The 72,089-nt window shown below is 35.4% G+C and overlaps 5 protein-coding genes across 9 annotated transcripts in view; 2 read left to right on the forward strand and 3 right to left on the reverse strand.

Moving 5' to 3' along the window:
* The window catches only part of LOC109711255 (homeobox-leucine zipper protein ROC8-like), a 4,254-nt gene extending 985 nt beyond the window's left edge, over positions 1-3,269 (reverse strand). For both annotated transcript variants that reach the window (XM_020234207.1, XM_020234206.1), the window contains exons 1-9: positions 2,513-3,269; positions 2,298-2,415; positions 1,954-2,121; positions 1,353-1,811; positions 1,161-1,259; positions 857-1,066; positions 587-761; positions 234-502; positions 54-143 (exon numbers count right to left, since the gene is read on the reverse strand). In XM_020234207.1, the coding sequence (XP_020089796.1) occupies positions 54-143; positions 234-502; positions 587-761; positions 857-1,066; positions 1,161-1,259; positions 1,353-1,811; positions 1,954-2,121; positions 2,298-2,415; positions 2,513-2,607 (1,683 nt within the window). In that variant the 5' untranslated portion in view covers positions 2,608-3,269. The remainder of the gene's footprint in view (positions 1-53; positions 144-233; positions 503-586; positions 762-856; positions 1,067-1,160; positions 1,260-1,352; positions 1,812-1,953; positions 2,122-2,297; positions 2,416-2,512) is intronic.
* LOC109712243 (zinc-finger homeodomain protein 11-like) lies at positions 18,471-19,130 on the forward strand. The gene has a single exon (XM_020235702.1). The coding sequence runs from the start codon at positions 18,473-18,475 to the stop codon at positions 18,872-18,874; it is 402 nt and encodes a 133-aa protein (XP_020091291.1). The 5' UTR covers positions 18,471-18,472; the 3' UTR covers positions 18,875-19,130.
* On the forward strand, positions 24,489-26,381 carry LOC109712207. The gene is made up of 3 exons (XM_020235648.1): positions 24,489-24,523; positions 24,600-24,788; positions 25,988-26,381. Exons 1-3 carry the CDS (start codon positions 24,500-24,502, stop codon positions 26,186-26,188), a joined length of 414 nt encoding a protein of 137 aa, XP_020091237.1. The 5' UTR covers positions 24,489-24,499; the 3' UTR covers positions 26,189-26,381.
* LOC109711284 (putative transcription elongation factor SPT5 homolog 1) lies at positions 27,403-46,992 on the reverse strand. Of its 4 annotated transcripts, XM_020234243.1 has the most exons (23): positions 46,425-46,989; positions 45,263-45,498; positions 44,703-44,846; positions 44,450-44,611; positions 44,286-44,369; positions 43,797-43,867; positions 43,337-43,694; positions 43,089-43,244; positions 42,913-43,010; positions 42,772-42,820; positions 42,538-42,690; positions 42,280-42,423; positions 42,069-42,168; positions 41,741-41,914; positions 41,621-41,669; positions 41,452-41,543; positions 41,086-41,155; positions 29,512-29,566; positions 29,215-29,326; positions 28,966-29,109; positions 28,693-28,793; positions 28,470-28,548; positions 27,807-27,942 (listed from the first exon to the last, which is right to left on the reverse strand). In XM_020234243.1, the coding sequence occupies exons 1-22, from the start codon at positions 46,756-46,758 to the stop codon at positions 28,474-28,476; spliced, it is 2,961 nt and encodes a 986-aa protein (XP_020089832.1). In that variant the 5' UTR covers positions 46,759-46,989; the 3' UTR covers positions 27,807-27,942; positions 28,470-28,473. The 4 variants fall into 4 exon arrangements, with proteins under 4 accessions (XP_020089831.1, XP_020089832.1, XP_020089833.1 ...); XM_020234242.1 differs by lacking the exon at positions 28,470-28,548 and having other exon boundaries at positions 27,403-27,942; positions 46,425-46,758; XM_020234244.1 differs by lacking the exons at positions 27,807-27,942; positions 28,470-28,548; positions 28,693-28,793; ... (1 more) ...; positions 29,215-29,326; positions 29,512-29,566 and adding an exon at positions 29,573-29,700 and having other exon boundaries at positions 46,425-46,992.
* Positions 67,236-72,089, reverse strand: part of LOC109712115 (glucan endo-1,3-beta-glucosidase 10) — a 17,760-nt gene continuing 12,906 nt past the window's right edge. Inside the window, exons 5-6 of the mRNA XM_020235542.1 lie at positions 67,476-67,619; positions 67,236-67,386 (exon numbers count right to left, since the gene is read on the reverse strand). Coding sequence (XP_020091131.1) covers positions 67,236-67,386; positions 67,476-67,619 — 295 coding nt within the window. The remainder of the gene's footprint in view (positions 67,387-67,475; positions 67,620-72,089) is intronic.

Raw genomic sequence — 72,089 nt, forward strand, 5'->3', positions numbered from 1 at the left:
GTATCCTTCGAAGAGAACAAAAGTTTACTGAAGACGCAAGACAGTAAACTTACTCGAAGTAGCGAAATACAATTCCCTGGATCCGAACCGTTTGATATCCTAGCAACTTCTTGCACCGGATTGCCACTCGAGAGAACATCCCACTGCGAAAGATTACATCCGAATTCAAAAGAATTTCCACTTGAAAGAACTGCGAGTAAAAGAAAGCGAGGAGTTAGGTATACGGTGAGGACCTGAGGCCGCATATTTTCATCTCTGAAGAAAGAGAAGACCCTCTCGCACGACATTGGTAGCCACAACGAGGTCGCAGCGCTCAGAACGACGCCGCTAGGCTGGCCAGGATCCGAGCTTCGATGAACTGTGACGCGAACACCCACGTCGCTTAACCCGGATAGCATCGTCCACCGCTGGATCTGGGATGAGCTCAAACTAGCACAAAAGTTGTTGACCATCCTCTGCGAGAGCTTCATCATACTTCTCTTCCCCTCCGGCGAGGGAATAACTGGCAAAAATAGATCAAATTGTGGTCAAAATTTTTTAGGTTTTAATTCCCGCGAAAAAACTAGTCTAAGCAATCATGAAGTACCTCCTCCGAGCTCCCTAGAGGTAGTAGCCATTAGGCCTGCAAATCTTTCGCATGTTCGCTGCAAAGTGGTTAGCCATCGTTGAGCTCCGAATGCCGCCCCACTGTTGATGAGTTCCCGATAGAGTAGATGAGTGCTAACTTTCTCTTCAATTTCCATGTGTTCCACCCAAGTAACCTGCACCAAAATGTCGCACTAAAAAACCGCAAAAACAAGAGAACATAGACATATCTTAACACCAAAGTATCATGAACAAATGTATAATGTAGCACCTTGGAGTATCCATTGGGCATATCTTGAATCAAACAGCCGGAAGGGAGCCTCCGAGACCGCAAAGGCGAATTGAACTGATTCTCTCTATTTAAGTCTAGCGAAACATCGGCTATAGCCCACAAACCCTGATCGATTTGCCGACAGTAACGCAGGAAGTGGAACTCGCGCGTGGGCACAACCGGCGATAGCACATGCAGTTCCTCATACATCTGCATTTGCATTCCAATCAGAAAAGAATGAAGCGATTTGTCGCGACAAATACCACGAAAAGGATTTGCAACGATAATGCGATCGAGTAACTACCAAAAGCAACGATCCGCTTCTTCCAACCATCCCAGTCGCGAGGACTTCGAGCGTCCTAGCCTTGGAAATAATGGCGGACAAGAATTCCAACCACTTGCCCTGTACAATGTAGGAACTGCGAATCAATCTCAATCCAAATTGAATCTGCGAGAGTTAAGATTAAACCAACCAGAAATAGTCGTTGGAGCTCACCGCGTCCATGAAAACATCGACCAACGCCGTTGCATTCATGAGCACTAAGCCCGAATCCCTTGAGGCCTCTATGCGGATATCCGGATCCCTATACCGGTCATCGGGCTTCTGGAACATCCTATCATAGGTTTCAATACACATGACCTCTCCTCTGTCACCGCCATTCCTTACCCACAAGTGCTCATCAGTTTGCGCGAGCCTAATCACCTCCTCCATTGCATTAGTAGCCATCTCCACCATAATAGGTTTCTCAATCTCAGGCACCGCCGTCGGGAAATGCGGAACGGTGACAGAACCACTCCCGGTGAGGAGATCAAGGTCGAGCGAAGGGGCAATTGTGGGGTTTCCAAGCGCCCCGACCGATAAATCCAATGACGAAGCAGCCAAGTGTTGAATCAAAGGAAGCTGAGTGATGGGTCTTCCGAGATACTTCGATGTCAAGCCGGAAACTCGATCGAGCTGTCCCAAAATTGATCGAAAACAAGAAACTTTACTCGATTTTAGCCGAAAATCCGAGACCTTTTCATCTCATTCATCAACATGGAATTATAGAGACAAAAAAGATTTGAACAAGTGGGTAACTAACTAACTAATTAACTACCTCTTCTTTCAATCTAGCATTCTCCATTCGCAACTTTTGCTCGTCGAAGTAGGAGCCGCAGGAGGGGCAGATGACGTTCTTGAGCGCCTCGCGCATCGCGATGTTCTCGCACCGAATCTTGTCGTTCTCCGACCGCAGAGTGGAGTTGTCGGCCCTCTCATGCTGAACCTGCCACCACACATGAACACACACAAACACATATATACATATATATATATATACAAGCACAATGAACCAAAACCATTACAAAAAACAACTCCTTTTTACTCTCTACAACATCTACAACATCTACAACCACCAATTGAATGAAAAAAGTGGGAAAATGAAAGGAAAGGATAGGGAACCTTCATCTGGGTCCTCCTATTCTGGAACCAAAACTTGATCTGCCGAGGCTCCAACCCCAGCTCCCTGCTTAGATGCATCCTCTGCTTCTCATCAGGGTGCGGGCACTCCTTAAACATCCTGTAGAACAAGCAAAAGCCCACACGGGGATTACTCCACAAGAAGCTCAAAAAGGAAAGCAAAAGATCAAAAAAGAGGGGTTTTTGACGCGACGTACGCCTCGAGCATCTGTATCTGCATCGGAGTGTGGCGGTGGTACCTCTTCTTCTTCCTCTGCGCATCCGAGCATTCTTGGTCGTCGCCAAAATCCATTTTTTCTTTCCCTTTTTTGTCTTGTTTTTTTGTTTTCTCCCCTCTTCTGCGAGCTCAAACCAAGTGCTCTACTCCTCCCACCGCAACACAACAACAACAATAAGAAACCGACAAATGGGCATGCGTTTTGGGGCTAAAAGGCATGGTTTTGGGCGCTCAAAAAGAGCTCTTTTGGTGGTTTCTCCTCTCGCAGGAGCCGCGCTCGGAAATATCGGCAAATATTGGGGCGCTGATACGAGAAAAAGAAAAAAAAAAAAAAGAAAGGTTTTTGGGGTTGGGTGGTAGGAATTAATACATACAAACAGTGTTCGTTCTCGTTCTCCCCCACAAACACAAACACTATACTTTGTGTGTTTTTTTTTTTTTTTTAATAGCTCGGTTGGGGAGAGGGAGAGATAACCGATGCGTATTACAAGGAGAGGAGTTGAATACTTGAATTTTCCGAATTTAAATCATCTCGCAGGGTTCGAGGTCGAGGGAGTTCACTCTCTCTCACTCTCTCTCTCTCTCTTCTTTCTCTCTCTTCTTCTTCTTCTTCTTCGGTCTCGTTGGTGAATTGAGAGGGAGAAGTGGGGGTGGTGGTGGTGACGGGTTGGCACAGCTGGAGCAATTAAAGGCGCGCGACGAATCAAACGGCTCGGATTCGGACTTCGCTCCGTGGCCTGTTTGGCCCTCTTTTAGTTTTTGCCCCTTTGCTCTGGCTGCTGAGAAAGGGCTTTTTCTAGTATCAAGCTCAGCCTGGAATGTCAGTATGGATATCTAAAATTTTATTCAAATCCGAATCCGAACCGAACGAATTTATACGATACTAAATAGATATAGTTTCGAATAAGAATATCAAAATTAAAAAATATAAATTTTGACTGTTCGGGATCCGAACCCGAACTCAAATTAATTTTACATTATATATATATAGTATCACGCTATAGTGCTCTTAGAAGTACAAAGTATTTGGTATTTGTAAGTTTTTCACAATTAAATTTATTCTCTCCATCAATTTCACCTTTTAAATTTATTCCTTTGATCCATTTCACCCCTAGATTATGCTATTCCACCGTTCACCCACTCAAATCTTCGGACCATTATTATCCTAATCCTACAAATCTTCATCCAAAAGCTGAAAACCTATGAGTACCAACGACCTGATGCTTTTAAAAGAATAGAAACTTAATTTTATATATATAAATATTTAATGTTATATTTGAATTTATATTTTAAAAAATTAAATTAAATCTAATATGTTTTGAAATATTGTAAAGAGAATTAATTGTTTTGGATTGGGGTTTTCAGGTCCGCATTTCGGTTTCAAATTTTTGGTTGAGTTTGGGTTTGGATATGAATTTTAAAATCCATATGAATTCAGGTTTCGAGTTTAATAGTTAGGTTCTGGTTCAATTTTTTTGAAACTTCGCTTTGAATTTGACCCGTTGGCATCAATTGGGACTAAAGTATATATATACATATATTTTTCTGCGGGAGCGTAGAGAGAATTGGCTGGTCTGTTTTACCGACAGTGAAGTTTAAATTTTAGCAAATTTTCACATGAAAATTATTTTTCTTCCGCTATTTATTTGTATAGTTGTAGAACTGAAATTCCTTCAGTTCTGTTTTTTATGTGACAGAAAATGAATAACCTAAAAAGATAAAGGTGTAGTAAAATGAGCTTTTTTTTTTTTTTTTTCGTAATTGACTTCAGAGAGTTAATTTGAGTTTTGACCGACAATGAACCAAACAATGAAAATGACTATTGACAGTTGAGAACTGCTTCACCTCTCTCCACTTTCGGTTAAATAAACACACCCCATATCATAACCAATAGACGGAGTATTTTTCTATTACTGCACATACGGTTATCTCTTTGTAATCCCAAAAAAATTTAACATAAAATTATTTTTAGAATTAAATAGTAGTATTTATATGATTTGGCCATTGACCTACATTTGTGGACAAAGATGGAGAGAAGACTTTAACTATAACCAACATGGAGTTAAAAAATACATTTCTCGCAAAATTCTAGCCCCAAAATATATCTCATACTCTATCTCTTTCACCGCACCAAATTAATAGCATATAAGATATATTTATATTAATGACTAAAACCTAATAAAATTAGTAATAATCTCAATAAGACTAAAAATAATTCTAATTTAACTTTAATGGATTGACCTATATAAAATAGATTTAGAAAGTCTTACGGTTCAAAAATTTTAGACATATCCAATAATACAAAATTAAAAAAAAAACTATTGAGAATAAACTAATGTAATCCTTTTTCTAATTGTATTTTATTAAATAGCACTATACTCTACAGTAATGACTAAATGAATCCTTCATCGGTGAAAGGAAGAATGCAGTGCAAAAAATATTTTGAAAATCGGATCGAGCTGCAACTCAAAAATGTCATTTGGTTAAGAGTCACTGGTTCGACAAATAGGTCAACCACTGATTGAACCAGTGAAATCAGCATGACGTTACAAAATATTTAATTATTATTTTAATTTTATTATATAAAAATAGATATTATTATTTAGTATCATGCTTAATTATAAAATAGGATTTTTAGAGAAACTTAAGTACATATAAGCTTTCAAGTTTACTTTTTATAAGACTAATATGTATTAATAGAAAATAAAATTAGTTTGTATTCTTGATTAATTAAATAAAATCGCCTTAGGGCGTCTTTTTTCTTAAAAAAAGAAAAGAAAATAAAACTAGTTAAGTTAATTTTTGGGAAAACTTTAAAAAACCCCTCTGTGGTTTCGTAGTTTCTCACTTTGCCTCCCTGTGGTTTAAAATGTATCAATTTGCCCCCCTGTGGTTTCTTTTTTCTCTTTTCCTTATCAATTTTATTATTATTTTTTTCTTAAATCAGTGATAAAGTTAAAATTAAAGGTACTAAAGTAAATATTTGATAAATCTAGATGGGTATCTGAAGTTTTTTATATATAATTTAATGAAATATTAACGAAAAAGCTACCAAAAAGATAAAAACGAAACCACATGGGGGCAATTTGATACATTTTAAACCACTGGGGGGCAAAGTGAAAAACTACGAAACTACAGGGGGGTTTTGAAGTTTTTCCTTAATTTTAAGATATTGGATTTTAATATGACTTGATTAAAAAAAAAATCCAGCTATATTGATTAAAATCGGACCAGTTCATTATTTCGACGGTTGAACCAACGGTTCGAATAGTTCAACACAATTTTTTAACGTATTCTAGTTTGAAGGAATGAATCGAATTGCTTTATAGACTGGATTACGGTCGGATCGAACTGGTTCGACCCGATTTTATTAGTAAAAATTCCGACTAAAGTGTAATGCATTGTCAAATGCCGGCTTTAAAGGGTGTTAGAGGATCAAAAATTTTGCAAGTACTTTAAGCCTCCGTTTGGTTCGGGGTTAAGGAAAAAGTAGCTATACCAGGGATATGGTTAAGTTCAGGGTTAAAGTGGGATTAAAATTTTTTTGTGTTTGGTTGGAGGTTGGAGTTAGTCTAGAATAGTAAAAAAAAGTGTTTGGTTGGAGTAGGTGGGATAAAAAGATAATGATTGATAAAGAAGAAAAAGGTGAGGGCTCGGGATGCGTGCGGGGTTAAAGTTGGGAGAGGGAGTGGGGTTAATGATTGATAAAAAAGAAAAAGGTGAGGACTTGGGATGCGTGCGGAGTTAAAGTTGGGAGGGGGAGTGAGGTTAGTAAACCCCACTAACCCGGTTTGGGGTGGGGTTTACTAACCCCACACCTTAAGAGTGGTGTTTGGGTATAAATTGGGGGTTAAGGGGTTATTCCACCCCTTAACCCCCTAACCAAACGGTGGCTAAGAATTTTCTTTTGTGATACTTTTAAAACATGTTAAAATTTCCATCAAAAAGATATTCAATTAATGCTTCTCAAGTTTATGGTTTTTATCACCAATGCACAGTATCAGAGGAAAAAGAAACTCGTTCCAAAAGCTTCTGTTCCTAGAGATGTCAATGGATATGGATATTCGAAATTTTATCCGAATTCAAATCCGAATAAAACGGACATATTCGAAACTAAATGGATATGGATTCGGATATGGATATCAAAAATAGAAACCCGACGGATATGAATTCGAATATGGATTTTGACTGTACCCGATCCGAACCCGAATCCGACCCGAACCCGAATTTATTTTGTATTATATATAATATATATACTAAATTTGATATTATATTCGAATTTGTATTTTAAAATTTTAGATTTAATAGAATATATTTTGAAATATTGAAAAAAGAAATAATTGTTTCGGATTCAAATTTTCGAGTTTGGGTTCGGGTTCGGGTTTGGGTTTCGGATTTTTGGTCGGGTTCGGGTTTGGATATGGATTTTTAAAATCCGTCGGGTTCGGGTTCGGGGGATTTCGGCATTTTTTAAAAATACGTCCCGGCATTCCAACCCGTGGACATCGTCTATCTGATTCCATATATAAGATATGTATATAATATATATTATATATATATATATAATACTATATACTATATATATTATATATATACTATATACTTATAGTACTATATAGGAGTCCGGCCTGCCCTATGCTAGTGATAGCACCAAACACTGGCTGCCTATCAAGTTTTCTACCGTTAGATTAACCGCTTTTATTATTTTTACCCGTTAGATAATACTATCTCAACCAACCACCCACTCAGTCTTAGGGGGGGCCCACATCATTCCTAACGCATCATATTTTCTCAACCAAGAACTAAAAAACTAATAGCCACCAAATTTCTTGGTGCGTAGGTGATAGTCATTCCAGGACTATCAATAGCACTAAGTTATTGGTGTTATAGTTTTTTTAGCCTTAAATTGAGAAATGTGTTGCATTAGGATGATGTGCGGGCCTCATAGAGGTTGAGTGAGTGATTTGCGTTGATAAGGTACAATCTACAAGCTACAAATAATTAAGATTAAATTCTAAGCGGTTGGACAGCGCAGCCCCGTGGTGGAAAACTATCGGTGGCTACAGATAGTATTCCCAACGACTATCTATATATATATATATATATAAGTATCATATAGGTATATATATATATATATATTACATATAAATCTATATATATTAATATATATAAAAGCCTCTGCAAGGGCAAAAAAGCACCCATTAATTGAAATGACTTAATTTTATAATTAAAAATAAAAAAAGAGGTGAAAAGCGGTTGCAAAAGCGTTACGAACCTACTTGAAGCTGCTAGCAAAAATTTTCAGTTAACATACTCAATTTTTTTATTTTTAATTTTAATATTTAACTTATACAATTTATTTGATTTAAATCAGTTAATGACGACAGACTTCAAAATTTAAATTAGCTGCTAACTTTAATAAATTTATATGGGAGAAAATTGAATAGAATATACTAATTAAATCTCTAAAGATAAACGACACATTTAAAATTTGAAGTCAAAGTATTATTAATTAATTCAAATCACATCAACTGAAGAGTTGCATAGTAAAATTAAAATTATAAAAAAATAGATAACAGCTTTAGAATAGTTCATAGTTTAGGCGAGTGCTATATGATTTTACCTTCCAAAGAATAGAGTTTCTATGTTGAGTACTTAAAAATCTTGAATTTCTATGTTTTTGTTTTAAAAGATTACATTTTGAAGCAAGGAAATCATTGGTAAGCTAGGTTAAATTAACAGATAATAATCCTCGATTAGAAATTTAAGAGCAAAGTGCCTTGAAAACGAACATTGAAAAGGGGTCGGATTTGGAGTTTTGTTGCATCCGATAAGACTTTTATCTTTAGTAGGGAAAAAGAGAGGCCATTAATATTAAATGGGTCGAATTTGGATTAATATTGGACTGATCCAAATGGACAACAATTAACTTAATAATAATAAGGCCAATTTGTATAAAAAATTCACAAGTTTGAGCTTTTGCAAAATTAGACCGTTTTTTTCGTTTTACAGATTCGGTTCGGATTTTTAGAAAAATGAAGAGAGAGGCTGAGGTGGAGGTGGCCCGCCTCGCCTCTGACCCCCACGCTCTCGCCCGCATCTGCACACCACCCATCCTCCTCGCATCTAACCCCACCAAGGCTGTGCTCGTTGCTACCCTTTGGAATGCCTTCCTCGCGTCCGCCCCATGCGCCCTCGCCCGCACCCGCTCACCGCCCCTCCTCCTTCCCTCCTCGCCTCCGATCCCGCCGAGACTGTGCTATGATCCTCTTTTTTCTTTTCTCCGAAACTTATCCACCACCTCCGCAGCCCTTCCCGACCCACTTCCACCTCCATCTCCAATGCAACAAATTTTTCACCCACCAAACCCATTTCTGAGAATCTGCGGTTCTCACCACCATTGCCGACGATGAAAAGGAAACGCTTCTCAGCGCCAAGAAGCTCACTGACGAGAGAGACGGTACGCGACCCACCGCGCCCACCTGGGGCCGGCGACGAGCGAGGTGGAGACGGAGAAGAGCGCGATGACGCCAGAGAGGAGGGTGGGGTGGCGGCGAGCGCAGCATCCCAGAAGGTAGCAGCGAGCGCGGCCTCGGCAAGGTCGGAGGCGAGAAAAGCGAGGGTTGCACTGGAGCATCTCTGGTCAAGCACTTTTGTTTGCTTAAAACAAAAAAGATTAACTAAAAATCAAAAACTAGAGAATAAGAAAGAAGAACTAAAGAAGAAAAAAGAAGAAGATAAAATTGCAGTGTTAAGATAAAGTTACATTATTTTAGAAGAACGTTGTAATATTATAGACGTAAATTGCATACTTTGAGATGTAAATTGCACCATTTAAGATAAAAGTTACACTTTTTAAACAAAAGTTGCACTTTTTGGAAGATAGTTACACTATTTCTGCTCCCAAAAAGCACCCTTTAAGATGAAAGTTACACTCTTTGAAAGATAGTTATACTATTTTTCCTCCCAAAGAGTATCCTTTAAGATGAAAGTTACACTTTTTGATAGATTATTACACTATTTTTTCTGCCAAAAAAATGTAATTTTTATTTAAAAAGTGTAACTTTCATCTTAAAGGGTACAATTTATATCTCAAAGACTGCAATTTATGTCTATAATAGTGTAACGTTCTTTTAAAATAGTGTAACTTTATTTTAACAATTTAACTTCATTTTCTTCTTCCTTCTTCTCTAGTTCTTCTTTCTTATTATCTAGTCTTTTGTTTTTAGTTTATTTTTTTATTTTAAACAAACAAAAGTTCTTGACCAGAGATGCTCCCATGTACCCTCCGTCCTCTTTGCCTCCAACCCCGCCAAGGCTGCTCTCACCGCTGCCCTCTGGGTCAGACTCTAGGTGGGCGCGGTGGGTCGCGTGCCCCCTCCTTCGCTACCGAGCTTCTTGGCACTGAGAAGCGCTTCCTTTCGACATCGTCAGTGGCTATGGTGAGGACAATGGGTTCCCAAAAGTGGATTTGGTAGGTAAAAATTCTACTGCACTGGAGATAGAGGTGGAACTGGGTCGCGAAAGGCCGTGGAGACAATGGAGGATGTTCAGAGAGAAAAAAAAAAAGAAAAGAGAATAGCAGCGGTTGGGTCAAAGGTGAGGAGGGCGGGGAGTGAGCCGGCGCGGGCTAGGGCGAGGGCGCATAGGGCGAAGGCGAGGAAAGGCGTCCCATAGGGTGGTGGCAAGCACAGTCTTGATGGGATTGGAAGCGAGGAAAGCGGGTTATGCGCGGATGCGGGAAAGGGCGTGGGGAGCAGAGGGAAGGCGGGCCGCCTCCGCCTCTCTCTTCGTAGAGGGAAAAAAAAAGAGAAAAAAAAAATAAAAGGGAGAGAGAAAGGAATAAAGATATTTTGGTCAGTTTTCTAAAAATTCGATTCTAATCCGTAAAATTGAAAAAAGGGAATTTTGCAAAAGCTAAAACTTGTGGATTTTTTTGTACAAATTGGTCTAATAATAATAATAATAATAATAATGTGATGGATAAATGTGTGCTTACATCAAAATATTGAACTAATGGACTTGCGTGTTAGCATTTAATTAAAGCATTATATTTGCTAAGCCAACATGTGGCTTTTCATTTTTATGAATAATACTTAGAATTGAATAAAGAAGCTCAATTAATTAATCCACATAAGATCGTAACATTGTTAGTTAGTGTGCTTTAAATATTGGACATAATAAATTTGTTACGTTTATGTCTCATGGGCGGTTGGATCTATATGCACACCGAAAATGTTGTGCAAATAGAAATTAGAATTTTTTTTTTTTTTAGAAAGAAAGAAATGTAGCATGCTATTCAACTAGAATTCGAACTTCGGATCTCAGATACCAACCAACAAGCCTTTTGCTATTTACGCTAGAGATAGTCAGTAGAAATTAGAATTATTAAAAAGACTAAATTGCACATTTAGTTCTCAAACTAACCACAAGGCACGTGACAATTTAGTTTCGAACTTTCAAAATTGCTATAATCAAGTTACAGTGATATTGCATCTTTATTATTGGCACATCATCTGTCACGTCCCGCTATCGCCAATTTGGTCGATCCGGGCCCGTACACAGACGCCGAACGGACAGCACCTCCTCTGTCCGCCCAAGGCTTAGCAACGACGAGTACATGTATAAAAAAAAAAACAATTTTCAGAATAACATTTCGATATACATGGCCTGCACGAAAGCAAGCAATAATCACAAGTGATAGTAAACTAACTAAACATGAAATTATTTCTAACAACTTCAATTCTATTCGAGCCTACTCACACACTTCCAGAACATGCCAATTGCTGTTCTCAAACCTCTAATTAAGTTTAGAAACACTTAATTTTCAATTTAGTATTATTATGACCAATTTGATCACAATTAGCTCACAATCAAATTTTCAGCCTATTACATCATCAATCACAATATTACCGTATCATCTCTATATTAGCGATATATTAATTAATATTTAGTCAACTAAATTAAATTATAGAATTGATTCTAACCATTCTGGAAGTTCCTAGACTCATAGTTTGAGGACCAGATGTGCTATTTACCCTATTCTTTAATACATGGTACAAAAATAAAGAGTTGACACTTGTAAATTAAGTTTTCAATTTTACCATTGAATAAGTCATAAGTAAAGGATATCAATTAATTCTCTATAAAGGAACAATTGTACTTAGTGCATACAAATTTAATAGTTGGTACTCAAAATTTCAAATTCAACTGAAGTTTAATTGTTTTATATTTTCAGCTAAATTTATTTCTTAAAAAATGAATACAGTAGGTAATGTAGAATCTTTTTTTAAAATAATAATAATAATAATAACTTTCTCAGTAATATTTGTTTTATCTAGAAAATGCAAAAATGTGAAGTATAAGAATCATTAGAAATATTTTTATTTTATCGATATTTTGAATAATATGATATCAGAACTGGTACTAAGCCTTAGTTCCAGTAAATCGTGACTCTAATTCTCCACATCCATTATTTAAATCACTTATAAGTTATTTTTTTTCTATTTATTTCAACTTATTTTTTCTTAAGAATAGTTCTCTTAATTTTAGCCATCCAGACAAATGAGGAAACTAAAAAAAATTATTTTAATCCATTTTCTAGCCAACCTTTGTTTATTATTATTATTATTATTATTATTATTATTTTGTGTGAGAGAAAAAGGTAGCAAGGTACACACTTCGCTCAAATTTTTTTTTGAAATAAACTCAACTAAAAATATAAAATAATTAAGTTTCGAACTTGAGATTTTAGATATTAACCATTAAATCCGTAGCAGATTGCAATAGGTATGATTTTTTTTAAGGTAATAAAAGGGTAAACTTTAAATATCATTCCTGTCGTTTTGCACTTTCTCACTTTAATACCATGTGATTTAAAGTGTATCAATTTAGTACCCTGTAGTTTTATTTTCTCTTTTCATTAGCCCCGTAGTTAACTTTCGTTAAATTATATACTGTTGGCGAATATATTCTTAGAGGTTAGCTACAAGATAAATTAAAAAGTGTCAACGAGTCGATCAAGCCGAGGCACGAATATCTCGCTCTCTTTAAGGAGATTCAAGCCCTCTGCAGTTGGCAAAGTCTTTGAACCGATGCAGCAGAGCACTGACTTGTCCCCTCCATGATACAACGGCTCGACCCTCGTCGTGTGGCTTCACCAACTCTACACAAGTAATGAGCCCAAAGCTCCACCAAAAGAAATACCTTTCTTTGACATTCTCTCTCTCAAGTATAATTAAAATACTTTTATTGTTTGTTGAGTTGTGTGTAAGTAAATAAAGAAGCCTCTATATATAGCTAGGCTCAAAGCATAGGAGTTACAAGAATTAAATAGCTTGGAGTTATAGGAATCAAAATACGTGCATAGGTTAGGTTTCAAATATAAGTTCACAATGAATGCAAACTAAATGAATGAAGTGGTAACTTCACATGTACAAATATAAATGCAAGTATAGGTTATGCATAAGTTAATAGAAATCATATTAATAATAAAATGTAACAACATATACAAAAAAACTTCAGATACTCCATCTATGGTTATCGAATATTCACTTTACTACCTTTTAATTTTAACTTTGTCACTGATTTAACAAAAAAAATTAGTGAAAGAGAAAACAGAAAGACAAAAATGAACCACAATGTACGAAAGTAATACATTTTAAATCACATAATACTAAACTGAGAAAATGCGAAACCACTAGAGTGTTTTTTAAAGTTTTCTCAAATAAAAATAAGCTCTATGTTCAATTTTTAACCTTCCGTATATTAAAACCTATCCATCATGAATTCGCATCAATTACTAAATTATAAATGCCATTAATAGTGAGCACATTAATGAAATCTTATGATGCATCAGTGTCACAGTTTGGTGTTTTATGGGAGGGTGCATGAGGTCATTTAGTGTGATGCATGATTCGATTCAATTTATATATGCAAGCTCATCACAGGTAATAAATTTTGTAGGAAGCTTTTAATTAATTACAGGAGGATTCATTTGACCGCTATACATGGTTTTCAATAGAGAGGGGATCTTTTCAGAGCTTATTTTGTTCTTGTCAGAGCAAAATATATTAAATTTTGATTAGTTACAACGTATTTTTTTGGGCAATAATAAAAATAGCTATGACATTATTAGTACCCTCTTCAATTTTGCCCTAATTTATTGTTGTAATTCAATGTACTTCCACAGGCACACATATATTCTAGGATTAATTGCACTGTTCCTATTTCTTTTTCTTTCAATTTGATTCTTAATCTTTAAAATTAATTGCACCACTGGTTCCTTATTTTTATCCATTTTTTTTCATTTTGATCTTTAATTTGTTCGCCCATATGCGCATCTATTGTGTCAAGCTCAACCTAATCACCTTCAATGACATCCTCCACGCGTATGATCATCTCAATCCGACAAATGATGTCGACTGCCAGTTTTGGAGTATTAGGAGACGTGCTCTTCCAAAAACTTTAGAAAAATTAGCACACCCAATTCGACTTGCTGGTACTTGGTATCCGTATTCTCACTACGGGTAGTTGTTAGAGAATAAGGGTATCAAGTATCACCAATATGAGAAGTCATTTGAATGTCTACTTACTCGTCAGTGACTTATTTAATGTTGCAGTAGTGTGACTGGTTCTTTGATCTACGGTGTCTCGGCTATTCACAATAAGATTACTGTCGTTTGATTGTACATACACTTGGTCTCCAGCCATTCGGGTTCTTGCGTTGTATGTTGATTGCAGTAGATTCGTTATAGGAATAGAATGTGTACCTATATAAAATCTATCTCTCTTGATAAATAGAGGTGTTAGTCCTATATGGTTTATAAAACCGAGTTTAAAAGATTTTGGCCAAGATAGAGTTTAAAAGATTTTGTCGATTTAAATTAAGATTTAATCGGTTGAACCAATTAAGGATAAAATAAAATAAAATTTAGATTTGTTTTTGTCTTTAATGGTTATTATATTATTATTAAAAAGAAATTATATCTCTTTTTTATAAAATACGGAAGTTTCCCTTGCTCTTTCTCTTCTTCTCTTCGATTCTGTAGGAAGAAAGACGTTTTCTGTAAGGAAACTCATACCCCTGTAAGAATATCGATCAGATTAGCAATCTCATGTAGATACCTATAGATGTCGGACGTTTGTGCGACTTCAAGAGAACCAATTTGACAATCATCAGATTATGGTGAAGATCTATTCGCGCAAAAGTGAAGATTAGATTTTTTTTTTCTCCTTTAATCTCTTAAATAATATGAGGGATCCGGTTTATGTGATTTTAAAATTGAATCTCGAGTTTTTAAAAATCGAATTTGTTTGTTTTTTTTTTTTTCGCTCCACTTAATCGCACGCAATTTTCTAACATTGACATGGTTATTCCATAAAAAATAATAGAAATTCAGATTTAGATACATGAGACCAAATTGAAATAAAATATAAAAATTGAGGATCTATTAGCCGAAAAAAAAAAAAAAAGGTTAGCCACCAAGCTAAAAAGAAAAGGCAAAATTCAGAAGCAATGGTGCAATAACGCTATATTATATGTATACTACAAGAGATGCACATTAGCAAAATAATAATAGTGTGCAGAGAATTGAGAGGGTTCATTTTTAAGTTACCAATATGTAAGTGTTACATGCATATTGCAAACGTGGTAAAAACAAGTTAAAGCTCCTTAATTTGCTATAGGATGTGATGTTAATTAAGTCTTTTCCATCTAATGCTCCCGTCGGATTGTTGTCGCTAACCATTAATCCCAAAAGTTTGAGCTGTTAAAAATACGCAACTAATTCACTTGAAACGTATAGATACAATGCCCCACAACCAGCCTCACGCCACTTCGATTATGACTCGGCCCATCCAACCTCGTGCCATTTCGAACATGACTCGGTCCAATATGACCTTCCACCATAGGGCAGAATGCTGGCCCATTTAAGCCAACAATCTCCGCTCCAGCACTTGCACACATTTGCAGCATGTGAAAATCGAACTCATAACCTCTGGCTCTGATACCACTTGTTGTCTCTCTTATGAAAGATAACCCGTATATTTATAAGAAATTCCAAAATTCTAGATACATAAGTGATAAGGCGAAATCGGTTTATTATTGTTATGCTAATATATATGGTTAGAATTGATCTCAAATTAGTTTTTCAATGTAAAAGCGAGATTAACCCCAATCCAATTAAACAACGTAACAACCGTCGGATCGAGCCCGATTATGGGCGAACCCGATTCGATTTAACCATATGCCAACAGCTACAAAAAAAAAATTTTAATTAGGTTGATGGCTAAAGAAATTGGTTAAATTTGTCAAATTATAAATGCCCCCAATAATATTAATTAGTAGCATAAACAGCTCCAATTAAAAGAACTTAGGGTCTGTTGGGAAATATTACAATAGCGAAATATTTGTTCAAAACGATATTTGAAGTAGTGTTTTTTTTTTCACAAAACTGTTTATGATGCTTTTGTAAAAATGCTGAGCTCCTCAATCCATGGTCGAAATCGAAACTATAGTACTATACCCCGTTTGCTATTCACATGCAGATAGTCCCACATATATTATCAACAAAAATAAATTAATGAAAAAAATAATATATAATATATTTTTTAAAATTTTTGAAATATTATATATGTCTTTATTTTTTTGTTTCAAATACAGCCCTAATATATTTTTCCATTAATTCCGTTGTCAGTACATGTGAATTCATCTCAGGTTAAATCCGGATTAAATTTCTATCAGAATTAAAAAAAAAATTAAAATATCTCTTCTGCCCCTGAGTTAAGGATAAATAAAAAAAAAATTGATAACGATAAAAAAAATATTTGAAAAAAAAAAAAAAGTTTGTTTCTAAGTTAAGAGTAAATAAAAAAAAGTTGATGACGGCAGAAGAATAACAATTTCGAAGAGAGAGTAAGAGAGATATTCGGTCAATAGCATCTCTTTACATATGCATATAAGAATGACTTGTTTCTAACTTAAGAGCAACCGACCGTCTCTAAAGCAAGTGACAAAGGGCTTGGTGGTTGGTACCCGAGGTCCTAAGTTCGAATCCTAGTTGATTCACATTTCTAGCTAAGTTTATTTTTAAATAAAATAAACGAAGCGGATAGCGTACAACCTATCTCTTAACAAAAAAAAAAATTAAGAGCAAACAAAAAAAAGTTGATGACGGCAGAAGAATAACAATTTCTAAGAGAGAGTAAGAGAGATATTCGGTCAATAGCATCTCTTTACGTATGCATATAAGAATGACAATTTCAGATTGGATTGCCAACTTCAAATGTTTGGCATAGGCTTTGAAAACGAAAAAAACCAAAAAAAATGCATGTATACATTTCATGCATGCATAAATCATGCATGTTTCCACAGAGTCCAAAAAAGATCAACTCATTAATACTTACAAAAGATCTATCTTGCTATGAGCCAAATAAATATTTTTATATCCTATATAGCTAGAATAGACACAAATTCTAATACATCCAAGATATATATATATATATATATATATATATATATATATATATATATATATATACACACTATAACTAATTTTTCTTATCTGTCATTAATGTCTCCTATTTTTCTTATTTATTCTTACAACGGTCATCTTCTTCATCGAGCTGAAGAACTTCTTTCTTCCACTGTGCCCTTATTCATTGGTATGTCTCATTTAACCAAAATCACAAAATCAAGCTCTAAATATACAAAAATCCATTGCTAGTCCAAAAAAATTAAAATAATAGATACGTATACATGAAACAGATCAAAATATTCATATAATTTTTGTTAGAAAATCAGAAAAATTAATTATTAAAGAAATTCTTGATTGGGGGAGCTCCGCTATCACCACTACCGCTATCCAGAGTTTAACCCGATACGAACTAACGCTACTAACAGTGAGGGCAGATTTAAATAACAGAAAAGGTTTATAAGGATGTTCTTGAAATAAAAAAATTTCAGGAATATAGAAGATATTTTTTAAATTTCGAGAAGTATGTAGATAATTATTTCAATTTAAAAAATCCTCCTACGAGCTTGCTCTTGCACGCGTTTGTAAGAAGAACCCACGACATTCACGCATGCTGCAGGTAAGAATATTTGTCCTATTACGACTCCAATATAGAATCAGTTATTTTATTGAGGTACTAATATACCGAACTTATCTGCACTATAAATTATTTTGAATCCAGTAATTTCTCTCTTAAATTGTTAATTTTGTTGTTTCATCTTTCAAATTATCTGATTTGAGCATATCAATGAAATTTTAATTTGAAAATTTAAATGTGTTGCTCATCTTTATAGATTTAATTATTTATTTTCATATAATTTTCGTATTTATAAATTTATTAGAGTAAGAAATTAGTTAAAATTTTAGAATTAAAGTGTTGTTGAACGGTTCGAATCAACTAAATTAAAATATTAGATAGTAAAATCAAATTTTTAAAATTAAAATAATAGTAAATTTAAAATGATGCGTAGCTCGGATACGTTCTATACTTTTTGACCTTTATTAATTGCTCTAGTACTATAACCCTTGTGTTTTGAGAAAAAGATTGCAAACTACCTACTTCGTTCATTAGGAAAATAAACTTGACTTATAAAATGGAAGCAGACAGGACCTCCGAAAAAAAAAAAAGAGACAGAAAATGTGGACAAAAGAATAAAAATAAAATAATAAAAGACAACAACGGAACAAGTAAGCAAAAAACAAAACAAAAAAATAGGAAAGGGCCAAAAAGGCCGAAAAAGAAGACGAGGCAGTCAGAGATACGTGTTCCAGGCTGACATAAGGAGTCTGACGCGATCAAAAGCTCGGGTACTATAACCCTTGTTGTATGTAGGGTTTGCAGTGTTGTTTGGTTCAATCGGATTCGAGTAGTACTCTATATAAGGAGAAACAAAACCATTGTGCGAAAGCAAAGAGGAGGTGCAGTAATGGATCCTCCAGGGTACAAAACCATATACTTGGATTGCATCCGAAACCACGCGGCGACCTTCGGCCTCGTCCACTACGACGGCTGCTGCGAGTACGTCGAGGACCGGCATCAGCCGGGCAGCAGCCTCTGCGAGGCGTGCGGCTGCCACCGCAGCTTCCACCTGCCGATGTTGATCCAAACCAGCGGAAGGAGCAATAACAACAATGCAGCTGGCGGCGGCGGTGGCAACGGCGGCGGCAGCAGAAAGGGTGGTTGTGCGGCCGACGGAGGCAGAAAGAGTGCTGCACCGGGGCACAGGGATGGCAGAAAGCCCCCGACAATCGGCGGCGGTGGTGGCAAAAAGGGTCGTGCTGCGGGTCGCCATGGCACTGCAGAAGAAAGCGACCAAAACTTTTCTTAAGTCAGTTCAGTAATATGGCAGTTAAAAGCATCATTTTTATACTATATAAGATTCCAAAATTTAAAACGCTTTAAAATTATCGGAGTTTTTTATAATATAAAAAATTTGTAAGTGCTTTAAAATTTTTTTATCTTTTATTAATATAAAAATAATATTTTAGCTACTATATTATCAAAATAGGTCTTAGGAGATGGGACTAACGAGCCACAATCTTTACGGATATTTACGGTAGGGCAATGAAAACGTACCCCTCAAATTTTTCTATTTTATGTTCGCACCATTGTTTCTTTGTGTCTCTTTTGTCATATGTCCTAACTATAAAAGTTTGAATTTTTCTATTTTTTTCCATGGAAGATGTAGATGGACGTGCATTTCTACATTTTCGGTATATATATCTATCTGTTTGGTTTACGATTTATAATATTTTTGTAATTTTCATATTATTTATTAAAAATATTTAAATTATTATTGTTCAACTCAAACTTAGATAGTCGTAAAAAATACGTTAGTACAACAGTAAAATTATTGTAAATTTTTAGATAATAAAAATACAAATTATCTATCTATCTATACTTCCATCTCTATCTTCTCCTAAACTTGCCGCATATTAACATTCCGTTTACTATTGAATGTGGGATCCGCCCTGAACCGGTTTAAGTCATTTCTCTTTCTTTATTTGAATCAAACCGATTATTGTTCAGTGTGGGCTCCTCCGAACGGCCGGCTCAAGTATTCCATATTTTTTTTCGCTTTCTTTATATGAACCGAATCTGGTTTCTCTCCTTTTTTACTTGAACCGAATCGGATCAACCTATTGCATTGTGTCGAACTGTCCCAACCGCTCCACATGTTTTCACATGTGAACCGAATTTTTTTTTTCTTTTTTACTTGAATCGAATAGATCACTATCCAGTGTGCCGGCTCAATTTTTTTTTTCTCCTTTGCTTGAACCGAACCGGATTTTCTTTTTTTTTTTTTTTGCTTGAACCGAATTGGATCACACCTCTATATTAGGCTCAACTATTTTTCTTCCTTTTACTTCGATTGTTACTTTCATTCATCGACAAGATAAATCCTAGTCCTCATCATCGCTTCTTCTATCGTCGTTTTCTCTTCTTTTGTCGTTATTTTTTATTTTTTTTCTAATTATCTATCTGTCGTATCGCACGAGTTACTATACTAGTTATAAATTAGAAGACTTTTTTTTTTCTTTGTTGATAGAAATCATTAGTAATGCATTTATAACAGCATAGTAGCCAATAAATTAGTAACAAATTTGCATTTCCAAATATAAAATATATAACAATTTTAAAACAGTAAAAATTTTAGACCAAACAGCCCCTAAAGGAAAGGATCTGCACTCTTCTTACAATATCTTGCTAAGCTTAATTTGCACATTTTACTTGATTGATGGTGAATTTGATGATCTTACGGTGGACACTATTTGCATCAATTTTTTGTTCTGTGATCATCACTCGATCTTTATTTATTATGGGAAGTGTTTGGCCACGTAAATAAATTGATGCGCATGCAAAAAGGTTCGATCGATTTTAGAGTGTGCGCGAGATGTGGCTCACATAATATGGACAAAATAATTCAGGTTGAAATAGACTTTTCGATGAATTAATTAAAATTTAGATAAAAATTATTTTTCAATGTTTATTTAGTGAAAACTAAATAATATAAAAACTAAAGGTAGAGAGTTGAGTTAATATTTTTTTTTTTCCCTCACGCTTGTTATTCGTAATTGGCTTCTATGTAAAATGAATTAAAGTCAATTATATTATTTTGAAATGACTGAATTTTATTTTACAGAAAATGTTTTACCAAGTAATTAAATTAAAAACCGCATGAGAAAGGGGATTGGTCGATTCCATATATCATTGCATTGACCTTCTAATCACGTTGTGGAACATTTCATCTCTATTTCGTGGGATGTGTTTTGCCACGTAAATTATTTGTAAGACCATAAACATAACAATTTTCTAATCATAAAATATAGTTTAACATTATCCTCCAAATATGAGAACACCGAAAAAGACTTTGTTGATATCACCTACAATCAAAAAACCAAACCAATGATTTTAAGTCGAGTGGAACCAGCAGGTTCAACTGGTCCGATCGTGACACAATTTTTAAATATTTTTAATAACGTAGATCAAGTCTAGTGATGATATGCTTTCATATTTAGAAACCAAATTTTATATTTTTTTTGAATATTATTTGACTACTGATCAAAAAGTCTCAAAATTGATAATTTTAATGACCGATGTGATGCGTTTGTGAATTTAACGGTATAAATTAACTAATCCAAATCCAATAAATTTTTTATAAAAAAAAAAATTTACTATTTAAAGTAAGATCAGTATCTCTGACCTTAAATTCAAATCTTTTGTCATTATTTTTTATCAGATTTTTATTTTCAGTGATTCAATTTTAGACTACTCGTTTGATTGATAAATGATGCCAAAAAATTTTGAAATTTGATTTTCAAATACTTTCAATAGTGTAGATCAAATCTAAAGAAATTGATTGTCGATTCGAAAGCAACATCAACGAAAATAACTTGGTAGCATAAAATCCCCCGTGCCACCTATAGTATAATAGTCAGACTCTCTCTCTCTCTCTCTACATATATATAGAATTGGATTGGAATATTATTAATAGTATTTGGGTTCTTTTGCTATTGAGTTTTCAACCCTTGGATGAAAAATCGTAGAATTCAGATGATAGTGGTCTCCTAGGGCTTAGTGATGATCCCCTTAAGATCGAATGGGTTTTTGGTTGAATAGTATGATTTAAAAGAGTGGAATTGATTAAAATATAGATCTAACTGCTAAAAACTAAGTAGGAAAAAAACTCAAATACTATTAATAATACTATTAATAATATTCAAGCTCAACTCTCTCTCTCTCTATATATATATAGAATTAAGTTAGAATACTTTTAGAAGTATCATTCCCTTGGTGCTTTTGAGTTTCTAGCCCTTGGATCTACTCCTTGATTACTAATAACCTTTGGATCAAATACTATTCCACCTATCACCACCTACCACCATCATCTCAACCCTACATCTGTCCATCCAATGGCTAAAAATCCAAAAACACCAACCCCTTAGTGCTTTTGAGAGTATTTTTTCATCCAAGAGCGAAAAACTTGGTAGCACCAAGTGCTTGGTGCTATTAATAGCATTCCAGCCTAGTTCTATATATGAGTTCGGCTGAGATACTATCGATAGCACCAACCACTTGGTGCTACTAAGTTTTTTGCCGTTGGACTTAACCCTGTGACTATTTTCACCCGTTAGATTATACTATTCAATCAACAACTCAATCAACACTAGGGGGCCCACATCATCCTAACCATATATTTTTTCATCCAAGAGCGAGAAACTTGATAGCACCAAGTGCTTGATGCTGTTAATAACATTCCAGCCTAATTCTATATATATATATATATATATATATATATATATATATAGTGCACACAGTCGCATCTNAGCTCAATTCTATATATATATATATATATATATATATATATATATATAGTGCACACAGACGCACCTAAATTTAGGTTTGATTCAAGTTTGGGATGGATACACTCTCTAGATTATTGCTAAAAGAGTATACATAAACTAATAAAAATACCCTATGTTATATTTATAAATCGGCCGTCTATAAAAATAATATTCTTAAAAACCTTTTAGATATACACCATTACGATTGGTTTTTTTTTTTTGAAAATGATTAAGTAGTACTTACACAACAAGACAGCAGCAATGATCTTGATAAATAAAGTTAATTTCCTATAGATCCCTACAAATATAGTGAATTACAAATATATTTCTACAAAGCTCAACTCTCATATGTTGTCTCTACACAAGTTCTAATATTTTCAAGTATGTCCTGACATTATGATCCGTTAGAAAAAATTAGTTAACCGTAAGTAAAATATTTAAATCTAGTTAGTTAATAAGATGAATTGACCTTTTTATCTCTCTTTAATTAATAATTGAGACTTTTGGAGGGATATATTTGTGATGCCACACTTATAAAATAAAAAGTGTTTTAAGAGTAACAAATTAAAAGAATATATTTAAAAATATTAGAACTTTTAAAGAAACAATATATGAAAGTTTAACTTTATAGAAATATATTTACAATTCGTTATATTTCCAGCAATATATATAAAATTAATCCTTATAAATATTTTATATATATATATATATATATGTTATCACAGTTCAATCCAACGTGGCTGCACCATCTGTATTTGGCGGTAGGAAGAGTTGGGTGGGGCCCACTTTTTTTTTTATTTTTCCGACCCAAATCATTTTTGTTTCTCATTTTCCATTAATCTCTCTCACATATATTTTGGCGGAGAGAACAAAAATTATCTGAAAAGGATTTTTCAAATTATTCGTTTAAGATTATGAGACCTATCGCCACGTAGTTATTATTATATAGATTTTAGATATAGATTTTAGGGAAAACTTCAAATACCCTCCGTGTGGTTTCGCACTTTCTCACTTTAGTATCCTGTGGTTTAAAGTTTATCAAGTTAGTACCCTGTGGTTTCGCACTTTTTCACTTTAGTACCCTATGGTTTCAAGTGTATCAAGTTAATACCCTATGGTTTTATTTTTGTATCAAGTTAGTACTGTGGTTTTAATTTTCTTTTTTATTATTCATTTCGGACTATATAATTTAACAAAATATTAAACTACAGGATACTAAAGTGAGAAAGTGCGAAACCATAAGATACTAACTTGATACACTTGAAACCATAGGGTACTAAAGTGAAAAAGTGTGAAACCATAGGGTACTAACTTGATACACTTTAAACCACAGGATATTAAAATGAGAAAGTGCGAAACCACAAGGGGCGTATTTAGAGTTTTCTCTAGATTTTATATCTCAAAACAATTTGGTAAGATAATTGAAATCTCCCTTCCTTTTTTCAACTATTAGCAGGTACAATTTTTTTTTATATCTATTAACTAAAAAAAATCATAATATCTACAATAAAAATTACAATAAGAATTTCAATTTCTTTGGTGAATTCCTATTATAATCATTTTAGCAAATAAACTGTAATATTTAATAACAAAAACTTTTAAAAAATTGCTAAATCTAAGGATGAAAATTTTTATACATTTTTATCTTTTTAATTTATATATTCAATAATTGTTACTCCTAATCTTGATTATAAAATACCCATAATGCCAATACACTGTTTCAACCACAAATCCCTGCAATTTACACGCATCGAAATTAAATCGTTTTTTGAATAAGAAATTGAACCCTTTTTTTTTTGAATAAATAAATAGAATCAGATCCAATCCATTAATTGGCCCATTTGAGGCGTATCCAGTACACATGCGGTGGATCCCCATACGACAAAAAAGTAGCCGTTACTCTTTTTTCTTTTTTAAAAAAATTTGAAAATTAGTTCATGGGAGCGTTGCTACAATCTCTCTCTCTATATATAAAAAAAAAACGTAATCTCTCTCATACGAAGAGACGAGCACAAGCCAAAAAGGCGAAATTTGAAGCTCTTCTCACAGCTTTTTGCAGAGTAAAAAAAAAAAAAAAAAAAAAAAAAAAAAAAAAGTTGATTGTTTTCATGAGACCCCTCTCTTCTCCTCTGGTACTGTCTCTCTCTCTCTGTTTTATGATCTTATTATGGTGTTGGTATAAATATAAAAGCTTTATTTATTCTGTAGGAAATTTTAGATACTAAGGAAGATGGAGATGAGGAGAGTGATGTCAATTGTGGCATGGGCATTGAAGAAAATGAAAATGAAGTTTTAGAAGAAGAAGAAATCGTGTTCGCACCGATAGAGCATCCCGTCGAACCTCCCGACGACGACCGGCCCGCCAAGTGCCCGATGCCGGAGTCTTGCCCCCTAACTGTAAGTAGTTTTCGGAATGAGCGGTATCATCGGCGAAGCTGGTTTTGATATTCACATGTAGATTCACTGAATCTGATCGCTGGTTTACTGATTGAGTTGTTTCTAGTAAATTTAATTCGTAAAAAGTGTTGGTGAAGTAGCAGAATTATTATAGATCTTCAACTAATAGTAATACTACATTACCATGTGTTATTTTCATTTTCAAACTTAGATAAAAAGTATTCATAGTCCATTTATAAGAACATATAAATTCTGAATCAACCTCCGAACTCAAGTCGTATGATAAGTTAGCAACATACTTGTGATTCAAAATATAGAATATAGGAATAATAACTTACATATACTCTTCAAAACTTCAAAAATATTTCATATAGCTCTGGTTGAATAAAATATCCTTATTAACTTTCAAAAATCCCTTCAAATACCGAAAGTTATTTTGGTAATTTCAAAGCAAATCTAAAAGTTTTTAATAGTAGTTAGGGATAAATAAGCAAAAACTCAACGGCCCCTAGAATATATGACATTTCTAGAATATTACAAACTTTGAATCAAACAACCTCTAAATGTCATCTCAAGAAAATGTCTTTATATTTATAAATTTTAAAGGTTGGTAGAAGTAGAAGCCCTAAACTCTTGAGGTTTTAAGCCCTAAACTCTGTGAGGTTTTTTTTTTTCTTTTGAAAAAAGGTAGTGTGAATAATTAACAATCAAGTTATTAGACAATGCAAATTTGAAATTGACACTAAAACATAAGTTGACTAACTCTCAAGTTGATATTAATTTTCTTTGATATATGTAATCACCGACGAAAATCGGTTAAAATTGGTTTATGCCATCTAAAATCAATCAATCAAAAGTATATTAAGGTTTTCATATCAAAAATTAGTTGATTGAGTCGAGTAGGGTAATGGCATGCAAATTCACTAAATTGTAGTTCTTACTTCTCCTTCTAGCTAATTCGAGTAGGGTTCTCCGATCATAAGATCGATTTAAGTTGATTAAGGAGCTCTTCAACTCGGTCGAATCGAGCTTCACCTGAACTAATTTTGGGTCTAGTTGTGATTGGACTCGCGGGATCGAAACGAGTTAGAAAGCGGAATTTGGAATATGCAGCTTTATTTCTTCTGAAAACCTCCGAACTCATTTACATACAGCTTGTGATTTAGTTAATTTTTTCCTTCTCTTTTTAAATCTGTAAGGATGAAGGAGAATTGAAGGAATCATTCAAGGAGATCTTGCAAAAGGAAGCAGAATTGTTGGTAGAAATTGAAGAAAGTGCGGATCAGCGACGTTCTGCGAAGGCCGATCGGAAAAGGCATCATAGTGGTGCCACTGGAGATCCTCCAAAGTTTCCGCAGTACAATATTTTTCAAGTGTTTCAACAATGTAAACAACATTAAGATCGAAAAAAGCGCTTCGACGCATCATTGTATTTAAATGATTGGTTTGGTGCTTTCTTGTAACTAGATAGATTGGTCCAATGATGAAAGTTGTGTCATCTTTAAAAAGGTGTACATGTAGATATGCAGAATTAAGTATTAGACTCTGCCCCCAACTAAAGCTGGGAATTGGCCTCTCAAATTTTGAATGGTAACAAAGCCCAATGGTAATTCTTTTAAGCCTGAGAAGGTTTTTGAATTTCTTTTCTTTTTTTTCTTTTTTTTTCCCTTTTTTAACTGTGTCTGCATAATTTTTTAGTACCTGGATGCCGAGAATTTACTATTTGTTGGTAGCACTATTGTGATCCAAGAGCTAAGAAGTTAATAATAGACACTATTCTCTATTCATCGACTATCAATAGCATTTCAACTATGTTTATTAGCCTGAAGCCGGAAACACGACCCCCGAATTTAAGCTCAGACGGGTCTTAAACCCTTGACCTCAAAATCGGCATGCAATTACATAACTATTAAACTCCCGACGGTTAGATAGATATATAAGAATTCGTAAGTTTCGGTACTACGGACTTGTCTACAATTCACTTGACTGCACAACGGGGCGAGGAGAAAAGATGGTTCATGCAGCAGTGTTTGTTGAATCCCAAATCGAGGCGAGAGCGAAGAAGCATGCTATCCTCGCGAACTTCAGTAGCCTATTCTGCTTTCTAAATCAGCAAACAAATATGCCCTTCCAACTCTGGCATGCAAAACCACTGGCTTTTCTAAATACATACTTGTGTGTAATAGAACACAATGTTGGAACACGAGTTGCATGTGATCATTTCATCCACACAATTTGTTCCGCAAGAGGGATGTAAAAGCATACTGCCACCGCTGATTTTGGAAATTGATATTGCCGAAGCAAAATTTGATAACACCAAAGAAAATTCATTGTATGGAACCATCTTTTAGGCTATTTGGTTATGGCAACAGTGAAAATTGCTCTGACAACATCGGTGCCCGTTTTAGCAGCGGAAAGAGCGTCTCAGCGATTGACCGACAAAACCCAAACACAAGAAAATCTCATGTTGGCCCAGATTCACTGAAGCCTAAATCATAGATATATTTATGTTAAGACTACACAGACATAGACTAATTAATTACAACAGTACCACAAACCAGGCCTGGAGCATTCAGAATCAGTTTGAATGAACACTCGTGGCTTCTAAACCAGATGCTAAAACAGTTACTTTGAACTTTACTACATCATTGGAGGAAAAGGTAAAAGGAAAAAAAGAAAAAAAAAAAAGATTTGCTCATTTCAGAATTAGAACTTCTCATCAGGCAAATGTTGGATGCTGATGAGAAGGCTCGAAAACAGCTGAAGATACCAAAACTAAGCACATCATCCCAACTGAAAATGGAATCCAGCAACTCCGAAATATAGAGGAAGACAACAACATTCACATCTAACAATTCATCTAGCCGAACATCGAATTTGTTTACAAGGAGGTTGGGACTAATATAAAAATTTACGCCGCTAGTTTAGCAAGAATGCCCATGTCTAATATTTTCACATCATATGTGTCGTCCAATTTCACTATGCCATCGGTGCCATCGATTCCAATGAGCTTCCCGGTGACCCCTCGGAGCGAGCTGCTCAGGATCTTGATCCTGTCGGATTTCTTGGGCTGCACCATCTCGATTTCCGTGGGAAGAGCAATGACAGTCTCCCCGTTTCCTGCCGCTCCAAGGGCAACCTTGCAAGATCCGTCCTGCGAAGCATAATGTTTCTCTATGTGAACAAAGCAGAATACTAGAGAAAGAAAACAAAATACCAGAGGAAGAAACAGAAGTGGCTGTTTAGCATGGCCGCTAAAGCAACTATTACTCCAATCAGCAGTATGTAAAAATGTACAGAGACCACCTTAACAATACAGTATAACAAAATATACGCTTTTCTTAAATTGGCATCCCCTCAATTTTTTGCATTACAAAATATACCCTTTTCTTAAGAGTGGCATCCCCTCAAACTTTTGTTTGAGGTGATTAGAGTCATTTTAAATTGAGCTAGGGATTCCAGTAAAACTAAAGGCTCCAACTGCCTGCCGTTAACTTATTGATGAATACCAAAACAAAAGGCAGACAGAAACACTAATATTATTTAACAAACTCCCCAATTCAATTGATAAAAGTAACGCAATTCAAAAACAGCAAAAAAAAAAAAGCTGCTGCTATCCACAAAAATATAAATCTGAGGGATCTATAACAAAGTGGCCTATAGTTCGCAGGGTCTCCATACATTTCTACCAAGAAGTGTCGGGTATCGAAATGAGCTTCTTAGCCATAAAAGCAGAATCTCGAATTTGAAACTTCTGCTTCTGCGGAAAAGACAAGTAGTGGTAGTGATTTCATATTAAAAACTCTACTAAAACACACAAAGTTCGAACAGCTCTACTCAGTCAAAGAAGATTAAGACTTGAAATCGCAAATGGATTCATCTACACAATCAAGTGTGTGCATACCGTCAGCACTTCTCTAACTACTCCAATATGAGGATCCTCTCCAGGCCTAACAGTATTCACCAAAATGTCGGGCATGTACCATATGCCATCACCTTCGCCACCTGCACGCATCATACACATAAAAATGAGACCACTCATCAGTCTGCATATCACATTGGATCATTAAGATAATTCATTTGGGCTAAACCAGTAAAAGAGTACACTCATTTGAAGAATTATAAACGATTAGGAGTAATAAACTGTTCAAGCAGACAAAAAAAAGGACAAACAGACCTATTAAAGGAGACATCATATCCATTCCAACATTCCCAGGTGTCATCGGCTGTCCGCCAGGAGTTCCAGGGAGATAAGATGCAGAAGTAGGGGTCATCGGTTGTCCAACAGGTGTTGATGGCAAGTAAGGGCTTGGAGCATTTCCTGGACAAACAAAAAGAAAACAATGTTTTTTTTATATAGTCCAGTTATTTCTCAAAGCATATACAGGAAACCAAAATTCTCAGATTAAGCATCAAGTTCTGTTACCATAGCTGTTATCCCTGGGAGTTGGAGAGTCATTATAATTGCCACCTGGAGTGTTAGCCCAACCTGAACCAGGAGTAGGTGCTTCATATGGCCGGGCCGGAGGTGTTCCTGGCTGAAATTAATTAGCAGAGGATATAACAGTGATTAAGCTTTTCAAATCCAAGAAGAATAATAATGCATGTAAAACAAAATAGTTTTTTCCATGCAATACTTTTAGCTACAGAACAAAACAGCGAAAAAAAACAGAGAGATACAAGAAAAGGGGAGAAACACTGCCGTAGGACAAGGATATCAAACCTGATAAGGCGGACTGCTTCCCCAAGTGGCAGGATTTCCGTCTTCCCAGCTATCCCTGGTATAAATTATTGAGATCATGTCAGTCAGCGAACTTACAGGCTGATAGTGGCAATGTGGAAAATTTTCACGAACGATCTGATTATTGCGAAATTCCTGCTTCCACGTGAAAAATGTAGATTTGGCTCAGCGCTACACAATAACAACATTAACAGTGATGTTCAAATCAATTTCCTCAATATGGAGGAACCTGCCCCTAATTAACACGACAAACAGGGATAAGAATATCGGGAGAACCAGAGAAGTAGTCTTTTGCTGAACTCCAATACTTCTTAGTATTTCGGGGCATGTGACCTTGGGACAGTAGTTTAAAAGTTGAAAAAGGTAATGAAAATAGCAAAGTGCAAAATAGCACAGCCTATCAGCCATCATTGCCTTCATTTTTATTTTAGGGGGAAAAGATCTCAGAAACAATTGAACTTTACCCTATTGTAATTAACCACATTAACTTAGAAAGCGTTGAAGTTCATCACCTGAGCAATAATTCCACTACAATCTACCGCAATTCCATTAATTAGAAGCATCTGAGTCAAAATTTCAGTGAAAAGATCAATGTACCAATCCACATTTCAGCTCGATACTTAATTTTCCTGACAAATGTCTCATTAATTTGGTAGACATAGGGTTTTCGTGGTGGATTGCAGCAAAAATCATTGTTTCATAGTAAATTGCAATGTTTCAAATTTCAAGTGGTGAATTGCGAATTGGACAGAGTGTAAGACTTGCATGCAAAGATTAATAGGAGAAACTATAAAGGTTGTGTGACTCCATTACGCATATGTTAATTCTTCAAGTAATAGAGATGCCTCATTTCATTCAATTACCAATACGCAAAGCACTATGTTACTCTTAATCAAACTACTGGTAAATTCATTACTTCTTAAAACCACACTAAGATTTCAGAGAGGCTTCATAGGCCTAATGCTCCATTGTAAGAAAACATCATAAAAAAGAGTAAATCAAAGATACTTCTAAGTTCTGATCTTATAAGATATGCTCATATGCCAAATAAGAGTTTTGCTAGATTGCTTCTACTTCATTTTTTTATGACGGGACATCTAAGTTGACGATCAGCATGGGTAGATTTGATCTTGAGTATTTGAAGTCCATGGGATTCAAGTTTTATGATTTTTTGCCATGATCATAAGATAAATGATCAGGTGGTCTCAAAATGAATAGCTGAAAGTGAAAATATCATAAAAAAGATGATACAATTCTGAAATTTCATACTAGAGATGCCAATCTTGCTGTGCGGTGTGAAAAGAATTTTCTACCAAAACTCCACTCAATTTGAGAAGTTCAACACCATCAAATAAATTTCAGATCTGAGGTGTTGAACATTTTGTAAATAGTGAGAAGAATTTTCTATCAAAATTTCTCTCAATTTGGATATCTCTACACTATTAAACGATCAAAGGGCTCATTATTGCCACTAAAATAGTTGATTTTGGGACCCTTTGATCACTAGGTAAATAATGTCAAAGAATTATGAAATTTGGTTGTTGATACTTCAAAGAGTGTAGATCAGGTACAACAGTGTCAATCGCCAAGTAATGCCCCATCATCAATAGTGAAGTGGAAGCACAAAGACCCCAAATTCCTGAAAATGAAGTGGAGGAACAAAGGCCCCTGCACTTCCAAGAGAAATCTAGCCCAACTGGTTAAATTATCTTAATCTTCAAAGGAAAGGGTTATGCATTTGGATAGGCTGGGTCCTGTTAAAACTGTATCGCAACAAATCCCTCCCTCTTGTAACACACCTTCTCTAAGGTGCACCCCTGCACTTTTTTCTAGCAGTTCATGTATTTCGTCTTGTGACAAACATAACAGTTTAAAGTGAATGAATGGTGCCTTTGAATAAAAGCACACCACCAAACACCACCATAATTAGTATCCTTTTCCTGACAAGGTGTCAAAGATACGGTTCTCATACGGCTTTGAAAAATCAACTTGCATAACTTCTGTCATTGTATACTCCTCTGACTTCAGTGGTGGCAATGGTACGTCAGTTAGGAATAGATTCAAAGATGCCCGACGGTTTATTAAAGCATCTCGGGCTTCTTTGTAATCATCAGTTGTCGGATCCCCATCGTTTTCATTGCCCAGGATTTTCTTGTTTTGTATATGTTTCAATTTCCACAACCAATGTGCCTCTTTGATTAAACATCTATTTTGTGAACTCATGTCATTATAATCTGATTCAGCATCCATATTAAGTTTCGCACCCATATGCTTGGATTAGAGATTAATGTTGATAGCGTCTAACTTCCTCATCATCGGTCTCATGACTCGACCCCTGATCTTGTTGCTGCATATATGCTTGTATTGTGTTAGCTTCCATGCCCAATTGAATTTGCAGTTGATTATGGCTTTCTTAGATGTGGTCAGAGGTCTGTTTGCATCTTTCGTGAGCATCAGTAAAGTCTTGAAAGCATTGGAGAATATGGAAACTTACGGAACTTTTCTACACCTTTCTAAGATTTCATAGGAACTTTCCAATGGGTTCTGGAAAAGTTAATGGGATATAGGCGAGCCTTAAGAGTTAGAAACTGACTAGCGCATTCTCGTTTTCCCTTTTTTCAACCCCAAAACAATAAAAGAGTTTAAAAAAAAAACAAAAAAGAACAGGAGATATTGGAGAATAGTATAAACAAAAATTTTAAAACTAAAAGAAAATAACTAAATTCCTTACGAACAAAAACCTTGAAAATATGTTATGCACTTAACCTTTTCGTCCTTCCCAAATGGTGGTGTGGATGACTCTTCACTGATAAAAATTGGTCTTACCTTTTTAGTTTTTAGTTTTTTACTCTTCTTCGTGAACAACATCATAAATAATTGCCACTCCCTAACGCACGTGTTATTCTTCAAGGGATCAAGATGCCTCAGTCAATTAAATTACCACTTCTCCCAATCCTACATTACTCTTAATCAAACTACTTTAAATTTTATTACTTCACTGATGCGGACCGGGTCCCCTTTCGAGTGTACCAACGCCATCAACGCTGCAAAGCAACTTGAGCATGTGGCTCGATCAATTCGGATTGGGTTCGGATCGGGTGTTTCTAGAAGTATCTAAGGTCATGTGATTTTGTTTAAAAATCTGTTTCTTTGGATGCATTGAGATTTAGTTATTTTTTTAAGATAGGTTGAGATTTTGTGAGATTTTTATTCTATTAGGATAGGTTGAGATTTTGTTACCAGATTTTTATCATGTTAGAATAGTTGTTTAAGTTGATATATTATTTTGAGCTTATTCATTTGTTAGGAAAGCTCTTTAAATAAGCCTATGTATGGAACAATGAAAACAATGAAGATGAATATTGTTATAGTCATTGAGATGTGTTCTCTAAATTCCTTCGCATTTATGCGTCGACCGGAGTGAATCCGTGGAGAGCGAGTCCCTTTATCTTTTTTTTTTTCTCCGCTGACTGCATTCGTCGTCGCCATCGTCATCCACCATCGACGTCATCTCCACCAGTCTTGCCACGCCACTACCAATTGTTGCGCTCGAGCCACCTCCCGATCATTTCGACGTCACTATCAAACCGATGCCATATAGCTTGTCCACCGGACTCCTATCTCTCAAATAACCACCCATTGCTTTGTGTCCATAGAAGGTGCCCAAGGAGAGGCTTGGATCCGATTGATTAAGAACGGGCAGTTCTATTTTGTTTGGAGTTACTAATATCGCCTGCGGAGCATTGAAAGGTTAGATTGACCATCCCTAATTTTAGTTTTGCGTCATCTATCGGCCCCTTCTTTGTTTTTTTTTTTTCTAGAAGTATTTTTTTTTTCCTTTTTGGCGAGTCCAGATTGTGGGTCCCACTGTGTTGCATTTGAGTTGCATTAAAGAACCCTTTAATAATAGGATTTGATTGCATGCAATATTTCATATTTACATTCATCCTACATCAAATTTGGTATCAGAACCCTAGGTTAATGAATGAACCTTAGAAGTGGCAAGATTTATCAACCTTTACCGATGTCCTCAGACCCCACAAAAATGGAACAAATTTTACAGCAATTAGCCGCTTTGAACGCTAAACTAGACGACATAGGGAACCGTGTTACCAACCTAGAAACGAATCCTGATAAGGTCACAACACAAAACAATGACACTACAGGAGTAGAACAAGAGGGATCTGCTGCACACACTGCACAACCACGTGATATTAACGTTCGAAATGTCTTTCAACAAATGCCCCCAAGATTCAATCCTCTTTTACAAGGAAATGAAAATTTTAACTTTCAAGATGACATCACATAAAAGGTTAAAATTGATGCACCAAGTGTTGACGAAAAACTTGATTTGAAATTATTCACAAACTGGCTCGTCGACATGGACCAGTACTTCAACTGGTATGAAATGTCTGATAGTCAACAGGTTCGTTATGCTAAAATGAAACTCACCGGCGCCGCCAAGCAATATCGGATTGGCGTTGAAAGACACTTAGAGCAGATTGGCCAGGAGCCCATCACTTTGTAGGCAGAGATGAAGGCTAAACTGAGAGAGAAGTACTTGCCATCTACGTACAAACAACAATTGTACGATCAATTGAACACTGTATAGCAAGGTTCTATGTCAGTTGCTGATTACATGGCCAAGTTTGACGAGACAAACGTTCGTTGCGATATTCAAGAAGAAGAGGAATGAATTGTCTCCTGATTCCGCCACAGGTTGTGCAAGTTACAGCGCGAAATTGCGCCGCACAGGGCCGCAACCGTTGAGCAAGCTTTTAAACTCGCTTAGAATATGAGAAATATTTAAAAACACCAGCTCGACAATTTGTTGGAAAATTCAATACGCCTAACGCAAATCCAAATTTTACTAAAGCGAATAATTTTCAAAATCATCAAAATTCTAATTCTATGGGCAAGGGTTTAGCTATAAACGACACTAAACAAGAAAACATACAGGGTAGGTGTTATAACTATCGCCATATAGGTCATACATGATGTAGGACAGAATATAGGGTCCTACATTTTTAGAGGGCTCCAAAATATAATTTATGATTTTGAAAGCTTTTTGAAAATTTGAAAGCTTGTGAAATATTTTTTTTAGAAATTTTCGAAATTAAAAAAATAAAAATTAAAGAAAATAGAAAAATTCAAAAAATAGAAAAAATTAGAAAAAATAATCAGAACTCACTCCTGAACCGAACTCACTCTAGGGCGAAGCATTCGCGAAGGAAAAAAGACTTCATTGCCAAATCATTTATCTTCATTATAAATTCATCCCCATACAAAGAAGTCTTATACGTTATTTATATTATGTTTAACCTTATCTATACATAACCAACTTAGAATTTAATCTTATCCTAAATAACTAAATAAAGCAACTTTACCTAGAGATTAACAAAAAAATGAAAATTAAAAATAAATACGATTGAAACAAATAAGAGGATAGCTAAAAATCCTCATTTAACTAACGAAAAAATATTCTCAACTAATCTAATCTAATTTTAAAAACGATAAACAAAATCGGTTTAATCCGATCAAAATAGGTTCAAGCTTGTTCTGCATCATTACGCTTATGAATGCCCCAAGTGGAACATGTTTGTTCAGCCAGATGGCGATGAGTTGGAGAACTTAGAGGACGTCGCACACACAATCGATGAAATTCCTAGTGATGAAGATATGTTGAGATCGAACGAGGAGTTTGAAGAAAACGTCACCTTACAAGTCATGCATTGTATTTTGACCCAACCTAGGAAAGAGAATGATTGGAGGTGCACTTCCATATTTCACACCTATACGAAATGTAGAGACAAGAGTTGCAAGGTCATCATTGATGGTGGTAGTTGCATTAATATAATATCAGAAGCTGTCGTAGGTCGTTTAAACCTGAAAACAGAGCCTCACCCTAACCCTTATAGTGTTGCGTGAGTAGACAAGACCATTATGCCGGTAAAACGACATTGTTTGGTTCCACTTCATTTTGCTACCTACTCCGACCAGATTTGGTGCAATGTCCTCCCTATAGATGTCGCTCATGTTCTTTTAGGAAGATCATGGCTATATGATATGTCTGTCGTTCACCACGGATTATCCAATACCCATGTTTTTGCTCACAATGGCAAGAAAATTGTTTTGAGCCCAACAAACCCTTCTTCACAAAAATTTTCATCAAAAAACTCGAATCCTACCAAAGATTTTAAAAATCCACCATTAGAGATTGAGAAAACAAAACCCCTTCATATTTTAAACAAAAAAAAGTTTTGTAGAGAAATTGATTCAAAAATTGTGTACGCTTTAATTGTAAAGGAGACTGCTCAATTGACTAATTCTTTTGAAACCCCTTTAGTAATTAAGGAACTCCTTGCCGAATTTAGTGAAGTCGCACCAAAAGAATTACCTGATAAACTTACCCCACTTAAAGACAAACAACATGATGTAGATATGGTCCCAGGGTCATGCTTACCTTACCGCATTATAGAATGAACCCTAAGGAACACGCTGAACTAAAGCGCAAAGTAGGAGAGTTGATTAAGAAGGGCTTTGTACGAAGAGCATGAGTCCCTACGCAATACCGGCACTTCTTACACCAAAGAAGGACGGAAGTTTGTGCATGTGTGTGGACAGTCGTGATATTAATAAAATCACAGTTAAGTATCGATTTCCGATTCCCCGCTTGGATGATATGTTGGATATGATGGTAGGGGCAACTATTTTCAGAAAGCTTGATCTTCGTAGCGGTCACCACCAAATTCGACTTCGGCCTAGGGATAAGTGGAAAACTGCCTTTAAAACTAGAGAAGGGTTGTACGAGTGGCTATTTATGCCATTCGGTTTGACAAATGCCCCGAGTACTTTCATGAGGGTAATGAACCAAGTTTTTCGACCATTTATTGGCAAGTTTGTGGTAGTATATTTTGATGATATTTTAATCTACAGTCGTGCCGAAAACGAACACTTAATTCACATGCGACAGGTTTTTGAAATCTTGAGTAAGGAAAAAAAATTATGCATATGAAAAAATGTTCTTTTATGCAACCCTGTGTTATTTTCTTGGGTTTCATTGTATCCAAAGATGGGGCATTGGCTGACCTAAAAAAGGTCAAGGCTATTAGAGAATGGCCAGAACCGAAAAATATACATGATGCTAGGAGCTTTCATGGCCTAGCAACTTTTTATCGACGATTCATTACAGGTTTAGTACTATAATGGCCCCGATTACAAATTGTTTAAAGAATGGTGAATTCAAATGGACAAAATCGACCACAAAAGCTTTTCAAGAAATTAAGGAAATGATGACAAAGGCCCTCTGTTTTGAAATTACCAAATTTTGAAAAGATTTTTGAAGTTTCTTGTAATGCCTCTGGGGTGGGAATTTGTGGAATATTAACCCAAGAAGGTCATCCCATAGCTTATTTTAGCGAAAAATTAAATAAGGCTAAACAAAAATATTCCACTTACGACAAAAAAATTATACGTTGTGGTTCAAACCCTGAGATATTGGCGACATTATTTGTTACCAAAAGAATGTGTTTTATTTTCTAATCACCAACCTCCCAGTTACTTTTAACTCACAAAAACATTTAAATTTTCGACACGCAAAGTGTATTGAGTTTATTCAAGAATATACTTTCACTTTGAAACATCGAGCCGGGGTAGATAATAAAGTTGCTGATGCATTAAGTCGAATCGTAACAACCTTGCATAAAGTTGGAGGGAGTGTAATCAGGTTCGACAGTATTAAGAGAGAATATTCCTCATGTCCGGATTTTAGCAAAATCTACACCTTAGCTTTAGAGAACAAATCCGCCGACCCAGATTTTGTCATTCGAGATGGCTATCTATTTCGCGGTAGTCATTTATGTATTCCGCAAGGCTCGTTGCATGATTTCATTGTTTGGGAATTACATACAGGAGGTTTAGTCAGACATTTTGGTCGAGACAAAACCATCTCTATGGTTAAGGACAAGGTTTAAAGTGTTGGGGCACGGGGGCGTGCCGTTGTCTGCCTGGCACGGTACGGCACCGGCACGCTTCCATGCCGACACATGGTACGCTTGCATGCCGATGGATACGCACGACCTCCTACCAGCACGCTTTGGCACGGACTTATTTCAATTTTTTTTTGTTCCAATAAGCTCTTATAATGTTATTTTGAAAGAATTAATCAAATAATTATGAATATATGCTATGTATAGCTTACTATACTCATCAATTAACATATTTGTAAGCTTTTTTGTATGTAAAGTACAATTATACCTGATGCAGAATAAAAATTTTTACAGGTTAGAATTTTTAAAATACAAAGACATCTTTTTTTTCTTTTTTTCTTTTGACCATATTATAGTTTTTCTTTTATACAATACAAAAAAAATAATTTTACATTTTTTTGAAAAAATTATTTTAAAAAGTATTTGAAAAAATTTATTTTTTTAATTATTTTTTTCAAAAAATTAGTAGGTCTATCAAAAAAATTAAGCAATAAATTATATGACAAATAAATTAAATAAATTTAAGTATCAATTGATTTAATTTAGCTTTTAATCTTATCAGTATTTTCAATCTTCTAGCGCAAAAATAAAATTTATGTTTGATGTGGCTTAAAATTTGTTTATTGAGTTCGATTTTGTTCCCTTAATTCGCCAAAAATTTCGTGGTGCGACAAATTTTGATAAAATAATCTGTGACTAAAAAATAAATATCTGTGGTGGAAGCGGAGGGCTCGGACAAATCTTTTGTCCGTATATTGATAAATAAAAAAAATTAAATTATAAATTTTTTGACTTATCTAATAAGTAAATTTTCGATTTGCAATATCTTTGGGGAGGTGTGGAGTACCCAGAATGCTTTGGATATCCCAAAGAACAAAACAAAGAAAAAAAAATAAGAAAAAAAAATTTAAAAAAAAGCACAGTGCTAGCACAGCACTGTAACGTGGCACGCTGCACCGTGCCGCTCTGTCTCGTGCGGCACGGCGCTGCGTGCCGCGGCACGAAGGAGGGTCCGAGACCCCCCCTTACCGTGCCACCTTCATGCGGCACGGAGCAGCAATTTAAACCTTGGTTAAGGATCGATTCTTTTAGCCGAACCTCAAGCGAGATGTTGCTCACATCGTGGCACGATGTGGGACGTGTCAAAAGGCTAGAGGCGGCCGAAAGAATGAAGGATTATACACACCTTTACCCGTACCACATTCTCCTTAGCAAGACCTAAGCATGGATTTTGTTTTGGGTCTACCAAAAACTATTAGAAAACATGATTCGATCCTTATCGTAGTTGACCGCTTTTCTAAAATGGCACACTTCATTCCTTGTCGCAAAACATCTTATGCTACTCATGTAGCGAAACTTTTTGTCGTTGAAATTGCACGACTTCATGGGTTACCAAAATCAATCGTGACTGATAAGGATGCTCGCTTCGTTAGTTATTTTTGGAAAACATTATGGAAAATTATAAGTACAAAATTGCTTTTCTCGTCTTCACATCACCCGCAAACTAACAGTCAAACGGAGGTAGTCAATAGGAGTTTGGGAAACCTACTTCAATGTCAAGTTGGTGAGAATGTTAAGAATTGGGATCTCATCTTACCACAAGCTGAATTCGCATATAATAGCTCAATTAATCGAACAACCGGAATGAGCCCATCTAAGATAGTGACAGGATATAATCCAAACAAAGACCTAGTGAACATGCATCTTCATTTGCACAACATATGCGGGACTTACATTACGAGATTCGACGAAAAATAGTTTTAAGTAATGATAACTATAAGAAAGTCGCCGATAGACACAGGCGCGTTGTTGAATTTAATGAAGGAGACTCGAAAGGAGACTCGATGATGGTGCGGATTAGACCCGAAAGGCTTCCGCATGGTACTATTAGAAAACTATATGCAAGAAATATGGGTCCGTTTACAATTCTTAAGAAAATTGGTTCTAATGCTTATTTATTGGATTTACCGTCTAATATGAGAATTAATCCTACTTTTAATGTTGAAGACCTCATCTTATACCATCTAGATACACTAAATTCATGTCCCAAGTCCCCACCTCAACTTGTTCCGAGTATCCCATTACAGGAAAAGCGAGATGACATTGAGGCAATCCTTGATGATCAGATTGTATCGACGAGGGATGACGGAGAGCCCAACTTTTTGGTCAAGTAGTAATATCGACCGGAAGAAAACGCAACGTGGATTTCGCATGATGAGCTTCAACGACTAGATCAAAATCTATATGAGAAGTACATCTCGAACAATTCGACGGAGTCGAATTTCTCGAAGGCGGGGAGAGTTGATGCGGACCAGGTCCCCTTTCGAGTGTAGGAATGCCGTCGATGCTGAAAACGCAACTTGAGCATGTGGCTCAATCAATTCGGATTGGATTCGGATTGAGTCACACTCGTTTGTTTCCAGAAGTATCTAAGGTCATGTGATTTTGTTTAAAAACTTGTTTCTTTGGATAAGTTGAGATTTAGTTTAAAAGGATTGGTTGAGATTTTATGAGATTTTTTTTCTATTAGAATAGGTTGAGATTTTGTTATCAGATTTTTATCATGTTAGAATGGTTGTTTAAGTTGATATTTTATTTTAAGCTTATCCATTTGGTAGTAAAGCTCTTTAAATAAGCCTATGTATGGAACGATGAAAACAATGAAGATGAATATTGTTATAGTCATTGAGATGTGTTCTCTAAATTCCTTCACATTTATGCGTCGACCGGAGTGAGTCCGTGGGGAGCGACTCCCTTTATCTTTTTTTTTCTTCTGCCACATGCATTCGTCACCGCCATCGTCATCCACCATCGACATCATCTCCACCACAGTCTTGCCACGCCACTACCGATTGTTGCGCTCGAGCCACCTCCCGATCATTTCGATGTCACTATCAAACCGATACCATCTAGCTTGTCCATCGAACACAATTGTTTTTCCCTTTTAACCTTTCAATTACCTTGTCTTATTTTCATGTTTACTTTTTTTCTTTTCTTCCCGACTCCTATCTCTCGAATAACGACCCTTTGCTTTGTGTCCATAGATGGTGCCCAAGGAGAGGCTTGGATCCGGTTGATTAAGAACGGACAGTCCAATTTCATTTTGAGTTTACTAATATCGCCTGCGGAGCATTGAAAGGTTAGATCGACCATCCCTAATTTTAGCTTTGCGTCATCTATCGGCCCCTTCTTTGTTTTTTTTTTTTCTAGAACTACTTTTTTTGTCCTTTTTGGCGAGTCTGAATTGTGGGTCCCACTATGTTGCATTTGAGTTGCATTAAAGAACCCTTTAATAATAGGATTTGATTGCATGCAATATTTCATGTTTGCATTCATCCTATATCATTCACAAAATCATACTACAACGAAAGAGAGAACTCTTGTTTATGGGCTCAAATCCATAAAATACCCTAATGACAAGAAGATACTACTAGCCTAAAGTTATTTCGAATAAAAGTTCTTTTCCTAATCTCATAAAAGAAATAATCCTAAATCCACTGAGGAAAAGGCCATGCATCTGGTTCAGGTACGCAACTGGGTCTAGTTTGAAGGCGATTGTAAAACAAACCTTGGAGGACTCATCGGCGCCCATGCTCGGTTGCGCAATGGTGTTCTCATACCATCATGTATGGGAGTTGCTGCAAAACAAAAAATTAAAACACGAAGTCAAAATTTATGTATCGAGAACATATTTATAAATGATACACCAAGTAAACATATTTATAAAGAAGTTGCAGTGGACCATTTATCCCCTGATCTAGACAAGCAAACTAGACACACTACGTGAAATGACATATAGATAGAATCAAGAAAATATCAGCAACATACCCAAGATGTTAAGTATTATAAGTACATTTTTGGCAGACATCTGACTAAAATTTTCACCGAGCAATGAAGAAAGAGAACCGAAATTAATCACTGGACGAAACCACACCTGAAGGATCTCTCATTGGCGTCTGAATTGGATGAAGTGGCGTCCGGGATGGATGCATTGGAGTTTCACTACCCGAAGCAAATCTTGATTCACTGATGTGTATAAAATGTCAGCATAAGAAACAAAATTTTGAGCCTCAATAAAAATAGATGCATCACAGGATCATTACCGGAATGGTGTTGCAGCACCAGGAGTATCAGAAATCTCGTCTCTTTTAACTGCAAATTCACTTCTTATATTAAACTATGGAAAATATTAGAATAAAATAAGCTGTAAACACAAAGCTTACCTGTGACAATCTTCATCTGTGAATCCAGCTCTACGCGCACAAATCCACTGGTGATCTCCTTAACACGGCCGCGATACCCCTTAAAGGGACCAGATTTAATTTTAATGCATCTACCTACCAAAGAATCATGCCCTCTTCCACCTCCGAACCTTCCACCTCCGAACCTTCCACCAACTGCACCAAGTAATTTTCTCATATGATTATGGTAATTCTAACCACATAAAACATCATAATTTAGGCTGGCAATGAAACTGAATAAGATCATATCAAGATTTTTTATAGAAATTTATGTTTAGAATCAAAAGTTCTTCCAAAACTAAAGTCATACAATTTGTAGGAGGTCCTCTTGGAGGAAGCCTTCTTGGGGACTGCAAAACATTCGATGAAGATCTCAAACCACCAAATCGAGAATCTAATGCATCTACACCCTGTAGTACAATAATCATAATGAATCACAGCGTCAACCATTATAAAGATTTATAAGAAACTAAAATGACTGGCAAAAAGTAAACAAAAGCACAAAAGCATTTCAGGCATACATTCATGCCGTGACCCCTATTTGATCCACCAACAACTACACAAGACTGTGCTTTAGCACATATAAAACCAGCATGCTCCAGGTGGTGTCGATCATAGATGAACAAGATCCCTTTATGTATGTGCTCAACAGGCCCTTGCTTCCCCTAAATGGAAGAAAAAATAAACAAACAGTTGTGTCAAGCCGAAAGCATCACATATTCATATACAGAAAAAGGCACCAGAAATTCACTAAGTAGAAAAATTATACTGTATCTCACCTTACATGGTCCTTCAATTACCCTCACAACATCCTTAACTGACACAATATTATTCGATCGATCTTTGGCATTGGTTCGTCTGTCAATCTTGCTCTTTATTTCCCTCAGTTTAATAAGCACGACCTCAGGTCTATCAGGTACACCTTTGAGAACCTAAAGACAAACAACTATTAATTTTTTTTTTTTACCAAATAGAAAAGGCCCATAATCAACTTCTGGAATTTTCTAACTTGCCTGAAATGCTTCACTTTCCACACGTATAATTACACCAAATGACATGTTGCTGCAGGGAATCCAACAAAAGCATAAGACAGAGTAAGACTGAAAACCAATGACAAAAAACAATGTCCGAGCAATCTCAAAAGTAAATCTTACTCTAGCATCACAAGATCATGCAACTCGTAATCCCCAATTCGTGTAACCCCAGTAGTAATTTCAGAACTTTCGACTACATGGTCCGCAAATACACGGATCTGAGATCAGAAGGAATTAATCTCCTGTTGAAGTAATTCTCATTTTCTTAAAAAGGAAAGGAAAAAAATTCTGCTTACATGCTCTTTTGTAGTGTCTGATAAGATAATCAAAACATGCCCCTCAACTTTTACAACCATACCAGTTGCACCTTCTTGAACACCAGAAACTACTTTTACATGGTCTCCAGGTTTAAAGTATTTGCACAGCTCCTTCTCATTGAAAGCCAATGTTTTCTGCAAAGACAACCACATTAAGAATTCCACTGGATTGAACAACTTGCAAAAATAACTGATTTAGCATGAACATATGTTTGTTAGGTAATTACAGGAAGGTCCGGCATTTTCGGTCTGATATGGACAGTGTCCTCCTCTACTTTCTCAACCCAGCCTTCCAGATTCTTGAGATCTCCTCGAACAACAATGACAGCATCACCTTTCATGAAATGGCCTTTCTTCCTGTTTGCAAACAAAGTGGACAAGCTAGCCACGTCTCCATTAACATCATCACCAGGTTTCCGAAATTTCTCAAGCTCATCAAAGGTTGGCTGAATATTTTGTGAGCTGATTGACTTAAATGATACTGTTTTGTAAAGGAATCCATCTTTGAACATTAAACCATCAACCATCTCGAAATACTCCCCTGAATCTCTGTCCCTCCTCCTCTCCACACGGATACGCATCTCCCTAATTGCATTTCAAAGAAAAAGAAGAAAATAAAAATTAAATTATGATTTTATTACGTAAAACTCTATTTCAGTATAAATCGGTATTGGAGCAAAATAGTACCTTGCTTCATCAATGTTAAAAAACCTTGGTGGAGGTACAAATGTCTTCTTCTTTCCAATATCCCTACCTTCCTGAAAAATACTAACCTCTTCAGTACGAAAAAGCATGAACACAGATACAACCTCAATCAACTAACATTCATAAAACAAGGTACATACAAAACTTGTATAAATATATGTTGTTAAAAAGCATATCAGGCTGTGAAGAGAAATTTTGTGAACATAATGTCTGGAATTAAAAGCAACTGTGTTCTGGACACCAGAATCACTGTTAAGGGCTCCATCAATATGATGAATACATATAATCCAGAAATGAGCAAGTTCTGACGGTTTAACATCAATGAAGTAAAATAATGCAAGCAATAATGATTAATGAAGGATATATATATATATAGAGTAGAAAGTCAGCTTTATATAGCAGAAAGAACAAAGCAAGTTTAATTCTTCTTATATTAAAAAGTAGTAAAAAGAAAAAAGAAAGAGAACCCACCAGTTTATTGGCAAGAGTTTGTAAATCAACTCTTGGAATTAGCTTAACAGTTACTCTCTGGCGCACATTGTCAACATCAACAACCTGCATAAAACAGCTTTGGTTAATATAGAAAGGAGGTAGGAAAAGCAGAAGCTAGACAGCCCAAAAAGAAATAGCCGTACTTTAGCAAGATCTCCTTTATATATGCCTATCTTCATTCTAACCCACGTATCCCTAGCAAGATCAACAGATTTGCTTTCAACTGACAGAACATCAGTCATCTCCTTTATAGGCACGAGCATAATTTTTGCTGAAGAATATATATTTCTTAGACCTTTGCAAGCCTGAATACACCAAATAACCAGTAATCAAAATCTCAAGGATAAAGAACAAAAAATTGCAAAAAATTGCATGACAAATTGAACATATCCAAACCTCTTTAACATGAGCTTCCTTTTCAGCTTCAACATAAATGTAGTTTTTTAGATGGTCCAACGCGATAGCTGACTTTATCTGGAGATCTGCCCTATCTATGAACTTTTGCATGAGACATATAGCTGTCTCGCGCTCATGACCAATCTGAAATCATTATTTTTTTAAAAAAAAAGTTCACACCTCATAAAGCAAAAGGACACAGAGATAATTAGCACTAAGCAGTATTCATGTTAAACTGGAAAGGGATGACACAATCTAGGCTGTTAATAATTATCTACGTGCAAATATATCTGTGAGAGTATCAATTTCCATAAATGCCCCTAAAAAAATGATGTCGTACATATGTCACTGTAACCATAATAAAAAAAAAACTTTAAATAACTTTCTTTAACACAAAACCAACTTCCCTTTATGAATTTGGATCACTTCCCAACCTAAGATAAGGGCATTTTTGCAAGAAACTGCATTTTCCAGGGTATATATATGAAAGTTTTTCGCAGGTAATCGGGAATACATATGTTAAAGCCTGAACATGAAAGGAGTACGCGGAAACATCATACCGCACATTTCACCATCCACAACTTTGGATCCTTCACAGATGGCAATAAAGCTTGTTGTTCGACTTCTGTCGCGTCATCGCCATATTCCACATGGCTTGACTTTGCATATCTTTCATATACTTGTCTCTCTATCTCATCGACATCTTCCTGATCCTCACCCATAAGGATGGACGGACGATGTAACCGTCTACCCTCCTCCTCATCAGGTAGATCAGCTCCGGCATCATTGATGAAATCTGCAAGTTTTCTTTTACCACTTAAATCCATAGTTCTAGAGATATGTGGGATGGAGAGAAAAGATGCTATATGTAGAAGGGATAGTGCGAATGTAACCCTAACACTACTTTTCCTATTATCTCCTTCAAATGATGCGCTCTCACGCGAGAGCCATGCGTGCAGATGTACACAGAGGGCAATTAGCAATAAAGAGATTAGAAATCGACAAGCTAATGTTTCCTAGACACTTGGCAGGGAGTAAGTACCCAAGAAGGGAGAATTATTAGACATCTGTAGACTACTAAAACTATATAAGTAGCGAAATTTATATTCAAACTGATAAATGCCTAAATTTCTTGGGGAATTAAGAATCGAATTTATATATCATTTAAATTAGTCTTTGGCCGGTTTAATTGCAGAAAATTGAGGAAAAGGAAGAAATTTTTGCATTAACCACGTAGAATAGGAGAAAAAAGTCCCCAGATTCAATAGAACTATTTTGATTGGAAACAGCAGAAAGAAATAAATAGAAAACTATGGCGTAACTATCAATGACTTGTCTCCCCAATCCAATGCAGTTCTTCGCTCGATTTTGCTTCTATAACCAGTCCCATTCAATGTGCAACCAACTATACAGGATTAGAACCAAAGCATGGCAGCATTTATCTAGACAAAGTTGGCGAATCGGCTATATCTGAGTTCTTGAACCTGGAAAAAACTAAAATTTTGAAATTTGAGTAATTAGATGCAAGATAATTATGCTCTCGGCAGAATCACCAAGATCGCTATAATTGGGAATTTTGCCCCTCTACTCAATTTCTCCTTCTAATCGTTCAATTTCTTTCTTCTTCTTTTCTGAAGTTGAACAAAAGGACAACAAGATGAATCAAGAACCGTTTTATCATCTTGTAAAGGAACTAAAAAAACAAAGATGATTGCGAATTACCATCCTCCCCCTCTTCATCATCCTCCTCCCCTTCGTCGCTGTCGACGGCCGCTTCGAGCTCGAAGAACTCCGACCCCGACCGCCGCTTCTTCCCGCGGCCGCCGCCGCCGCCGCCGCCGCCGCGGCCAAAATCCTCATCGTCGTCGTCCTCCTCGTCCTCCTCGTCCTCATCGTCCTCCAACGCAGTATCATCAATAAAATCGGATCGCCCCCGCTTCCGCCCTCCGGCGCCCTTCCCCCTCCTCACCACCTCCTCCTCCTCCTCCTCCTCCTCCTCCTCTTCCTCCTCGTACTCCTCGTCGTCGTCGTCGTCGTGGCGTCGGTTCCGAGCCATGGCTTCTCCGATCGGGGATCACCTCCTCCGAAGGCTAGGTTTTGGGGATCGACAAAGATGGAGGAACGTGGGGCGATGCTCTAATTCACGAACTACAACAATTGCGCAAAGGAACTAAATCGTGAACAGCGATAAATATCTTCGCATGCAAAATCGAGAAGGGTTTGGATTCGAGAGAGGCGGGGTGGAGAGAGAGAGAGAGAGAGAGAGGAAGGGGAGCCTAAATAAGGGGGAGTGGAGAGATGGGAGATGAAGCTCTAATGATGATCGGATCATTAATCATGTCGTAACGGGCCATTAGAATGAACGGTCGAGATTAAAGACAGATTAAATGGGTCGGGTTTGATCGATCCCGAAATATGTAGGGTTTGATCAAGCCCGGCCCAAAAGAGGATTTTTCAGATTAAAAATAACTTTCACTTGAACTATAATTATTCTATTTTTTTATTTATTTTACTGAATTTTTTTTTTACACCAATAAGGAAAAGAATAAAAAATAGTAGTTTTTTTATTATTCTTTCCTTGCAGAGGATGAAGTCAATTAGGGCGTTTTGAAAAAAAGTATAGCACATGAACAAATTTAATTTACGATAAACTAAACAACGAAAGTAAATATTCACAGCTAAAAACAACTTTTATATTTTTTGATTTTCGGTGAAACGAATATGGCCAAAGTGTTGCAACCGGCCCTGACTTTAAATCAAGGAAGTAGCACTCGTGTGAGTTTCTGCAGCCACTTCAACTAGGAAACGAGAAAAGGTAATTCGTGATAAGAAATAGGCTTATATATGAATCCTATTTAATCTTCCCTGTTGGCTTATTTATTCCTGTAAACTTAAATCAAAAGCGTGGAATGTTTGTTGAAACTTTTCATAATTCGAATAGCCAGTGGAAATTGCAGCAATTCAATTACCGACGCTTTGAATTTTGTGGAGGGCTCTCCTCGTTGGCTTCTCTTTTACTTTTTCAGTGAAGCTTTCTGATAATGCTTATATAAAATCACGATAAACTATCAAGTAACTTGAAATATTATCATTTTGACATGACGCAATCGATATTTTTATAGTGACTCCTGCAAAAGCTTCTAAGAAGAATTTTTTTTCTCATATTATATATATATATTTATATATATATATATATATATATATATATATATATATATATATATTATATATATATATTATATACATATATATTAAAAGCACGTATATTCAAATTTGGGTCTGTCGCAGAACCCTTTTTCGGCAAAAAAATTGGGCCCATTTTTTTCTTTCCGTACGAAAATTTTAAATATAAGTATAAAATAGAAATAAAAACAGCAATGAATATATAAGTTCTCTATAATGAAATCCTAAATAAATTTTTTTATTTAATTTCAAAAGTAATTTTCTATAACAGATTACGGGTGTGAAAATCCTATAAAAAATATTTTTCTATTTTATTTAAATATCTTTTTCAGATACTATCTATTTAATTTCAAAATATATTTTCTTTTTAGATAACGGATTTATTTTTCTATTTAATTTCAAAAATTTATTTCCTAACAGATTTTATTTTTCTATTTTATTTCAAAAGTAAGTTTCTATAACAGATTACGGGTGTGAAAATCTATAAAGTTTTTCCATTTTATTTTAAAATATTTTTTTTAGATATTATCTATTTTAATTTCAAAATATATTTTCCTTTGAGATAACGGATTTTATTTTCCATTTAATTTCAAAAATTTTTTTTAACCGATTTTTATTTTTCTATTTAATTTCAAAAGTAAGTTTCTATAACAGATTACGGGTGTGAAAATCCTATAAAAGATTTTTTCCTATTTTCTTTCTTAATAGCGTGATTTATTATTTTAAATTTTTTAGATACATATTTGGCAATCATATAAAATATGGCCTAAAATTAAAAAATATTTTTAAAAAATTATAACTTTTTATAATAATTATTACATACATTTGCACGTACATTTTACTAGTCTATACTATACTATACTATATATAAAAACACGTATATTCAAATTTGGGTCTGTCGACAGACCCATTTTTTGGCGGAAAAATTACCGCCAATTTTTCTCTTTCCGTACGAAAAAGTTTAAATATAAGAATAAAAATAAAAATAAAAACAGTAATAAATACGTAAGTTCTCTATAACATATTAGAGATGTGAAAATCCTAAAATATAAATTTTTCTATTTAATTTCCAAAGTAAGTTTTCTATAACAGATTACGAGTGTGAAAATCTTATAAAAGGAGTATTTTCCTATTTATTTTAAAATATCTTTTTAGATATTATCTATTTAATTTCAAAAGTAATTTTTGCATTAGAGATTATTGTTAATTATTTCATTTAAAGCATATCTTTCTTAATAGCGCTGATTATTATTTTAAATTTTTTAGATACATATTTGGCAATCATATAAAATATGACCTAAAATTAAAAATAATTTAAAAATTATAACTTTTTCTAATAATATTATACGTGTATTTGCATGTGCGATTTTACTCAGTCAGTGAAGTTAGTATAGGCTACGCTAAGGTAGTATATAGTAGTATAGGTTACTAGGGTATATATTTACGTGTAGAGCTACTATGCTATCGGAAGCATAAAGTAGTTGGTGCTTTTGATTTTTTAGCCATTGGATCAAACATTCTACGATTGCGATGATAGCGGTCCCCTTAGGGTTGAGTAGTCCCCCTAAGGTTTAGTGGTCCCCATTGATTAATAATATTAATCCAATAATTATAAATGATCAATAGGGTTGATCTAAGGGCTAAAAAATCGGAAGCACCAATCACTTTATACTTTTGATAGCATGGTAGCACTACTCTATATTTACTATTATGGAATGTCATCTAAAAAGAAAATCCTAAGATATTTGAATTGCTTTTGAAACAAAATAGTGTTGTATTGAAATTGAAATAAATATTTTGTTTTTGCAGATTCAGAAACTAGTGTGTGTGTGCGCGCGCGCGCGAGAGCAGGATCAATCCTTTTGGTAAATGATAGATAAGTAGTGAAAGGCGATAAAAGTAATTGAAAGAAGAAATCAATGAGATGAAGAGCGCAACAACTCTCTGTCCATTGTATATTTTTCATTCATCCTAATTTAATATATATTTATATGATTTATATGATTCTTCTTAAACACAAAGTTGCAACTTTTCCAAACATAGAATAGAATAACATACAATTACCCTACATGGTACTATTATTATGTCGCACAAATTATACCAAGCCTATCTTCTTCATATAGAAGGATAATAGTAGTCAATATTTTCAAATGGAAAGACAATATTTAAGACAATATCAATTGCACTAAAAGATGGAAAGTGCAATCCTAAACAATGGAGAATAAATCTTCTAATATTTTATCAATATTTCTCCCACATCCCCATTAAACTCAAGGTGACATCCTAGATGCCAATTTGAGTTTAAACAAAAAATCTCTAAATCGTATAGCAAAATGAGATTTGGTGAAAATATGAGGAGATTGAATTAAGGTGGAGTGTACTCTACTAGGAGTTTCATTAAAAATAATAATCTATTTCAATATGTTTAGCCCTTTTCATTAAAAATAATATTGTGTGCGATTTGAATAACACTTTGATTACGACAATATAATGGAGTACTTCAATGTTGAAAGACATTCATGTCAATAATTTGCTGTTGACTACCGACCGTCCCTAAAGCAAGTGGTAAAGGGCTTGGTGGTTGGTATCCGAGACCCAAGTTCGAATCCTAATTGATTCACATTTCTAGCTAAGTTTATTTCTAATGAAATAAATGAAGCGAGTAGCGTGATACCTATCTCTAAAAAAAAAATTAAAAATAAAAAAAAAAAACAATTTGCTGTTGACTACACCAAAAGATGAGAGAGTCACCTAATAAGGAAGAAAGCTAGCGGTGGATTTCCTACCTATTAGATCCCCTGTCTAATCAGCATCAGAGTATGCACGATTCTCTAGAGAAAAAAAAAAAAAAAAAAACTTGAGCCTATGAAAAAGAGTTTTTTTAATATATCTTAGAGTGCGAAGATTAGTAGTGTAAATTACGCATATGAAATATTCAATCGAGTGATTGTGAGGTAGATAATACTATCCATTAGCGGGATGAAATTTATTTAATAGTGTATCAGCAATTTTCCTATCTGAGAATCCAGCCAGAGACAAATCTTAATGTTACCTCAATGCCCAGAAATTAACTATGTGCCCAATCTTTCGTTTCAAATTGTTGACTAATAAGAGAATATTTGAGATCCTAAATACTCTATATATCATCACCAGCAGTAGGAAGTCCATTCCTAATCAATTGCGAATAAATCTTCTTATATTTAGTCAATATTTTTTCGAGAAAGCAAAAACAAGGTAACTTTAATTTAATCTTGACCCCATCAACTTCGGGTTGAACATATGGTTAACTTAAAGCCATTTTTAATTAATTTTTAGCAACTTAACTCAGTAAAAACATACAACTGTAATGCAACAAAGCACGTTGAACCATTTATCTATTTCTATATCTATACCTATACATTATTTCTCCTAAAGTTGCCACATGGCAACTTTTCATTCATGGTTGAGTATGAGCTCCACTCCAAGCCTGCTTAAGTCTTTCCTTTTCTTCTTCCTTCGGTTGTTATCTTCGTTCATCGGCAAGAAGAATCTCATTCCTCATCATCGCTTCTTTTATCGCTGTTTTCTCTTTTTTTGTCGTTGTTGTTTAATTTTTTCCCAATTATCTACCCGTTGCATTCGCTTTTATCTATAAAGCTTTTTGAATTAGAGAAGAAGTCATTCACCATAGTAACAAATTCTTGTGTTTTTTCATATAACTGTTACATTTTGACTCCAAGTCTCTAAGCACCCATTTGGTTCGGGGTTAAGGAATGGAATAACCCCTTAACTCCGAAGTTATTCCCAAACATCCAATTTGGGAGGTGGGGTTAGCTAACCCCACTCCAAATGGATTATTCTGGGATAGCCCATTTGGGGTGGGATTAGCTAATCCTACCCCACCCCACTACTCCAACCAAACAAAGTACTATTTTACTCACTATTCTTCTTATCTCATCTATTTCAACCAAACACTATTTTATCTATACCTAAACTAAACCTAATTCTCAACCAAACACAAAATTATTCTGACCTCACATTAACCCTGAACTTAATTCTATTCCTGAAATAACAAGTTTTTATTTAACCCCGAACCAAACGGTGACTAACTTTATGACTTATAGCGACACTAGCAATGGGTCGAACTCCCGACCTCTTATTTTGGTATTATCCTAGCAACTAGCTAGCTGTTGTTAAATTCGTTGTCGCAAGAGTAATCTAATGCTTGGTAAGCAATATCTAAATCAAAATAAAATGAAAGTGACAAAATAAGCAAAAAAAATAAAAAACCTAAACAAAGAAATAAAATGTTAGTATACTAAGCTCCAAAATAGCAATGATTTAAATCCGGAATCTTTTACCATCCAAAAATATTATTGGGTTGCAGTTCACTAGTCCAACCAATGGTTCAACAACTGAATTGAATGTGACATTAATATTATATATAATATATAATAAAGAACACTTACTAAGTATAGTATTATTCGTTATTATCAAATAGTATTATATTACTATATAATTAATTAAAAATGTATCCAAAGTGTAGATTATACAAAAAATAATAATACATATGTTTAATTAAAGTATTTAAATATGAAATTTTAAAAAAATTTGATCAGTTTTTATAAAAATCAGATTGGTTCAATAATTTACTGGTCGAACTACTAGTCAGAACGGATCGAAGTGAGTTTTAAACCAGTATGATTTTAAGGATAGAATCGAATTTGGTTTGGGCACCGAGTTTTAAGTGACTTTTAAAATGCCAAATAGGCCTCTCACATTCCCAATATTGGGGCCACATAATCAATTCATTTTGTGTTGGGCCTGTCATTTTTGGATTTTTTTTTTATTTGGGCAATTATTTTTCTGGGCCACATGAAACAGGTCGAGTTAGTCCAGTGCAAATGACTTCACTTATCTCATAATGGGTTTGGATACTTGAGCCCAATTTCGCTTACTATACTGGATAAAACTTCACCAAGGAGCTCCAAAACCCGCTCTCGATCCATTATTGTATTTTAATTTTAGAAAAAATTTCAAATACTATTTCTATGATTCAGCACTTTTTATCTTGTGGTTTAAACTGTATTACTTTAATACCTTGTCATTTCGTCTCTTTTTTTTTTGTTATCTCCTCCGTTAATTTTTTCGTTAAATCGATAAGAAAATTAAAGCTATAGAGCACTAAAATAAAAAAATTTGTAAAGCATGGAATACTAAAGTGAATATTCGATAAACTATAGAGAGTATCTGAAATTTTTTCTATATATTTTAACGGAGAGTTAACAAAGAAAATAACATAAAAAGAAAAATAAAACCATAAGTTACTAAAATGATACACTTTAAACCATAAAGTACTAAAGTGAGAAACCGCTAAACCATAAGGGGGATATTTTAAGTTTTTTCTTAATTTTACTCACATCCAAGGATTCATATATAGGATATTTTCTAAAACTAAAATTTATAAAAATAATATTAGGCCTAGAGGGTAGAATTATAATTTTTGGTAGAGATAAGTGTTAGGATTTTCATATATTGTGGTCCAATTAATTATATTTAAATTATGATTTGCTATAGATAAGGGTCAATCCTAACAGATATAGAACTACTTGATATGGTATATTGGTTCTGCTACCTTCTCATACGTATTCTGGTGAAGAATTAACATCGTTTCCACACCATACGGTAGAGTGCCTGAGATAGGAGGAGAAATCAAATCACCAAAGTTCGGTTCGTGACTTTCAGATCATAGCGAGACTTTACTCTTCCGCAAGATTGATCAAGAATTTCTTCTCTATGGCGCTCTGTGAGTTATTTTATTTTATAATGATCCTGAATTCTGGTATGCATTTATTTCTCTATTTATTTTACATATCTTGAAATTCTATCAATTGGTATCAGAGCGAAACGATAAGTTGATATTGTATGCATTAAATAGTTGGATCGAATTATGATGAATTTTAGATTAATTAAGTACACAGTGTTTGATCTTTAAATCTACTTATATTTATTTTTCCTCGTGGCATGCCATATATTTTCGTGCTATGTGCTTGGATGAAAGCCAACTAATTCAGAAGATAATAATTGTGGAGGCCAAATTAATTAGCATTTCCGGGCTAATTAATCAAGACGGTTGGCCCGGCCTAGAGTATGTACGGCAGCCGCAGGGGGCGCATGAAGGTTTAATTAATTAGCATACCGTGAGCCTAATTAATTAAGGCGCCCTAAGTACACATCCGTACGGCAAGAGAAGGTGCCACGGTCTTGCCTATGACGTCTGGATCAGAGTCGGCGGAGCGGAGATTCTTGGCCAATTGCTTGAACGGTTCGAATTCTTCAAAACAATAGCATAAAGAATTTTAGTCAAAATCTTCAGTATTTCTCTAATTTGGTCTTCTCAGTTTTACGAAAGTTTTTTTTTTTTTCAACTTAAAATTCTTTATTCATCATAATTCGATATGCTAGAGTCTTTATCTTTATTAATGTATCGTGAACATAAAAAATCCGTTCACATAAGATTTAATTTTGCATACAATATTAATTTATTATAAATCTATTTCTCTTATATTTGTGGTCAAATTAGAATATATAAAGTTTAAATTTGATTGCGATATTATGTTTTAAATTATCGTATCTATATTCTTATTTTGACCAGATGAACATGAAAATTAAATAATCATAATTATTTTCGATTATTTAATGTTTGGCGCTAAGTTAAATTAATTTATTATTTTGATTGGTTAGGTGCAAGCCAAAACGGTCCTAATTAAAAGAAATAATGATTTAATTTACTTTAAAGTAGCACTTTCGGATAATTTTCATGTTAATCATGCAGCACTAAGTCAGATTAATTTATTGATTCAACTGTTCGAGTGCAAGCCAAAGCGGCCGCGACCGGAAGAAAAGATAAATTAATTGCTTTAAAGATGTGTATGCAGAAATTGCACCCTAATATTATATTTAGTCTGCTCCCAAAGGAGGTATAGACATGAAGGTAAATGGGTGGTATAGGATGATAATTTTTTTTTTTTATAACTCGTTTGAAGAAATTTGCCTGGCCAAAGCTGACAATTTCTTTATATGGAAAATTTGAAATTATCAAGACCTACAGAAAGTTTAAATTAGTCTCTGATAAAGAGATTGCATATTTATGCTCATAACTCTGCTCCCAAATGAAGGGTTGTTATGTCATATAAAGCATATGAATAAATAACGAAAAATACTTATGCTCATAATTCTGCTCCCAAAGGAGGGATTGTGATGTCATATAAAGTGTATTTTTCTAAAGGTGTGGTAATTTATGATGTGGTATTTTATTGATAAAGCATGCATTCTATTTCAATTATGACTTTATCCTCTGTTTCTATTTGTGAATCTGTTCGTATACTTAATGGTTCTAATTATTCGTAGTGAAAAGAACAGATCATGTTTACATTAGGGTGTATGAATTTAGAGTTTGCTCTGCGCGTTGAGCAACCGCCTAAGATAGTGGGGCCATTGACTTCACAGCAGGAATCTGCGCAGGAAAAGTGGGAGCGATCCAACCGCTTAAGTTTGATGCTCATAAAGTCAAGGGTATCAAAAAGCATAAGGGGATTAATCCCAGAATGTGAAAAAGCTAAGGATTATCTAAAGGTCATTGAGGAGCAGTTTGTCAGCTCCGATAAAGTCTTGGCGAGCACCTTAATGAATAAATTGTTTTCCATGAAGTACTCCGGAAATGGCTCGATTCGCGAGCATATTATGGAAATGCGAGATATTGCAGCGCCGCTCACTGCACTTGAAGTGACCATCTCTGATTCATTCTTAGTACACTTTATTTTGAACTCTTTGCCATCTGAATACGGACCATTTCAAATCTCTTATAACATACATAAAGATAAATGGTCAATTAATGAATTGCTGACCATGTGTGTGTAAGAGAAAGGTTGATTAATACAAGAGAAATAAAATACAATTAACTTTGTTTCTAAAAAAAAACTACAAATAAAGCGTGTTAAGAATGGTAAGGGCAAGAATGACTCAAAAGAAAGAATAAGGAAGTTCCATTTGGTTCACAAGGCTAATCAAGTAATTGGACTACCAAGTGCTTCTTTTGTAAGAAAATGAGTCATATAAAGAATGACTGCCAAAAGTATCGGAAATGGCTCCAGAAGAAAGGTAAATTTCTAGTTTTGATGCATGAGTTGCATTTAGTTACTATTCCATCTAATACTTTGTGGATTGACTCTGGGTACCACATGCCACGTGGCGAATTTCGTGCAGGAATTTCAGAATCACAGAAAATCCAGAAAAGATGAAGCGACTTTCTATACAGCTGAAGAAAATCCAACTAAAAATAGAATTTATAAAAACATTTAGATTAGTTCTTTCTACTGATCATATTTTGGATTTAGTTGATACATTTTATATTCCGAAATTTTCTAAGTATTTAATTTCTATTTCGAAACTTGTTGNAAATCACCCAAGTTCGATTCATGACTTTCAGATCATAGCCGGACTTCACGCTTCCGCAAGATTGATCAAGAATTTCTTCTCTATGACGCTCTGTGAGTTATTTTATTTTATTATGATCCTGAATTTTGGTATGTATTTATTTCTCTATTTATTTTATATACCTTGAAATTCTATCGATAAAAGGTGACATGCTTCAGACTCAAGTTTTTTACTAAGTGTGTAGCATTGAGAGTCATCTAATATTTTGCTTACTATTCTAAAATAAACATGGTTAGGACAAAAATATTCATACACATTCATCTTATTTCATCTTAAGATATATCTTAAGGTAGCGTTTGGTTGGGGAACAAGGGGGGAAATAAGCCCTTGTTTCCCCTTTTGTTCCCAAACGCAATGTTCGGTTCCCGGGAACAGTAGTTCCCGAGAATCTGGAACTAGCTGATATAAGGCTGGAATTACTGTTCCACCCGTTTCCTGGAGCAAGCTTGTTCCTTGATGAGAACAAGATTAATTAAAATCTAAATTTAATTTTAATGGCAGTAAATTATTAATTAATTTAATAAATATATTTAAATTATTATTTATTATTTTAATAATTAAATAATTAAATAATTTATTATTTATAATTAATTATTAATAATTAGATAATTATTATTATAAATTTATTATTTATAATTAATTATTAATAATTAATAATATTTATTAATTTTTTATTAATAATTATTAATAATTATTATTCTTAATGATAATCGATATTATTATTAATATATTATTTATAATTAATAATTAATAATTAATATTATTATTTATTAATAATTAATTAATAATTATTATTCTTAATAATTAGATAATCGATGTTATTATTAATTTATTATTTATAATTAATTATTAATAATTATTATTATTATTTATCGAAGTATAATTAATATGAGCCAAGTGGGAATTGCTAGGATTTCCATATTTGTGGCCCAATTAATTATATTTAAATTAGGATTTGCTATAGATAAGGGTCAATCCTTGTTAGAAATGCGTACGGTAAAAACGCACTCGGAAAAGGAAATCAAACAATTTGATTTGAAAAACTCTCGAGATCTAATCTTCAAAAACCACGCAATTAGGATCCCTCATGTTCTTTAAGATTAAACGGATTTAGAGGAACGGATTTAGAGGGAACCCTATATTAAAAATAAGCTGCGGTAAGACAAAGCATGTCCCCAAAGAAATAAAAGGAAGATCAGTGAAGCTCATCATAGATCGAACCATATCCAATAAGGTTCGGTTTCTCCGTTCTGACACCGTTGAGCTTGAGGTGTTCCCGGAGGAAGTCCACTGTGAGACAATGCCGTTCTTTGAGATATATTTAGGACTCCCACTAAGTATTCTCCTCCTCGATCTGATCGAAGAACCTTGTGGGATTTTCAGTTTGTTTTCAACTTCATATCGCTGAATTCTTTGAACTTTTCAAAAGCCTCAGATTTGTTTCATAGATAAATCCATACCGCGTGAATAATCATCGGTAAAGGTTATGAGAGTAGAGATAACACTCTAGCATGCACATCAATCGGCCAACACATCCAGTGTGTAATTAAGGAAGTATCTCAGTGGCCCTTTCCCCTTGTTCCGTATCAAAGGGTAATTTAGTCAATTGTTCCTGAAACAAGATTCACCAAACTGGATAAGAACTTCGTCTAAGCATGAGCGAGAAAGCCTCTTTATCAATTTATTTATCCTCTCTTCTCCACATATGGACCAATCGCCTGAGGTGCCCTATACTCTCTAGCGTCTTCCTCCACCTCTCTACGGTCTCTAGACCCAACCAGCCCAGTCTCCTACCTGCCTCAGAAATATTCTGCCAGATACATTCATATGTAAATCCTCCAAGCTGTCAATCATATAAACGTACGACCAACTTAATGATTATTTCTAAACATAATTTGCTGCAGTAGTCTTATGTCAAAATTAAAATTATAGACCGTCCTGTGCTAAGAGAGAAACAGAAAGTTCAAATTGCCTGCTAGCAGGCAGGTACTTAATAACAGTCTTTAAGTAATAAAACATATCCTGCGGTAGTCGCCAAAGGCATAGGTGCCAGCAATGCCACAGTCAGCAACTCTGCTCCGTTGCCACGCCGTAGGGTGCACTTCCACCCTTCCCTAAGCCCGTCTACTTTCCCCTTATGACCCTGGCATTGAGGTACACAGATGAGAACTAGAACCAGAGTCTATAACGCCAACTATAGAAGTAGAGGAAACCGTAAGGTTAGTTCTATTGCGAGCAATCTGACATACTTTCCGAAGGTGTGTCTCCTTTTATTCTTCAAGCTCTCTGGTAAGGCAGGACACTTTGCTCTTCCAATGACCGTCAACGTGCGTGGAAATTTTCCTTTGTCCAGCCTTTATTTCTAGAAGCTTCCTTCTTGGGCTTGTTTTTCCGTCTTTTGTTTCTTCGCGGGCTTTTCTTCCATTAGACTTTCATTTGGAAGAGAAACTCGCTCCCACAGCCGAGGAATCAGCCTGTTGAACTTTTCAAATTGCCTCTGCTCTGTAGTTTATCAACATGTTCAATAACTCTTTGCGTTGTGCAATCAAATTTTATCATATGTAGTTTACAATAAACTGTCCATTATGATAGCAAGAAGCGGATTGCAGGATCAGATCAAACTTTGCAATTCCTTGTCCATTCACGCCAAGAGCTTCTCAAGCGTCTCGAGGTCTTTGATCATTGTCAAAACGAGTTATCGAACAGACTGACCCATCTTGCATCTTGCTTTAAAGAGTCTTGTTGAACAGCTTCAAAACGAGGCAGTCCGCTTTTGCTCACCCAACAAACTCTTGAGGTGAGCTTATGCATTTCCTTAGCGCTCTTCATATCCTCATGTTGGGTGAAGTTCATTGACATCTGAGCGGCCAGTAAAGATGTGCACTTACTTTTTATGCGTCACGTCCATTTTCTTGAGCTGTCGTGTTGCTGCAGGTGTGGAGCGTTTCGTGTACACGTGGGGGGTCCTGGTCGAGAACATAACTGAAGCTTTCGGACTCAAAACTTTTTTAAGTTCCTTAGGCCAATCTTTAATAATTAGTTCAATTAAAGCGGTTTGATTCAAGAATTCGAGAGAAGAGGATTGAAGCGGACACTTATTTGTTCCTGCATAGAGTAAAGTTCCATAGTTCTTTTTGTATTTGTTTTAAAAAAATTGTTTAGGATTTTAAAAACAATAAATTTACCCTCACTTATTTTCTCAGCTGCTCTCAACACTCCCTCGGTTAGAGAAACGGGAAAACACGCAACAAAAGATTTCAAGTGGGTATCCTGCGGTCCCACCAATTTAACGTACCACCTCACTAACAGTTATTCGTGATATGCAAACCTTAGCGATAGTGGAACATCCTCTTGCTCCAAGCTTCTCAGCAAATTGAGTCGATACGCTCTAGTCCTGCGGTCCTCACCTGACAGTTATTGGCCCCATTCCTTAGTTAAGTCAACCAACCGTTCAAAACGCGTAACGCAAAGTCGTCATTGGGTCCCTGCACCTGACAGTTATTGGGCCCAACACCCATCTTTACTGCTTCCGCAGCCAATCTCATGCTAATAGTAGTGGTTGCGCAATTCCGATGCACACTGACCACTGGCTATACCAGCCGTGCAATCACACCAGGACAAGCGGCCGCACTTTACAACCGACGGAAGACCCGCCTGCTCGGACTTAATATTTATGAGGAGATTTTATTTCAGGTTCTAAAAAATATTTTTTTTATTTACATCTAATGTAAATAAAAATCACATCCGCACAACATACAGAATTAAACAGGTGATGATCATGGATCCTTAGAAGTGGATTCGGACATGAGCCACTGAGTCGGAATCGGGCTCATAGGGTGCATAAATTACAAGCACAACACAGTATGCGGATTTGATGCATCTTCAACTTCTTGATCGATCTGGAGCTTCAACTTGTTTTGATCTTATCAACACCTGATGATCCGACAGCCATCATGTATATTTTCGCCTTATCCGGGACCTTGCGAACTTTAGCTTGCAACCGATCAACCTTCACATGACGTAGCAACCCATACATTATACAACCACCTCTCCAAATAATAAAATGAAATAAAATTAATTAACATTGATAACCTTTTATCTCAACACTTTTGAGACACGCATGGTCTCTCAAATAAATGGCGCTTGTGCACGCAGCGCACAACTATAGCCAGTCTCTAATACAAAAGTCCTTAAATTTAAACAAATTGTAAAATTACAGGTTCTGCATACACATACATACTATCAAGCTTATGTCTAGAAACACAAAAAAAATAGGTTGTGATCCATGATCAATCACCGCGTATCTATAACCATCACCATGCATTAATAATAAATTTTTGAGATATTCCTATAACGTTAAGCCATGATTCGAACAGAATAAATTATTAAAATTATCAATCTATTGATTATTAAATTTTGATCAATAACTTAATCTAAAAAAAAAAAAAAACATCTTGATTCATCAATTTTGATCAATCAAATTAATCCTTTTCTTTTAGCTTTTTTTTTTCTTTTTTTTTTTTTTTAATTGTGCTTGAAAACAAGACACCGTCTCGTTAAATTTGTTGATTCACTTTGATTTTTCGAATAACCAAAAACCGCATCGATAATCCGTTTTCTCGGACAAAAAACAGGTTTAGAATACCCAAAAATCATAATTCTAATCTTAAAACATGAGGATGGCTCTGATTACCACTCTTAGAAATTGGTACGGTAAAACGCAGCGGAAAAGTGAAATCAAACACATTTGATTTTGAAAAACTCCGAGATCTAATCTCAAAAACCACAGCAATTAGGATCCCTCATGTCTTAAGATTAAGAGAAAAGGAAGTCGAATCATTACCATTTTTCGGCTGGAATAAATTTCTTGCCTCAATTTGATGATGTGGACGTGGAATCCGGGTTTCTCTTGAAGCGGCACTACTTGGTCGGCCTCTATAGTTCACAAATGGTTCTATGTTGATCTGATGTCCTCAACCGGGTGCTAGCTCCCTTGCAAACGGATCCTCTTTCTTGCGTAGAAGATGGAAGAGAGAGAGATGATAGATAGACGGGCGTTGGGTTTTCTAAAAATCCCGTATATTATAATATAGGAATATAATCCTATTCCCTATAATATAATGTCCATTAAGGATAAGTATAATCTAGGATTTAAATTTATTTTTCCTTAATTAGTATAGATCGATCAAATCCTAATTTGATTCGACTTAATTATATTTAATTATGATCTTATCAAATTTATAATGCCAAATACTTTTGCACATAAGTCCTCTTATAATTTACTACTATTAGTAAGTCCTCTTTAGTAACATTACACTTTATACATTAATTTTAACAATATACAAAGTAGTCTCAATTATCAACTATTGACTAATTAGGTCCTCCGGCGATTCAATAATCGTCCGATCTAGCTATTCGACAATCACAACCTCTTATGTGTGTGACCCATAGTTCTATTCTATCTGGTAGTGAGATATATTTTGGATCATCTATCAACATATATGAAACTACTTTTCAGCTGAGATCGACCAATTCCAACCTCTAGCACCCAATAAGAATTATCGCATATCTAGATAATCTCATGAGTCTCACCCATCCACCCGTGACGCCTAGCAGCATGTGAGTGGCATTTCAGCAGAATGAGATACTGAACCTATTGGTGCAGTTAATCGTGTGATACAATCCTTCTATCAATGGTCCGCTTGACGGAGGTTATGGAATAATCGGTCAAACCCCAATCGTCTGTCATATGGTTAAATTATTCGACTCGAGTTTCTAATTCGGAAAACTCTTTTCCGCTATTTATTTCTGCACCTGGCAAGGTCTTCTAACTCGGTCTCATAATCGCCATAGCGACTAACACCCCTATCTACCAAGGAGATAAGATTCCATCTGAGGTGCGCACCCTATTCCTACAAGAACCTACGCAGTCCAACATGCACCGCAAGGGACCCCGAATGTATTCGGGACCAAGTTAATGTTACATGTCAAAACTACCAAGTAACCTCATACCTGTGAATAGCCGACGGCACGCAGCGTCCAAAGGACAGTCACATTACTGCAACAATTGAGTAAGCACTGACGAGTGAGTAGACATCCAAGTGACTCTCCGTTGCGTCACGTGCTCGGTACCTTGTTCTCTAACAACCACTGCATATTCGCTTCGAGTGTCCCCAACCACTTGCTCGACTCGAAACTCGTTCTACACTGAAAGGGAAGCGACTAGTGTCACCTTTATTCATCGGTCATCACAGTCCCCGTGATGGATCCATTGTGATCGAGACATTTGCGGAATAATCACCAATGACACATGTCTCAAATCTCAAACACTGGAACTATATGTCATCATCTTATTAATTCCCGCTGGACGATTCATGACCATACACCAACATTAACGAATGGAAATAATAAAACCCAAAGATATTTCATAATATTTTTAGAATCAAATACATATAATTACTGCTAGAAAGAATACATGTGTCGGCCTGAGTTGGCTTCACGTAGGCGTACATCTAACAATGCCTAAACGATATGAACTACTGATATGATTATAGTTTTATGCTATCCCATTTATTTTAAATTTAATAGAATCCTATCAGACTTGATGGGAGTCGATCTGGACTCTATATAAATGGGTATTGGTTCCTCCACCTCTATACGCATTCTGAGTGAAGAATTACAATCGGTATCCACACATCGTAAAGTGCCTGAGATGCGAGGAGAAAACCGAACAGCGAGCTAGATTGCTACCCCTAGACTGAAGTAGAGAATCAACTCGAGAAAAGGATAAAAGTAGTCAGATCAGATAGGGGTGGTGAATATTTTGGTAGACAAACAGATAAAGGCTAAATCCCTGGGCCTTTTGCTAAGTTTCTGGAGTAGTGCGGAATTGTTCCACAGTACACCATGCCAGGGACACCTGATCAGAATGGTGTTGCTAAAAGAAGGAATCGTACATTAATTGATATGCTCAGGAGTATGATCAGTAATTCTACCCTTTCGATATCATTGTGAAGTGAGGCACTCAAAACTGCCCTGTATATTCTTAATCGGGTCCCTACTAAGGCTGTCAGTAAGACTCCTTTTAAGATTTCGATAGGTAGGAAACCCAGTTTAAGACATTTTCATACATGGGGTTGTCAAGCTGAGGCCAAATTATATGATGCAAATAAAGAAATTGGACCTCGAACCATATCAGGATATTTTATTGGTTATTCAGAAAGGTCCAAAGGGTATAAGTTTTACTGTCCATCACATCCTATAAAGATTACAGAAACTAAAACAGCACGGTTTATTGATGATGGTGCAATTAGTGGGAGCTCTGAACCTCGGTTTATTGAATTTGAGGAAATTTAAGAGCATTCGGATTCTGTACATGACAGACCTACTATTTTCCGTCACGATTTGATGGTTCCTATTCCAGTAGAACAACAAATCGTTTTGGAACCACAAAATTATTGTGAACCTATCATTGATAATTCACATCAAGATGTACAAGTGAAAAATTCACATCAAGATGTACAAGTGAATAATCCACATCAAGATGTACACGTGGATAATCAGATAGATTTAAGAAGATCCTCAAGACAGAGAAAACCGGCTATATCCAATAATTATATTGTCTATCTTTATGAGAGTGGCTAAAGTTTAGATGATCCTCTTAGTTTTTTCGAAGCCATATATGGTAATAATTATATGGAATGATACAATGCCATGAAGGATGAGATTGAATTCATGAACCACAATAAGGTATGAGATCTTGTTGAGTTACCTATAGGAGTTAAACCCGTAGGATGCAAGTGGGTTTATAAAATCAAATGAGACTGCAAAGGTAACATAGAGAGATACAAGGCCCGTCTTGTGGCAAAAGATTTACTCAGAAAGAAGGTATTGACTATAAAGAGACTTTCTCTCCAGTATCTAGAAATGAATCTTTCCGTATTATTATGGCTCTGGATGTCAAAACTGCCTTTTTTAAATGGGGATCTCTATGAAGAGTTGTATATAAATCAACCTGAAGGATTCTCGCAAAAGGGAAAGGAGCACTTGGTATGCAAATTAAAGAAATCAATTTATGGACTAAAACATGCCTCCCGACAATTGTATTTACAATTTAAACAAACTATTTTGACTTTCGGTTTTAAGGAAAACATTGTTGATCAATGTATTTATTTAAAAGTTACAAATAATTTTCTTAGTCATGTATGTTGATGATATTTTGCTTGCCAACAATGATCTTTGGCTATTGCATATAAGCCCAGTATTGCTCCTGTCCGGAAAGGGGATAAGCTTAATACTTTTCAGTATCCCATGAACCAATTAGAAATTAAACAGATGAAAAGCATATCCTATGCCTCTGCAATTGGTAGTCTTATGTATGCACAGACGTGCACACGTCCGGATATTGCTTTTGCTGTTGGATTACTTGGCAGGTATCAGAGTAATCCAGGTATGGAGCATTGGAAGGCTACTAAGAAGGTTATGAGGTATTTGAAAGAAACTTTGGATCATATTGCATGTTACAAGACCACATTACAAGCTATTTGACTTAGGAATTTTATCACAGACTTAAGAATTGTGGACTCCAATGTTTATTCAATAAAGATTTTCTGTGATAGTTCAGCTGCGGTTTCCTTGGCCAATAACAACAAGATTACAGTAGGGTGTAAAACACTTGGACACCAAATATCTTATTGTGAGAGAGAAGATAGATGAAGGTTATTTTACAATTGAATACATCAGTACCAAGTGTATGATTGCAAACCCAATGATCAAGGGGTCGGCACCTGGGTCATATACAGATCGTGTTAAAAGTATGGGTTTGATTAGTTCTTTTGATGTATAAATTTGTAACATCTATCTTTTTTCAATAAAGTTTAATGCAGCTGTGTTGGACCATTTAATAGACATAAAGTTTTGTCTATTAACGAATGAACATACAGCTTAAGTTCATTCATAAAGTTGTGCCATATAAAGTACTCGGTTAGGAGGTGAAGATGATACGGTAATTATAGAAGAAAATTTTCGTTATGAAGAGGTGGACCGCGCGCCATAGTTCCTATCATTGTAGTCTTTTAGTTTGAGCTAAAATCAAGTGAGTTCTAAGATATTTGACCATAAAGTTTTCAATAATGCGCAATAAAGATTAGAGCATAGAAAATCCGTTCATGGAATATAATTAATATGAGCCAAGTGGGAGATTGCTAGGATTTCCATATATTGTGGCCCAATTAATTATATTTAAATTAGGATTTGCTATAGATAAGGGTCAATCCTTGTTAGAAAGCGATACGGAAAACGCAGCGGAAAAGGAAATCAAACAAATTTGATTTTAAAAACTCTCGAATTAAATCTTCAAAAACCACGCAATTAGGATCCCTCATGTTCTTTAAGATTAAACGGATTTAGAGGGAACGGATTTAGAGGGAACCCTATATTTAAAAATAAGCTGCGGTAAGCAAAGCATGTCCCCAAAGAAATAAAGGAAGATCAGTGAAGTACATCACTAGATCGAACCATATCCAATAAGGTTCGGTTTCCTCCGTTCTGACACCCGTTGAGTTGAGGTGTTCCCGAGGAGTCCACTGTGAGACAATGCCGTTCTTTGAGATATTTTAGGACTCCCACTAAGGTATTCTCCTCCTCGATCTGATCGAAGAACCTTGATGGATTTTCAGTTGTTTTTCTACTTCATATCCTGAATTCTTTGAACTTTTCAAAAGCCTCAGATTTGTGTTTCATAGATAAATCCATACCGTGAATAATCATCGGTAAGGTTATGAGCAGTAGAGATAACACTCTAGCATGCACATCAAATGGCCAACACATCCAGTGTGTATTAAGGAAAGTATCTCAGTGGCCCTTTCCCTTGTCCTACAAAGGGTAATTTAGTCAATTTTTTGAAGACAAGATTCACGAAACTGGATAAGACTCTACGTCAAATGAGCGAGAAAGCCATCTTTATCCAATTTATTTATCCTTTCTTCTCCAATAGACCAAGCCTGAGGTGCCCATATACTTTAGGTTTTCTCATCTCTACGGTCTCTAGACCCAACAGCCAGTCTCTACTGCCTCAGAAATATTTGCCAGATACATTCATATGTAAATTAAGACTGTCAATCATATAACGCACGACCAACTAATATTATTTCTAAAATAATTTTGCCAGTATCTTTGTCAAAATTAAAATTATAGACCGTCCTGTGCTAAAGAAGAAACAGAAATAAATTCCTGCTAGCAGCAGGTACATAATAACAGTCTTTAAGTAATAAAACATATCCTGACGGTAGTCGCAAAGGATAGGTGCCAGCAGCCACGCAGCAACTCTTGCTCCGTTGCCACCCGTAGGGTCACTTCACCTTCCCTAAGCCCTCTACTTTCCTTAGACCCTGCATTGAAGTACACAGATGGAACTAGAACCAGAGTCATAACCCAACTATAGAAGTAGAGGAAACCGTAAGGTTAGTTCTATTAGCGAGCAATCTGACATACCTTCCGAAGGTGTGTCCTTTCCTTTTATTCTTCAAGCTCTCAGGTAGGCAGGACAATTTCGTCTTCCAATGACCGTCAACGTTGCAGTGGAACATTTTCCTTTGTCCGCTTTATTCTTAGAAGCTTCCTTCTTGGGCTTGTTTCCGTCTTTGTTTCTTCGCGGGCTTCTTCTTCCAATTAGACTTTCTTTGGAAGAGGAAGCTCGCTCCACAGCGAGAATCGAGCCTTTGAACTTTTCAAAGCCTCTGATCTGTAGTTATCAACATGTTCAATAACTCTGCGTTGTGCAATCAAATTTTATTCATATGGTAGTTTACAATAAACTGTCCATATGATACAAGAAGGGATTGCAGGATCAGATCAACTTGCAATTCCTTGTCCATTTCACGCCAAGAGCTTCTCAAGCTCCTCGAGGTCTTTGATCATTGTCAAACAGTGATCATGAACAGACTGCCCATCTTGCATCTTGGCTTTAAAGAGTCTTTTGGACACTTCAAAACGAGGCAGATCCCGGCTTTTGCTCACCATACAAATCCTTGAGGTGAGTTAGCATTTCCTTAGCAGTCTTCATATCCTCATGTTGGCGTTGAAGTTCATTTGACATCGCACGGCCAAAATGTGCACCTTACTTTATTATCGTCATCCGTCCATTTTTCTTGAGCTGTCGTTTGATCAGCTGTTGGACGGTTTGTGTAACGTGGGGGGTCCTGGTCGAGAACATAACTGAGCTTTCGGAACTCAAAACTATTTTTAAGTTCCTTAGCCAATCTTTATAATTAGTTCCAATTAAACGGTTTGATTCAAGAATTCGAGAGAGAGGATTGGAAGCGGACATTTTGTTCTGCAAGAGTAAAGATTCAAGTTGGATTTTTGTATTTGTTTTAAAAAAATTGTTTAGGGATTTTAAAACAATAAATTTAGCTCCTCACTATTTTCTCGAGTGCTCTCAACACTCCTCGGGTAGAGAAACGGAAACCAACGCAACAAAAGATTTCAAGTGGGTACCTGCGGTCCCACCAATTTAACGTACCACCTCACCTAACAGTTATTGTGATATGCAAACCGATGAGTGGACATACTCTTGGTCCAATGCTTCTCAAGCAAATTGCAGTGATCGTCTCTAAGTCCTGCGGCCTCACCTGACAGTTATTGGCCCCATTCCTTAGTTAAGTCAGACCCACCGTTCAACGCGTAAGCAAAGTCGTCATTGGGTCCCTCACCTGACAGTTATTGGGCCCAACCCATCTTTACTCCGCAGCATCTCATGCTAATAGTAGTGGTTGCGAATTCCCGATGCAACTGACCACTGTAACCAGCCGTGCCAATCACACCAGAAAGCGCCCGCACTTCTACAACGCGCGGAAGACCCCTGCTCGACTTAATATTTATTGAGGAGATTTATTTAGGTCTCAAAAAATATTTTTTTTATTTACATCTAATGTAAATAAAAATCAATCCGCACAAACAACAAATTAAACTGGTGATGATCATGGATCTTAGAAGTGGATTCGGACTCGAGCCACTGAGTCGGAATCGGGGCTCATAGGTCATAAATTACAAGCACACACACGTCATCGGTTTGATCATCTTCAACTTCTTGATCGATCTGGAGCTTCAACTTGATATTTGATCCTTATCAACACCTTGATCGATCCGCCCATCACATATTATTCGTCCTTATCGGGCCTTGCGAACTTTTAGGCTTGCAACACCGATCAACCCAATGACGTGCAACCATACATTATACAACCCCAATAATAAAATGAAATAAAATTAATTACATTTGATAACTTTTATCTCAACCTATTGAGACACGCAGGTCTCCAAATAAATCGGCGCTTGTGCACGCAGGCACAACTATAGCCATCTCTAATACAAAGTCCTTAATTTAAACAAATTTAAAATTACAGGTTCTGCATACACATCATACATCACATGTCGAAACAAAAATAAATAGGTTGTGATCCATGATCATCACCCGTATTCATACATCACATGCATAATAATAAATTTTGGATATTCTATTAACCGTGTAACCGATGATTCGAAAGAATAAATTATTAAAATATCAATCTTATTGATTATTAAACTTTTGATCAATAATTTAATCTAAAAAAAAAAAAAAACATCTTGATCTCATCAATTTGATCTAATCAAATTAATCCTTTCTTTTAGTTTTTTTTTTTTTTTTTTTTTTAATTGTGCTTGAAAACAAGAAACCGTTCGATTAAATTGTTGATTCACTTTGATCTTTTCGAATAACCAAAAACGATCGATAATGTTTTCCTCGGCAAAAAAACAGGTTTAGAATACCCAAAAATCATAATTTTAATCTTAAAACATGAGGATGGCTCTGATTACCACTGTTAGAAATTGCGTACGGTAAAACGCAGCGGAAAAGAAATCAAACAAATTTGATTTTGAAAAACTCCGAGATCTAATCTCAAAAACCACGCAATTAGGATCCCTCATGTTCTTTAAGATTAAGGAGAAAAGTAAGATCGAATCATTACCTTTTTCGGCGGATAAATTTCTTGCCTCAATTTGATGATTGCTGGAATCGGGTTCTCTGAAGCCGCACACGCGTCGGCCTCTATAGTATCACACGAACGGTTCTATTGTTGATCGATGTCCTCACCGGGTGCTAGCTCCCTTGCAAAGGACGTCTTTCTTGCTAGAAGATGGAAGAGAGAAGAGATGATAGATGACGGCTTGGTTTTCTAAAACTCCCGGTATATTATATATAGGAATATAATCCTATTCCATAATAATATAATGTCATTAAGGATAAGTATAAATCTGATTTAATTATCTTTTCATTAATTAGTATAGATCGATCAAATCCTTTTGATTCCGACTTCAATTATATTATTTGATCCTTATCACATTATAATGCCAAATAATTTGCACATAAGTCCTCTTATAATTTACTACTATTAGTAAGTCCTCTTTAGTAACATTTACACTTTATAATTAAATTTGTAAACAATTACAAAGTAGTCTCAATTATCAACATATTGACTAATTAGGTCCCTCCGGCGATTCAATAGATCGCCGATCTAGGCTATTCGACAATTCACAAACCTCTTATGTGTGGACCCATAGTTCTATCCTATCTGGAGTGAGATATATTTTGATATCTATCAACAATATCATGAAGACGTCTTTTCAGCTGGATCGACAATTCCAACTCAGCCCCAATAAGAATTATCGATCATCCTAGATAATCCTCATGAGTCTCACCATCCACCAGTGACGCCTAGGCAGCATGTGAGTGGCATTTCAGAGAATGAGAATACTGAACCTATTGGTGCAGTTATCGTGTGATACAATCCTTCTTATCATTCGAGTCCGACTTGACGGAGGGTTATGGAATAACTCGTCAAACCCCAATCGTCTGTCATATGTTAAATTATTAATTCGACTCGATTTTCTAATATCGGAAAACTCTTTTCCGCTATTTATTCTGACCTGGCCAAGGTCCTTCTAACTCGGTCTCATAAATCGCGATAGGATAACACCCCTATCTACCAAGGGAGATGAGATTCCATCCTGAGGTGCGCACCCTATTCCTACAAGAACTACTCAGTCCAACATGCACCGCAAGGACCCCGATGATTCGGGCCAGTATGTTGACCAGTGTCAAGTATCTATCAAGTAACCTACAGTAACCTGATTGGAATAGCCGAGGCACGCCAGGTCAAGGACAGTCACATACTGCAACCAATTGAGTAAGTCCACTGGACGAGTGAGTAGACCATCCAACGTGACTTCTCGCGTTGCGTCACGCTCGGTACCCTTGTTCTCTAACAACCCTGCATATTCGCTTCGAGTGTCCCCACACTTGCTCGACTCGAAACTCGTGTCTACACCTGAAAGGGAAGCGACTTATGCACCTATCTCATCGGATCAATCACGTCCCGTGATGAGATCCATGTGATCGAGACATTTGGGAATAATCACCAATGAAACACATGTCTCAAATCTCAACACTGAGACTATATGTCATCATCTTATTATTCCCCTTGGACGATTCATGGACACATACAAAACATGAATGGAAATAAAAAACCCAAAGTATTCATAATATTTTAGAATCAAATACAATAATTAATGTCTAAAAGAATACATGTGTTTTTTCCGGCTGGTTGGCTTCACGTAGGCGCTACATGCTAACAATCCTAACGATATGAACTACTTGATATGATATATTTTATCTATCCCATTTATTTTAAATTTAAAAGAATCCTATCAGACTTTGATGGGAAGTCGATCTGAGGAACTCTATATACAATGGTATTGGTTCCTCCACCTTCCTATACGCATTCTGAGTAAGAATTACAATCGTATCCACACATACGTCAGTGCCTGAGATACGATGAGACAAACCAAATCACCCAAGTTCGATCTCATGAATTTCAGATCAAGCCGGACTTCACGCGTTCCGCCAAGATGATCCCCCCAGAATTCTTCCTCTATGACGCTCTGTTGAGTTATTTTATTTAATTATGATTCTGATCCTAATTTTGGTATGTATTTATTTCTCTATTTTATTTTTAATACTTGAAATTCATATCGATATAAAGGTGACATGCTTCAGACTCATTTTTACTAAGTGAATGTAGCGTTAAGAGTCATCTATATTTTGCTTACTTTCTAAATAAACATGGTTTAGGACAACAAAGTTCATACACATTCATCTTAATTTATCTTAAGATATTTACAGGTAGCGTTTGGTTGCGGAACAAGGGGGAAATAAGGCCCTTGTTTCCCCTTTTTGTTCCAAAGCCTATATTTGGCCTCCCGGGAAACAGTAGTTCACCGAGAAATCTGGAACTAAGTGAGTATAAGGCACTGGAATTACTGTTCCACCCGTTCCTGGAGTCAATGCTTGTTCCTGCATGAGAACAGATTAATTAAAATCTAAATTTAATTTATGGCAGTAAATTATTTAATTAATTTAATAAATATCATTTAAATTATTATTTATTAGTTTTAATAATTAAATATTACAATATTATTATTTACGTAATTACATTATTTAATAGATCTATAATTCATTATTATAGCCAATTTATGTATTTATACATGTAATTATAATAATAATAATTATTATTAATTTTTATTAATAAGTTGTTAATAATTATAATAATTAATTGATAATCCATATTCTCTATTTAATATAATTATTATAATAATAATTAATAATTAATTATTATTTAATATATAATTAATAAT

The sequence above is a fragment of the Ananas comosus genome, linkage group 6, assembly GCF_001540865.1.
Source record: "Ananas comosus cultivar F153 linkage group 6, ASM154086v1, whole genome shotgun sequence".
Taxonomy (NCBI): domain Eukaryota; kingdom Viridiplantae; phylum Streptophyta; class Magnoliopsida; order Poales; family Bromeliaceae; genus Ananas; species Ananas comosus.

Bases quoted from the DNA above. Each gene is read 5' to 3' on its own strand.
- LOC109712243 (XM_020235702.1), top strand. From the start codon at position 18,473: ATGGATCCTCCAGGGTACAAAACCATATACTTGGATTGCATCCGAAAC.
- LOC109712207 (XM_020235648.1), top strand. From the start codon at position 24,500: ATGAGACCCCTCTCTTCTCCTCTG. The intron at 24,524-24,599 runs GTACTGTCTCTC...TTTATTCTGTAG, and splicing joins GACCCCTCTCTTCTCCTCTG to GAAATTTTAGATACTAAGGA. The intron at 24,789-25,987 runs GTAAGTAGTTTT...TAAATCTGTAAG, and splicing joins CGGAGTCTTGCCCCCTAACT to GATGAAGGAGAATTGAAGGA.
- LOC109711284 (XM_020234242.1), bottom strand. From the start codon at position 46,758: ATGGCTCGGAACCGACGCCACGACGACGACGACGACGAGGAGTACGAG. The intron at 43,868-44,285 runs GTGGGTTCTCTT...AGTATTTTTCAG, and splicing joins AAACTCTTGCCAATAAACTG to GAAGGTAGGGATATTGGAAA. The intron at 41,156-41,451 runs GTGTGGTTTCGT...TTTGTTTTGCAG, and splicing joins GCCAATGAGAGATCCTTCAG to CAACTCCCATACATGATGGT.